We start from the raw sequence: 72,089 nt of genomic DNA on the forward strand, positions 1-72,089 counted from the left end.
TGTATATATCTATAAAATTTCTAAAGACACTCAAAACAAAGCTTAGTTCTAGGAAGGGGGAGGAGGATTTTTATTTTCAATTGCTCTCTTTCTATATGGCTGAATTTTTTTTTTTTGCTATGGGCAAAAGATTACTTTTTAAAAAATATACACTAATATGTGAAGCGGCATCTCTCACCTCCGCCTATTTTTCTGCAGACTATAGTAGTTGTAGCAAAAAAATGTGTCAATATTATAATAACCCTATACAGCACATTCTAGTTTTTAAAATGTTTTCACATTTGCTTACAACCGTTGTCAATTTTAACTGTAGTGACTTCACCATTTTTTTCAATCAACGTAAACATCCACATTGTGCTAGACTCTGAAGATACCATCATGAACAAGATTGACACAACACTTGGCCTCAGAGCTTACAACTAAGTTGGGAGTCAGTCAACATACACTATTGAATATCTACTGGGTTCCAGGCACTGTTCTAGGTGATGGGGAAAGAGCAGTTAATAAGGCGGAAGAGTCCCTTTCCCCAAGATGCAGACATGGGAAGTGGGTAGTATTGTGAGATAGACAATAAACAAGTTAGAAAATAATAATTTCAGGTAGATCTATGAAAACCTTTAAACCAGGGCAATGTTGTACCTGATTCATGGAGCTTTGCGGGGCTCAAATGAGATTATCTATGTAAAGCGCCTAGAAGAGTGCCTTGTCTAAAGGGTTAATATACATTTACTATATATTTATGATAAAAGTTATTGACGCCCTCTCTAAGGAAGTTAAAATTTGACTTGGACCATGAACGATTAAAAGGAGTTAGCTATTTAAAGATATGGGAAGACTGAGTTTCACGCTGACGTAACTTTGACTGCAAAGGCCCTGAGCCTAGAACCAGCTTAGCCTGTTGAAGGGAGGAAAGAACAATAGGGCAAAGGTATGACAATGGATGAGAGGGAGAAAGAAAGGAGATGAGGCCAGAGAATTTGGCAGGAGTCAGATCATATGCGCTCGCCAAGGCTAGGTAAAAAGTTCGAATTTTATTCTCAAGTATAATTAGGGACTTAGAATAGATGTGACGTGATTTGATTTATGGTTGAAAAAGACCACTCTGACTGCTGGGAGGGCTGTTGAGGGAAAAGAGTGAAAGTGGAGAGACCAGTTAGGAGGCAAGTGAAGGATAACGATAGGTTAGCCTAGAGTGGTGGGAGAAATGGTGAGAAATGGGTGAATTTGGGGATATGGTTTGGAGAACACAGTTGGCAGCACTTGATAATGGATTGAATGTGGTTGATGGGGAAGGAGGAAAGAGACCTATCAGGGATGATGACTAGATTTTTGGCCTGAGTACCTGGGTAAGATGGTGGTGCCATGAACTAAGCTGGAGGAAACCTGGAAGGATTTCAGGGGGACAGGAGGTCCAGAGGGAAATAAATGACTCAGTTTGGCTGCATTAAGTTTCACAGGCTTGTTATAGTTCAAGTGAAAATACTGCATGGTCAATCGGCTAACTGTATCTACAGCTAAGGGGAGAAGTCCAAACTGGAGGCATTTCACAACACGGGACAAGACGAGACCACCTGGTGACTAACGTAGAGGTACAGGAAGACAGAGGACAGAGGGTTAGGTATTGGATTACAATACAGGTAGATACTTGCTATGAATGGGGAAATACCAGGTGAGTGAAGAGGGAGGTTGGTCAGGGAAAGTTCTACCGAAGAATTATATCTGAACTTCTAGTATCCACGGAACACCAAGCAGTGACATTTTACCAGTAAGGACACTGGCCCACAGATACTCTTTACAATTGGTCTCATAGCTAGTGGTCTAATTGTAACCTTGCTTTATAATTGAACCACTTAATGTGCCACAGGGTGTGCCTTAATGTACCCTATTAAGGAGGCAGAATGGCCAGGCACCTAGGAGCAAAAGCTCTGGAGCCATTCTGCTTGAATTCAAATTCTGCATTAGCCACTTACTAGGAGAATGCCTCCAAGCACATCATCACTCCACATCTCTATATCTCAGCGTTCTTATCTGTAAATGGGCCTATTATTAATAGCGAATTTCTTATGGACTGCTTATGTTTCTTGTACTAAGATTCTGCATACATTATTCAACACCCCCGCTCCCGTAATCAACAGAGGTGAAAACTCTTATTATCCAAGTCTACTTGATGAGGCACCGGAACCACCTTCACCCATTCCACCAACATTTATTGTGTGCCAGTCATGTTTCTTCACGCTGGGTGAACAGAACAAAATCCTTGCCCTCGTGAAGCTTCCGTCTGGGGTTTAGAGGAATGGGAAAAAGATGAAACACATACTCAAGATGCACTACGTTGTAGGGTACTTAAAAGATGACACAGGCTATAGAGAAAAGCAAAGCAGGATTATGAAGCACGGGAAGTGGTGATGTGAAGTCCGGCATTCAGGGTAGACCTCGCGGAGAAGGTGACATTTGAGCGAGGATTCCCAGGAGACGGCTAGCCACCCAGACACCGGGGAAAGAGGACGCGGGGCCAGCGCGGGCGAGGCCCGGAGGCGGGGGCCACGCATGCAGCTCTCACGCCTCTGACTTGCACTCTGCGGGGGGCGAACATCCACTGGCCGCTTCTGCCCAAGGAAGTGATCCAACCTGAGCTCCTCTCATCGGCGCTCGCGTTCAGGCTCCAGGTGCACGCCGGCAGCGCCGCGCCCGCGGGAGTCTGTGCTCTGAGGATGAACCAATCAGTCGCCAGTACAAAGGCTCGGCCGCCCGGCCCGCGACCCGTTACGCGCCAGCCCAGCGCCGCGATGACCGCGACCCTTCCGCCTACGCCCCGCCCGACCTACCGCCCTCTCGTCCCCCAGCTCCAGAACTCCGCATCCACTTAGCCGCGTTTCCACGTAGCGCTTCCCCGGCTACCGATTGCGCAACGCGGGCAGCCGGGCGGAGTCTGGACGCCGGCGGAGCGGCGGCGGGCGGGAGAACGCCCGAGTCGCAGACGCCACGAGGAAGTACCGAGAGCCGCCACACACAGGCCCCGCGCCTGCGCACACCCGCTCGGGGCCGCCCACATTCCAGCGCCGCAATCCGCCCCGCCCCGATTCCGGGGCGGAGTTCTTAGCCGCGCTTGCGCACAGCCTCGCCGCAACCTACGCCTGCGCGCTTCGCCGGTCCGGCCCCATCCCCCCAGGTTTTTCGGGTGGGGGAGGGGGCGCGTCTCGGCGAGTCATGATGATGGCGGCCACCAGCCTGTGGTGAGCTAGCGGATTCTCCACTGGTCTCGAACAGCCCCTCGCCCCTCCTGCCGACTCAGTGGCTGGCGCCAGGCGCGGGAGGAAGCACGGCGGCCCGAAGTCGCGGGGAAGGCCGCAGTCGCGCAGACAGCGGCCCGGCCTGGGGCCCGTGCTGGGGAAGAGGCCGCTCCGCAGGGCGAATGTGACAAGCCCCCACCCCCACCGCCTTCCTCCCGAGTGCACGAGGAGCGCGGGCGACCCCGGGGCCCCGCCAGGCCACAGACCCCGCCCAGCGGCCAGCACCCGGAGCAGGCCCGGCCACGGAGCTGCGCGTCGGCACCATGCAGGTCACCCTGAAGACCCTCCAGCAGCAGACCTTCAAGATTGACATCGACCCGGAGGAGACGGTGCGAGAGGCGGGGAGTGCGGGGGCGGCGGGCCCGGCCGCGGGCTGGCGAGGGCTCCGCGGGCCGCGGGGCGGAGGCGGCGCGGGGGGCTGCGCGCGGGGCCCCCCGGCCGTGAGCGGGGCCCCCCGGCCGTGAGCGGGGCCCGCCGGCCGTGCGCGGGGCCCGGCGCCGGGCCCGAGTGGTGGGAGACGCCGGCGCACCCGCAGGGCGCGGGGAGCGTGGGGCCCGCACCCCGGGCCCTGGCTGAGGCCTGAGCGCCCCGGTGCGGGCAGGGCCCGGGGTCCCGGCGCCAGCGGCGTGGGCCGACCCAGCCCTTCGGCGTTGGCCGCGGCTTTGTGGCAGAAGTAAGGGGAAGCAGCGGCCGGAGGCCGGAGGCCCGGAGGTAGATGGCGTGGGCATCGGCACGCGGGGACGGGAGGCCCCGGCCTAGGAGCTCGCGTTGGTGGAGCCAGGGCTGGGCGCGGGGCGGGGGGTGTCAGGGCTTTCCCGGCGGTGGAGCTGGACCCTGGTGTGGGTGCATACTTGCGGGGAGTGAAACGTAGGCGTCGCCACTACCCCTGCGTGGACACGGTTAGGGCTAGGCTCTTAGGAGGTGGTAGCGGGAGGTAGTGAACCTTGTTTTAAAAAAAGGTCTCGGGTTTCGTCTGCCGCAGCGTGAGTGGTGAGGGGCGGGGAAGGTGAATTCTTTGCCCGCGTTCCCCCCAAATTGGTAACTCTCTTGCTTGTATATGTACATATAATAATATATAGGTAGATATCTTGAATCGTTTGGCTGCAGTTCTCCCGCCACCGAACCCACACCCCTTCCGTAGATTGCATTTTGAAGCCTCTTTGGTGGTGAACATTTTTGCATCAGAGCCCTTCGAATCTAGGCTCAAACTCAACTCCAGCTTAACGGATCTTCTGTGTTAGAAGTCTTGGAATGGTAGGAGCTGGAATCCTGCATCTTCTCCCCACCCCTTAAATAATAGCATTTCTGGGAGAAAAGAGAAAATAAAAACTTTGAATCGCTTCTGCAGTTAAATCCTTGAGCATTTCTAAAGTCCACGTGGTAAATTCTCGTGCCACCTTCTGTATTTGTGACTGCAGAAAGAGCTACAATGTTGAAATCAGTACAACTTTATGCCAAGAATCTAGAAATGCCGTGTGTGTAAATTTACTGGTTATTTCTGGAATTTTCATTTGTACTCTGGAATTTTCATTATCTACACCGTTAAGATTGTCATAATGGTAGATTGAAACCTTGAATAACTTTCTGCTCATCTATATTTTAAAAAATAGTTGATTTTATTTTTATGTAGATGGGGGGGCCTTGGTGTTAATTAAGTAGTTTTGTTTGTGGCTTTGTGACTTATTTGTCATGTACTTGCCTTGCAGAGATGTGAAGATTAAATGGTATTTAATTGGTGGTCAGTAAATGGAATTGATTATTAATCAATGGATACATTTGAGCGAGGATATAATACATGTTACTTGTATTAATCTCAGGTTTTCTACATCTTTATTTAAGAACCGTTATTTAAACAGTCCCCCACCTTTTTGGAATTGTGGTTCAAAATGGTTTTATGTAAAGAAGTAGAAGTATGCTGTGTGATAAATTCTTAAAGGTGCAGGAGATACTAGTTGTGGATGAGAAACTTCAGTGTCATCAGAAGTCATTAACAATACCCTGTGGATTGATATTACCAATAGAAATCAAATCCTTGAATATTCCTTTACTGCTTAGTGTGTACTAATAAGTTAGAGAATAATAAAAGTTAGAATGCAGCTGTTTAATGTTTTCGGACAAAACTTAATAAAATATCTATTTGACTTTGGTTCTTTGTAGTATTTAAATGTTGGTGCTGCAGGAACTTTACCAGCTTATAAATACTCAAAATTAATTCCAGAATTATTGAAACAAAGGATTCTTTAAAAATCTGTGGGTTTATTGAAGTTATTCAGTAACTTCCTGCATAAAGCTTCACTGAAATGTTTATGTTCTGTAAGATTTGTATAGCTCTTTAGACACTTTATACAGTGTTTTAGAACCAATATTGTATTTGTAAAGATTCTTAACTATATTGGTTGTTTTCCAGTTTATTTCCCAGGCATTGTATTAGCTATATGAATTGTAAATATACTTCTAGTAGTATATTTTCAGAAAGCTCATAGAGTGGCGTTTTTACCTTTTTGTTGCTATTTGTCTAAATACAACTTTGTTGCTATTTATATAAATACGAAAAACTAACAGTTAGTGGGGGGGGCAAGAAATGAAAACATTTTATCTATCATGTATTAAAATGACTTGTGAGTTTTCATTTTAATGGATTTAAATTTCAGAAATGTCTTTTTTCAAGATAGAACTAGTTTAATTTTATCTTTGTAGTGGTATTTTAATTAATGAACATTATGTTAATATAGAGAGGCTCTAAGTATTCTGTTTCTAATCTTGTGAAAATTAGGTTATCAAGGACATTAGAAATAGATCTAATAAAAGGGAAAATATGAATTTTAGTGAGACCTGTAGGGAGATCCACATAAAAATAACAGATTTTGGTCTCCGACACCTCCATTTTGGGTGCTCAAAGGATTGTCCTTGTTTGATTTTTTTATTAGAATGAACTGAGGAAATGAGCTTGAAGTGATCAGTATAGAAACTCATGAGCTTGAGATGACCTGAAGCAAAAATGAGTGAAAGGACTGAGAGATAAAAGGGGTGATGGGAGTGATTTATTTGTTGAACAAGTAAATGTTTAGTGAGCTTTGGCAGGACTGGAGGAATACAGGGACTTGTGTGGGTGTTCTGGAAGCCTGATTGACCTAGTTACAGCTCAGGGGGCTGTACAGTGGAGATGTATAAAGTGGAAGAAGCAAGAGAATTTGTTTTTAAGGTGTTAGGATGTATTTGCTTTAGTTTTTGAATTTTGAAAATCCTCCCCTTTTTTAACTAGCAAAACTTTAACATTTATTAGCCATTTTGTATCATTTACTTGACCATTACCTTGCACTGCCTTTAGTGTTAACTATTGCAGAACAGTCTTTATTATCACAATAATAATGCATCTCCTCTTATAAAATATTCAAACAGTATAGAAACAAAATGAGAAGGCGGGATGGAGAGACCATGGCCAAAAGAGAATATTCTTCATTGTGTGTGAAGAATATATTTGTTTTAAATACATGAGTTACTGTTTTAAAAAATGGAGAAATTTAACTAATCTATATAATTAAAGGATTCTGAGATGTCTAATAATTAGACCGATATTCGTACAAAATTCTTAAAAATTCTAAAAGTTGATGGTGTGGTAGATGTTTAGAGGGAAATGGAGTACACGTAGTTTTAAGCTCAGATCCAAAGTCACTTAGTTTGTTGTTTTGCCATTACTTAAACCTGTTAATTGAGAACAGTGGATTATAGAACTGAAGTTAAGATTATTGTAATACAGTACAGATTTTATTGTATCACTGAAAATTATAATAAGAAAGAGTATGCAGTGTACAGATTTAATCCTTCAATCTGTTAACCCCTGCCACTATGTTCTTTCAGTAACTGGGAAGGAAAAAAGAAAAAAAAACCAACAGTAACCTGGAGATGAGACTTGAAATACACAAGCTGAAATGTGATTATGTTACTATATAAGTAACATCAAAGCTCTGTCTCTACTTTGGAAGTTTTTGATGAGAGAATTGTAAAGATACAGTAGTTCTAATTACTATAGACAGCATATGTAGTGTGCTGTGTAATAACTGGCAAAGAAATCCCTTATTACATGCTTTATCAGTATAGTGTTGGTGATTAGGCTATAAAATGCTGCTTTAGTACTTGTTCTGTATATGGTATTTGCTAGCCATTATTTATTAGTGAATTGTTCCTATTGTGGTTTATTGTGTTTTAATATAGTTGTGCTGGAAATAGTGTCGTATTATAGAAGTTTCCTAGATTATCAAAACATTAAGTAGTAAACTTATTAAAATACTGTATTGCAGAGGTGAAACTAAGGTTTCTTGGCATATTGGTAAAAATACATGAAGTACCTGGGAAATCTGGTAGGGTTTCTGCCAGACTTTTCCTCTTTATACACCTGGCATTTAATAAAGATCTTTGAATGAATTGAATACGTTCTTTTGGTGAACTATCAAGTCAGTGATCCCTTATGTTTGCCTGTTGATTCATTTATTTAGTGTTTGTTGTACTTACTGTCAGGTCCTGCTGTCATGATGCATACGTTATAGTGGAATAAATCAGTCAAAAATGAAATTTTAAAAATCAGATAATGGTAAGAGCTATGTAGAAAATTGAAATAGGGTAAGGTAATGTGATAGTGCATGACTAGGTGGCTACTTCTAAATTGATGGGTCGCAGAAGGCCTTTCTGAATAAGGTGACATTTAAACAGATCTGAATAATAATAAGGACTTATAGATGGGGAGAGTATTTTCCATAGCTAAAGACCTTTATGAGAGTGTGTTTTGGGAATCAAAAGGCCTGTGTTGCTGATCCAGTGGGTGAGGGGTGAGGGAGAAGAGAGATTAGAGGAGGGTTAGGCAAGGGGCCAGAGCCTGTAGGGCTTTATAATCAGCTGGGGGTTTTCAAGGTAAAATAGGAAGCCTTTGGGGGATTTTAAGATGTATGGAGAATGGATATTAGGATGAGCAAGAGTGAAAACAGGTACTAGTTAGGAAGCTAGCACCATACTCAAGCAGTTGAGGCTTTGACCAAGAAGTAGAAGTGGAGATGTGAAGAGAAGTGGGTGGATTTGAGATGTGTTTGGGAGTGTAGATTTCAGAGGATAGAATGTTCCGATGGGTCGGAGTCGGGGAAGTTCAGAAATCAAAGATTAAACCTAGATTTTGGTTGTATAAGTTACGTGAATATTTGTATTCTTTTCCTGAGATGTGGAGGACTGGGAAATGAGCAGGTTTGGAGGTTGGGGTGGGAACTCAAGACGTGTTTACGATTCCTATTAAATATCCAAGTAGAGATGACAAAGAGATTTGTTATGAATCTCAATTCCAGAGAGAAGTTTAGGGTGGGGATAGAGACATGATAAGAGGCAGCATATGGTTAATGTCAGTCCATGGGGACAGATGAGCTCATCCAGTAGTCTTTCTGAATGCCCATTCCTTGAGAGAATGGGAGCCCTAATGCCTAAAGTGTTCACCGTATGAAATTAATTAATATCTATGATAATAGAATTGTGGAACCTTGACGAGAATGTTTCTGGGTGATATGATGGGGCCTAGGGCTGAATCCTGGGGTGCTCTAACATATGAAGATTGAATAACGAAGAGATCAGTTAAGGAATCACCTTTTAGGTAGGAAGAATCCAGAAAAGAAAATGTTTCAAGGAGGAGGAAAGGGTCATGTGTCTAATTATTGAGAAATCAAAAATAAGATAAAAATGAGACATGACCTTTGGTTTTGGCAACTTGGAGGTCGTTAACGACCCTAAGGAATAGTCTCCATGGAGTGGTTGGTGGGGCCAGAAGTTATATTTGAGTGGATTGAAGAATGAATGGGAGATGAGGAAGTGGAGATAGTACCTATGGACATCTATTGTTAATTATCCTTAACACTGTCCTTTTTCTTGGTGTAGCTGCCTTTATCTGTGGGTTAAAACATGAAAATGATCACAGTAATTCTGAGCTTCACAGCATGTGGTAGATGTTTAAAAAAGAAACCCACACCAGAATTTTGAAAAATATATAATTGTGTGTTTTAAAAAGAAGAAATGAAGACCAGCATGATTACTAACTTGCCTGGGGTCACAGTCAGTGACCTTGGTTGTTTCAATATGAAAGATGGTCCTGCCTGTACCCTGACCTTCTATTCCTTAATTTCTCATCCAGTGATCTTTCCTTCTACTATAACTCAATTACTCAATCCCATGACTAGTAAGTAAATAGACTCATTACCATTAACTGTAGCTCTTCCCCCACCCCCAGTAATTGTTTTCAGTATCCCACTTTACCTTCCTTCTGATATAGAGAGATTAGAGATTATCTAATGAGCCCTGTAACCCATTTTATCTGTACGTGTTTTCACTGGTCCTCATGTTATCACCCTTTCCCAGCTACAAATAGGGTCAGTGGTTATAATCACTCCCTTGCAAGGGTCAGTATAGCATAGCATGTCTCTTGAGCCAGGCTGCCAGAGTTTTGATCCTGGCTGTAGCATTTGCTACCTGACCTTGAGCAAGTTACCCAGTTATGTACCTATTTCCTTATCTGTAAAGGAGAGTACTGCTACTGGAAGTACTAACCTTGTTTTAAAGGTTATATGAGTTTGAAATTATATACATAGAGTGCTTAGAACTGTGACAGTGCTTGGCAGCTTGGTCCCCCTCACACTCCATTGCTCTTGCTTGAAAAACCTCAAATGTGATGAAATTCAACCCTGTGTTTGTACTTGCACCTGTGCAGCTAGAAGATGAACACACAGCTTATTGAGTTGTATCACTTAAATTCATGAACATTAACCTCAACTAGGCCCTTTGTACTGCCTAGTCATACGTTTCACTAGTCCGTTCACTCTTCCACTGCTTTGGGCAGATTTCATATCATCCCCTCTGCTTATTTTCAGCAGATGACCCTAGATTTTATATTTTATTGAAATTTTAGATTTTGTTGAGAATGTAGAAACAACTGGGACAGAACTTTTACAAGGACCTGCCAGAGCCACCTACCTACGAGCCTCCTTTTATTGTGAATAGCTGTCTGTTGTGTGGTGCTATCTGAAGCCAGTCTCTCCTTTTCCTCTATATCCTATACTGTCGTTATTTACGAAGGACATTACTCCATCAGTTCTCCTTTTCTCTTCTGCCTCATTCATTTTTCCATTTCTAGAGTACACAAACATTTCCCCGATCTTAATAAAACCCTCCCTTGACTCCACATACCTCCTTAGCTACTGCCTCATTTCTCTGCTCTTTCTTACAGCAAAACTTAAGAGCATCTCTTGAACCTGTTTACTTTTTCTACATCTTGCTCTTTCACATACCTCATACTGTTTCTAAACTAGAGTTTTCTCCCACGTTGTAGTTGTCCTGTGTCTTTGAGCACAGTACTTAAATCTCTTTTCTCATTGGCAAAATGGGAGTACGGTAATAATGTACCCGCATTCCTCATACAGCTGGTGTGAAAATCAGGTGAGATCATGGATCTGACAATTTTTGGTGAATTGTGAAATTAGAAATAAATTTATGCAGTTTTTTAAAACAAATACTGCTTTCATAAGTTTCCCATTAGTGATCAATATTTTCACTATCCTTTCTGAAAAACATTTGTGCAAATAAGACATTGTCATTCTCTCAACTTGATGTAATCATCAGTTTCAAACAGTTTTTAAGAGCAGTGTTCTGCCTTTCTTAGCTTGGAAATTGTGAGATTATTTCGTAGGTAATGTATAAAATTTCTGTCACTTTGGAAAGAAATGTGCTAAATTTAAGCTTCTTGTAGCCCACACAGTGAATCCTGCTGAAGGACACCACACCATCTGTTCCCTATAAGTTTGGATAAATAAATTTTGCTGTGCAGTGTCTCAAAGAGCTAATTTTACAATTCAGTGAACTTTAGAAACCCTTTAAAGCATTATATAAACCTTGTCCAGCAGAGGAGATAGACCAGCTACAGATGACTATTAATATGAACAGGTCCTAGATGCTTCATCAGGCAGGTAGAGATTGTTGTTTGGCATTCCCTCTCCCTTCTCCCCCACATACTTCTGGTTGAATTCGGTAGGTGGCTTTTTTGGTAGTGCATTATTTTCATTCTTTGCCTATATAAAAACTTTAAAAGTTACAGGTATCTTGAGAGTTTCTGCTTTTCTACTTAGTCTTCATAGATTGCCTGTTTTGATCTTGTTGAAATCATACTGTTAGGAATATATTTTATAATAGAATATATTAAAGCGGCATAAATAGGTTGGTTTAGCAGCCTAGATACCAGATTTCTGTGGGAAAATGGATTCTGGATACTAAATTATATTTGAAGGAGTAGATTTTGGGAGTATAACCCCAATTTAAGAATTGTCTTTGTTAATTGTTCATACATTATTAATATTGTAGTCTCAGTTATTGTTTCAGTAAAAAAAAAAAATACCATTTTTCTTGTGCTATATTCTTTCATTTCTTGGGTCCGGTGGGGAGATTTTTTATTGTTGGGCTGAAGTCAACTGACATCTTTATAATCAGTTCTAATTTTAGAATGAGCGGGAAGCTACTTTGAGGGAGAAATTCAGGAAATACTCCTTGGTGCCTGTGCCAGTTTCTCAAATGGAAGGATACCACCCAAAAAGGAAAGAAAAGGCTTTGCCCACAATGTAATTCTATGAAGTCTTTGTAAACATATTTAGCTTTGAGACTCTTTCCTTTTGCTAATGGTTAATTGGCAGCAATTAGTTGCTCTTATTTTTTTAATTTGTGAAGCTATTAGTATTAGAATTGCCTCAGACTTTTTAAATGAAATCTCCCCAAATTGTATATTCTTGTATAATATTAGTAAGCAATGGTTGAGGGAGTGCAATGAGGTGGTTATTTATTTATTTTTTTTTGAGACTCTAAAGTTTCTCTTAAATTACTAAAATCAGGTTTGTTTTAGTAAATAAAGTATATAAAGAAAAAAATGAAATGCTTTGGGCCCAGTAATTCAGGCTTGTTTTAGTAAATAAAGTATATAAAGAAAAAAGTGAAATGCTTTGGGCTGCTGTTCTAAGTAACCACTGTGGACTCTATATGCTACTAATCAATTTTTTATACCTACATGTAATACATAAACACAACTACACCATGTTATTGTTTTTTAAAAAAACAGTTGCTTAGCAACTAGCTTTGGTCCTTGAAAGATGTTTGTAAATATTTCATTCATTCATTCATGCATAAGTACCTGCATTTTCTGAATACTTTGCATATATAGACATTATTCTTGTTGTATTGCATAGTATTCAAATGAATGCATGTGTAATAATGTATTTTACCATTTCACTATTGATGGATAATTAGGGTTTTCAGTATTGAATAGTGTAATGCACATATTTTGTTCCTATATCTTTGAAATATTTGGGTGAACATCTCTTTAGCATTGATTTCTATATTTGAAATTATTAGATCAAAGGCTGGCAGATTGCCTCAAATTTACCTTCATTAGTGCTTATAAACATCAATGGTATTTGTTCACAAATACCAACTTTCCATATGAGTAACTAGCCAAGATTCAAATGGAGATGTGGCATAAATTAAATGAGTTAAATATTATGAAGCTCTTTGTATACTGCCTGGCACATAGTAAATACATAGCACCTGTGAGCTGTTATTCGTTTAGCCTCTACGTGTATGTTTTAGGGCTATCCATTAAAGTTTGCATATTTTTTTCTATATGTATTTGTAACAGTAATAAGGAACAACATAGTTACAACAATAATAAGGAAAATGTACTGTAACATTGAGGAAGCTGGTTTATTCTAAATATTCAATTGCTGACCTAATCAATAAGCAATAGTACTAGAAATCTTATGCAAAAGTGTTAATGTAAGAAAGACTGACACGCAAAACATCATACTCTCTGGGGTTTAATTTACGACATTATTTTGATATCTAAAATATACAACTTAAATTTGTTAAATGAAAATGACTACTTTTAATGGTTGTTGGCCTGAACTAGGGTAGTGCCATGGGATGCAATGTAGTGTTCACAGCGGGAGAGTTAGATGGTAAATTGGAACCAATGAATAAATGATTTGATGTGAGGAATGTGGAAGAAGGAAGGGACAAGCTTACCTCACAAAGGAACAGGATGAAAAAGGATAACCTATCAGCGTTTGTGTTGGCACTTTTTAATAGACTACCCGCATACCTTGGAGATATTGCCGGTTTGGTTCAACACCGCCGCAATTAAGTGAGTCAGCCTTTTTGCTGGTGGCAGGTCTTGCCTTCAATTCATAAAAAAATGCAACATCTGTGAAGTGTAATGAAGTGAGGCGCATTAAAATGAGGTATGCCTGTGTTATGATTGTCTTCCTTTGGGGGGAAAAGAATAAAAGCCATTTCAACTATGTTTAATGTTAGATATTGAGTGTGCTTTTCTTTTGAAGTGCACAATTTCATAAAAGAAGTATGTGGCTAGAAAAAGTTTGATTTCTTGAGTGTTAACCATGCTTTGTCTCTAGTTGAGTGAATGATAAACTCCCATTCTTTATCTAGGAGTAAATAAACAGTAAAATGAAAGTTTTGTCCCTGCTTCTTGTTTATTAGCCTTGGATAAGGTAGCCCTTGGTATTTACTGGGACTGTAGTGCTCAGTTTTAGATCCATCCTGTTGAGATGACTTCCTGGAATTGGGAGCATTGACACAGGGCTCAGCGCAGTTACAGGAGTCATAGCTCCATCCGTTCCTGGCTGTAACCTTCCCAGGAGAAGCCATGTGCAGTTATCTACCTATTCCTTTGCAGCATCCAGCAAGAAGGCCTGTCTTTGTAAGCCGTTTAAATAAAATGTGCTCAGTTTGATTGGGTTAGAGAAGGCTTAGGCAAAGCAGTCGAGAAGCCATCCTTCAACAAGTACATTATGGTTGAAATGCCTGTAGGACATGAGGTGAAGGTGTCCAGTAGAGTTTGCATATGCATAACTGAAAGTCAGGAGGGAGCTGGGCTAGATACAGATGGCATCTGGATAGTTATTCAAAGTACAAGTATTAGGTTGGTGCAAAAGTAATTGAGGTTTAAAGGATTAAAAATAATTGCAAAAACAGCAGTTACTTTTGCACCAACCTAATAAATGAGATGGAGTGTCCTTGAAGTTAATGTAGAAAAAAGGCAGCTGGGCATATCCTTGAGTAACACTTAAAGGAGTGGCCAAGGAGGAGAATTTCACAAATGATGAACAGAGAAGTAGGAATACCAGAAAAGTATGGCATTACGGAACCCAGAGGAAGACAGTGTGTAAAGGCAAGCAAGACAGGTCAGTACTGTCAGATGTGACAGAGGTCAAGTAAGATCGGGAAGGACTGTGACTATGTTGCTGAAGTCAGTGTTACGGTTAAGAACAATCTGAATGGAATTGTGGGAGCAGGCACTACTGGAGAAAAGCAGCAGCAAAATGAGAAGTCCATGCATCTGTTACTTGCACTCTGTTGCACACTTGAATAATAGGTGTAGGGTTACCAGTAAGTGAAGACAATGGGTGCAGGTGAGGAAGGAGAGTCGCTAGAAGGAGACGAGGGGTTGTGAGGGGTTTTATTTTGTATCGTTTCTAAGATGATAGAGAATTAGGTCTATTTGTGAATTGGATATGAACTAGCTTTGAGGGAGAAGTTGAAAATAAAGCTGGGGAAGGGTAGGAAACATGACAAATCTAGTGAGGTACTGAAGAAGAGCACGGAAGGGAGAACCAGGGAACTAGGAAAGAATTAAGAGGGATGGCCTCGTTGACTTAGCAGGTGGGAAGATTGGGTGGATAGGGTGCAAAAAGTGTTCGTTTGGTGGCAGAAATTTGAGGGTTCTCTGATGTCTCCTGTGTTTTGAATGAAGTAGAAAAATAGTCATGTATTGGGGGAGGTGAAACGGTGTTGGGAATCAGATTTAGAGGACAGTGCAGGTTTGAAATACCTTCTTGGAAAATGGAGGAGAGGGCTAACCAAGAGAACAGAAAGATTGAGAGTATCTTTCGTTTTCTCCAACAGCGTTTAGAAGACTGGATATAAATGTGGATAGGCAGTTGGTTAGTTAACAGTGAGATTTGTTAGCTAAGTGAGGTAGGAGAGCAACACCACAGAGTGGTGGAAATAAATTTTATATTGAGTACTGATGATTTCAATGTATTGGTCCAAATATAAAATTTTGTCTGGCAGGAGCAGCAGAACGATAAGAAGTCTCGCTATTAGGAAGAAAGGGGTAGAAGCAGTGGCATTGTTTTCTAAGCTGGACAGAGCTGGCAGTAAAGATCAAACTGAAATAGAGGCTCTAGGAAACAAAGTCTTAATGAGATGCAAGACCAGGTGTAGTGAACATTTATTGGGAGAGCTGGTATGCATAGGAAATTGGACTATTTCAGAGGTAGGACAGTTTGGGGATAACAGGATTCAAGGCCAGTGTCCTGTAAGTACTAGGTGACTTAAGTGGATTGGAAGTAAAAAAACCATTGTGTTGAGGTTAAGAAACAATGCCAGAATCAAGGAAGTTGAGGCATTTTGACATTGCCCTGAAAATATTTGATACTCTCTGAGAATGTATCTCTTCATACTTAACACCAAGAATTGTTCAGGACAGTCTTCCAGCATGACAGTCTATTGGACTAAGGATGTCTAATATTAAAATCTGTTCTTTTGGTTATTAGATGACGTTGAACTGTGCTTTTTCACTGTGTGATTGTGAATTGCCTGCCCTTGACATTTGTCCATTTTTCTTTTGGCACAAGAACCATTTTCTACCATTTCACTGAATTTCTTTTATTTGTATTTTTCCTTTTGGTTATTTCTGTTATATGCATATAAGTTATATAAGTTATAAGCATATAAGTTATATGCTTAGCTTATTAATTTTCCTTTTTTGTTTAATAATAAACATTTTAGTGTTAAACATTTTTTAGGCAAACCATATAGGTATTGACGTATATAGAGTTCACATTGTGATGTGTTCTTAATGTTCTTTAATTACAGTATTGATTTCTTTGAAACAAATGTTATTTACTAGTAAATGATTAGGGATGTTTGTTGTTTTTTTGTCCTACTTAACTTACAAAGTAGTTTTTTCTGTTTTTTGTTTGTTTTGGTTCCCTCTTTTTTATACACAAAGCTAGAGAAGGGTGTCCATTATTTATTTAGGCTTTTAGAAATAGTGAAATATTCTTAGTGGCCTAAAGTTTTAAAATATGTATTCTATGGGTACTAGAAATAAAAATACAGTTTCTATTGGATAGAAACTATATATATAATACATATATATATATCAGTTAAATCTATCTTAATTGCCTATTGGGAATTGAAATTGGGAAATGAAATTCCTGGTGATTTCTTTTACTTTTTGCTTCATATATTTTTTCCTTCACATATTTTATGCTTTAATAATTTACTCATTCAGCAAGCAATAATTGAGTGCCCACTATGTGCTAAACCACTTTGTATTGTTCTGAGAACTGGATTCACTCATAGTGACAGATTTGGATTGTAATTTGTGATTTTCACCAAGCGAGCAATCACATTTGCAATATTGCATCTCTTCCTCTCTAAACAAACTTATTGAGGAATCCAAATAACTTTGCTTGTATTTATTGATATTTACTATATTCAGAATTGAAACAAATATTTTAAATGTTCATTTTAAAATGACAAACCCACTAAATGTTATAGCATAGAATTTATATCCAGAGTTTACTGATGTTGAGGTCAGATTTTCTGTGTGCTTTTTAAAACAGGTGTTGTTTGTACTAGTTTTACCTTTGAAATTCAGAACAGTAGAAAATAGTGAGTTGAGAGTCTCCTGATGGATTTCTGCTCTGGGGAACATCAGAGTAGCAGTGATGCTACTGACCCATTTCAGGAAAATCAACGCAGCAAGGGTGATTTATGTAGTATTTGCAGAATACTGGACTCCAAAGCTTGGAGTCAGAAGAACTGGTTTTATATTTCAGATGCTGCTTAGCAGGAATGCAATTTGGGGATGAGATTTAACCTCTTTATTTTATTTCCTAATCTATAATAAAGGAGTGGATAATATTTCCATTTGTCCTGGAGTTTTGAGGATTATGTGAAATTGTGTATGTTACTGTACTTGAAGCTATATAAACATTACTATCTTCTGGGGAGGAAGAATAATCATCTTTTTAATTGTACAAAGGAACCCTCTCTTTTTATCACTATCAGACAGTTTTTCACCTAAAGCTCAGAGCTATCAGACAATTTGCAGAAGTATTCTGGGAATGGAATTTTCCCCAATTTTTCTTGTTCCTTTAAAGTAATGAGACTAGTTTTATTATGTCTCCTTGTCGTTTTTACTCTTAGGCCACCCTACTTTCGGATCAGTTTCAGAAATTTATTAAGCTCATTTTCTAAATACTTCATAATGAGCCTACTGTCAGGTCATTTGGGGAACTGAAGAGACCATAAAGATCATCTGCTGTATTCCAGTCCCTCTTACCTTAAAGATAGATGAGACTGACGCGGAGAGAATCCAAGCTACTTGTTTAAGATCAGTCATGTAGTATAGTTGTTCTCAGCCTTGGCTACACTTTGGAACCACCTATGAAGCTTTTTAAAAATATGGATGTCCAGGTCCCACCCTCCGAAATTATGTGGGGGGGCAAGAGAGGGTGTTGTTTTTTTTGTTTTGGTTTTTGGTTTTGGTTTTGTCTTTCAAGCTTTTATTTAAGGGCAATGATCCATGATGGATTTTAGATCTTGTCGAAAGCAGCCATGTCCATGCACTGTGCCTGTTCCTCAAAAGCAGTGATTCGCTCCTTCAACATATCGGTTCCAACTATTGTCTTCTACTACTACACACTGTATTTGAAGTTTTTAAACTCTCTACCCACTGGAATTAGTCTAGAAGAGCCCCAAACCAAGCTCTCTGCTTGAAAGCTCCTGATGCTCTCCTCTCATTTTGCCATATCTGTCTTGTCCCCCAAGGTTTCGCATCTAATAAGATGGAAGAGTTGGCAATAAGTGCAGGGTTTTTGGCTTTCTTTGACTCATACTGTGCAGTGCGTTCTTCTCTTAGCCTCTTCACTTTCCTCCTCCTCCTCAGATCCAAAGAGATCAATGTCCTCATCATCTTTACTGTCTGTAGCTCCACTTCCTGTGATGTCTTCCACATGAGCAGGGCCCTACTTGCCCAAAGCTTTCTTCACTCCTGGCGGCTGGCCTTTTCCTTTTCGAAAGACTCGATGTGATTATACCACTGTAGGGCATGAACAAGTCGGCAGGTGGTAGGCCGGAGACGGCTTCAAATACTGCCACATCTTGTGATGGTGCATACCCCTCCATGCGGCTCTGATCCGCCAGGTAGGTAGTTAATCAGCACTTGGAAGCTGGCAGGACTCTTCAAGCCTCCAAAGTAGTCTGCTGACCGGGGAGCTGGTGGCAGAGAGGAAACAGGAGCACAGGCAGCTGACACCAAGTGCTAAGAGGAAAAAAGAGAGAAATTATGTTTTGATTGGTCTTTATCAAGCCTCCTTAAGTGATTATAATGAAACATCATCCACTTTTAAAGTGAATCATTCTTAGACCTTTTAGGTTAGAGAACTTTATTTTCTTACTGTGTGGGAAATAAGCCCATAAACTTTATGAGAATCAAAATTCTTTGATGTTGAAACCTTTATTTTAAATAGATTTGTTAAGTCAACTGGTGAAGCGTTTTTTAAAATCTGTGTGTGTGTGTGACAGATGGTAGTCAAGTTTATACCTACCGTACCTAATATGCGTTGATGAGTCTTTTTGATATGATATTGTAAAGACATGCTCTTTAAGTTTCTGGAAGTATTGAGAATATGTATAAAAGTTTTCTTATTCAGATTCTGGGTTGTCATTTGTTTAGACTTTTTCAAAAAACAAACAAACAACAAATCCTTTATTTTTCCTATAGGTGAAAGCACTGAAAGAGAAGATTGAATCTGAAAAGGGGAAAGATGCCTTTCCCGTAGCAGGTCAAAAATTAATTTATGCAGGTATGGATTAAATATTGAAATTAACATGCCATTTTCTTCCTCATAATGACGTTGGTTTAGTTTTAGAAAGCGTCGTGTTATGAATTGTAGTGTGTACAAATTGATTTTGTTGGGAACATGATTATACAGATAGAAACGGTGAACAGTCCTTTAAATATGATATTAATATTTAGTCCTCTATTTACATTTGCTTTATATATTTCTCCAGCTAATCATTTTTTTAGTTGTATCTTTTGTAAGTTTTTGTATTTTTTAATTTTTATTGGATGTGTAACATTGTTTAAGGTGTGTACAGCATGTTACTTTGATACATTTATGTATTGTAATATGATTGTTGAAAATAGCCACATTTATTTCATGACGTAATTATAGTACAGTATTGTCTATATTCATTATACTATATTCATTGCATTAGATCTCTAAGGCTTATTTACTATTAGTTACAAGTTTGTACCCTTAAACACCATCACTCTTTGCAGCTCACCCCACCAATCCCCTAGAAACCACCATTTTACTGTTTTGTTTTTTTTTGTAGGTTTAACTTTTTTGGATTCCACATATGACGTGTGATCAAAAGACATGGTGAATGTTTAAGAAAAAATTATTAACAGTAAAAAACACATTGCTATTAATCCTGCTCAGAATACTCCCCCTCGCTTTAAACACGCTTATCCCATCGTTCTCGCCACTTTCTGAAGCAGTTCTGGAGGTCCTCTTTCATGAGTGTCTTCGTCCTCCATCATGACAACATTCCATGTCACACATCGCTCTGGTACAGCAATTTCTGTCAAAAACATTTTCTCCATAAAAGTCTTGTGTTTCCTCATCCATTTTATTCACTGGATTTGGCACCATGTGACTCCTAGCTCTTCCCCAAAGTCAAAGTGACCATGAAAGATAAATGTTTTGAATCGATTCAGGACATCGAGGCGGCCACGACAGCGCAACTAAAGACACTCACAAAAGAGGACTTCCAGAACTGCTTCAGAAAGTGGCAAGAACGATGGGATAAGTGTGTTTAAAGCGAGGGGGAGTATTTTAAGGGAGATTAATGGCAATATGTCTTTTACTATAATTTTTTTTATTTAAACATTCACTGTATTTTTTTATCACACGTCATGTAAGTGATACCATACGATATTTGTCTTTCTGTGTGACTGATATCCCTTAGCGTAATGTTCTCAAGGTCCATCCATGTTGTTGGAAATGGAAGAATACCTTCCTTTCTTGTGGCCAAATAATATTCCATTGTGTATGTGTACATCTTTTTTAATCCATTCATCTTTAATGGGCATTTTTTAGTTGATTTTTTGCAAGTGATGTGAGATAGAGACCCAATTTGATTGTTTTCTAGTTTTTCCAGCATCATTTATTGAGACTATCCTATCCCTGGCTTTGTATTTTTAATCAATAAGAGCCTTTTTGTTCTATTGAAATGAATGCATACTGATTATGTTTTTTGATGTACTTAGAATCATTCTTGTGAAATTAAATTTTAGTTTGTCTTTTTTTTAAAAATAAAATACCAAAATTGACTGAAGAATATACCAGAAAACCTTATATGTCAAAAGACACTATACATTACAGGAAAAGAATAGTATTCAGATTATGTAAAGAGCTCTTAGAAATCAATAAGGAAAGGATGACCCAATAGAAAGCATTGAAGAATATGAAATTTCATTACTGGCCTCACTAGTAACCAGCAAAATGTATTTTAAAAATAGTCTTGATATGTGACTTTTATGGAGAAAATGCTTTTCTTTGTCCTTCAAAATAAGTACGATGATGTCAGGTGGGTCTTGGATTGCCCATTGATTCTTATCTCTTCCTAGATAGAGACTTTTGTAATGTTTTCTTGACTAAAATGGTTTAAAGGAAACACTAATCTCGACGTCAGGAATTAGAAGCCTAAAAAGGCATCTCTGTATACCAGATCATTTTCTGAAGTACTTTTTATTTTGTGTATCTCACTTTTATAGCCTTGAAACATTTCTGTTTTGCCAGGCATCCAGTATTTGTGGGAGCGAGAAATTTGTTCTTTTCTTCTTCCTCCCATGAAGGATTATAGTGTATTCCCCAGGGGAAATCCTTGGGCAGTCTCAGTATTAAATTTTGTCTTCATGATCTCCTTTCCAAGAACCTCGTTAATATTTCCTTACCCAGCAAATCTTTTATTATAAGTAATAATTTTTAAGAATTGCTTGGGATATCTATATCCTATATATGCATTTGCATACTATATATGCATTTTATACCTACCGTACCTAATACACGTTTATGAGTCTTTGACTCATCAAATGTTTATGCCTTTTTAACTAATTGTGTTTCCATTTATATTTATCTTTATCTTGGCTGATCGTTAATGTTTTTCTTATGGGAAAGTATTGATAGAACTGATGTTGGTGATTGTTTAACTTCAGTTATCTGTAAGACAGGTTACTGTGCCTTAAATAACATGTTTTTGTTTCTTTTTTCTTAATGTACTAGGCAAAATCCTCAATGATGATACTGCTCTAAAAGAATATAAAATTGATGAGAAAAACTTTGTGGTGGTTATGGTGACAAAAGTAAGTTTGAGCCTTATTTTCTGTATATCTTCATGCATGGAGTTTTTTAAATAATAATGATCCCAAGTCCAGCCTTTACACTTTTAATGAATACAATTTATGCACATCCATAGTGGCATGCACTTAAACTGTTTTCAAAGGTTTTAACAATTTACCTTGGGTTAACCATAAGTTAATTTATACAAAAATATCATGTTAAAAGTTGTTAGATTTTGCTAGATAGTAAAATCACTAATTATGTAATTACTAGAAAATGTGATTCTTAGAAATTTAATGTTTCTTATTTTGTAGTTTTTAATAAGAGTGCCTTAAATAGACTTGCTCAGTTATGTACTAGACCTCACAGGTGCTGCTCAAGGTTTTGTAGCAATGACATGTAGATTTATTATTTCAGGGGTATTTCTTAGTTAATGGGATAGGTTTTTTGGAAAATAAAAAGGGAAAAGACAGCTAAAAAATGATGGGATGATTATTGTGAGGATGTTTTTAACAGGAACTTTTTGTGGTTTATTGGACTGAAATACTTGGGACAGTTTATAAAAGCCAAAGTTTTTCTCTAAAGCAGAGAATGAATATGGGTGTTTTCAGAGATTTTGTTTTATTTATATGCTTCATTAAAGATACATAAGCATGCAATTGAGTGTTAAGACAAATAGAAAAGTGGTAGTATTCGTGACATAAATTTTTAGGATTGAAAAGTCATAATCTGAGAACAGCATTACTTGTAGCACTGAAAGTAAGTTTAAATAGGTAATTAGAAACCAGTTTATCAAAGACCAAAAATAGAATAAATATTCTATGGGGTTTTTTTTTAAGTCACAAAATAATTGATATATGCAATGGAAAATAAAGTTGAACAAATAAATTTTAACTACTACATACTTGTAGTATGTAGGAACAAAAGCAACTAAACAGTATACATGGATTGGACTTAAATTCTTAATACACTAACAACCATATTGATTTTACATTATTCAAGCATTTACTTTAAATATAGAGGAACAGAATTATATACTGAAATTTTGTCTCACCTAGTTTTTAAAAGAAATTATGAGAAAATATACGTAATGCAAAATTTATCAATTTAACCATTTTAAAGTGTACAGTCCAGTGGCATTGAGTACATTCACATTGTTGTGCCACCATCACCACCATTAGTCTCCAGAACTTTCTCCATCTTCCCAAACTGACACTTTGTACCCATTAAGTAATAACTTTCTATTCGTCCTCTCCCAGCCTCTACATACTTCATATAAATGAAATCATACAATGTTTGTCTTGTGACTAATTTCGCTTAGCATAATGTCTTCAAAATTCATCCATGTTGTAGCATGTGCCAGAATTTCCGACCTTTTTAGGGCTGAATAATATTCCATTGTCTCATCGAGTTTTGTCACACATAGTACATAATGGAAAATGTGATAGCCACACATTTGGATATGTATTTGTTATTTGTCTTATTTCCTTTAGTATTATAGTAACTTTGATTATTAGAACATAACTAAGAATTAAGCAGAATAGGTTTCAATAGGTGCATGTACTTGAAGCTGCTTGGAGCCAAGCCTATCCTTATTTTACATAGGATTCTAGTGATATTAGTGGTTGTTTTATTTTCAAGTTGCTAGTAGAGGCCAGCTGTTAGAATGGGAAGATAACTGCTGTAATTAGGCATTATAGAAGCAATGAGAAATGACATTATTATAAAGGAGAGACAGGGAAAAGCTATTAAGATCAAAAGTACGTAGAAAAACTTCGAAAAGCAGATGGGTTTGGTACTGTTTAGAATGAGGCTTAAATAGCTTTGTGGCTATCAAGACCTTGAGGGCATGGTATATTACAATATTATATTGATTACAAATAATGTTAAGAGAAATATTAAATGGGTGTAATGCATTTAAGTTACACTTTTATCTAGATGGGAGTTTTAGAATGTTAATATAATAATTTGCAGAGTATTAAATTGGCAGCTAAAAAGGTTATGCAGCTACCGTGTTTCCCTGAAAATAAGACCTAGCCGGACAGTAAGCTTTAAGGCATCTTTGGTAGCAAAAATTAATATAAGACCCGCTCTTATTTTACTACCCTATGCTATACTGTACTATACTATAATATAATACTGGGTCTTATTTTACTGTAAGATCAGGTTCATATAATATGGTATAAGATCGGGTCTTATATTAATATTTGCTCCAAAAGACGCATTAAAACTGATTGTCTGGCTAGGTCTTATTTTCGGGGAAACGCGGTAAATACAAGACTCTTAGAATAGGGAAAGGAAGGGGTGAATGCTACTGTATTCTTTAAAGTTCCCTCCCTCTACCTTGCACTAGCTGCTTTTTGCCCAGTGTACTGTGTACTAACTAGCTCAGCTTGAACAAGGCGTAAGTCAGCTTATTACTTTTACGATTTGTTGATTTATACTTGGGGCAAATTTTGCTGTATTTCAGTCCCACCTTCCATCAAAACAGCTACCTTTTGTCCTTAGGAAACCTATGAGCTAAACAGGTGGTGCACATGGATAGGCCTTAGGAGAATAATAAAGCTCACATAGTATGATTTTTACCTATATGTAATTGCGTTTTGCTCTGTGTGAACCTTTATGGCTCTGCTTCTAGTTCCGAAAGTGCTGAGCAAGTAGTTATAACTTTATTTGGCCCTTATTTTTCTGTTTAACTACGTCTACATTGCAAAAGTTATTTTAACCTCTTTGTGTCTATCAGTTTAAATGCTGGCCTTTTGGGGTTCTTTCTCTTTTTTTCCCCCCCTTCTTCTGCCTCGCCCCACTCCAGTTCAAGCCGTTGTTTCTCAGTCTAGTTGTGTAGGACACAGCTCCCTGGCCCACGCTGGTGTTATGAGCCTTGCGCTCCCCGCGGGCTGAGGCAGTCAGTTGCCAGTCGGCCGATCACAGCAGCTCTCACCAGCTGCTGGCCACTCACGCTGGCTGCCACTGGCTGCTCACACCGACCTCCGGATGCTCACAGGAGCCCAGCTCCAGGAAGACCTGTGTTCACAATCTTAGCTGTCGAGGGCGCAGCTCACTGGCCCATGTGGGAATCGAACCGGCGACGACCTGAGCGTTAGGAGCACCGCGCTCCAACTACCTGAGCCACCAAGCCAGCCCTGGGTTCTTTTTCATATTAACTTGATATGAAGGCTGAAACTTGGCTAAAGCTAATTGAAGCTGATAATTAAGATACATGCTCTCGTCCGCGTTGAAAGAGTAACATAAATATTGATTCAGAGTGCTAATATTGACCATTCTGTCACTTTACAAGTTGATATTCAACTTACAATTTTGTATTATTAGTATTGTGTTTGTGGCTTCCTGTAATAATATAGTCTAATTCAAGATCAGGTAATGTAGTATTTTATCATAATTCATTATTTTGCTTTTTAATGTGTTTAGCCCAAAGCAGTGACAACACCAGCACCAACAACAACTCAGCAATCAAATGCTGCCACCACTACCACAGTTAGTTCCTCCACAGCACCAGCTGCGGCTCAGGCCCCAGCCCCCACCCCTGCTTTGGCTCCCACTCCCACACCTGCATCTGTCACTCCAGCATCAACAACAGCGTCTTCTGAACCTGCACCTGCTAGTGCAACAAAACAAGAGAACCCTCCAGAAAAGCCAGCAGAAGCACCAGTGGCTACTAGCCCAACATCAACTGACAGGTAGGAACTAGATTCCAGGGAATTGTATCAAAATGTGTTCATAACTAGAACTTCCTACATTGATTTATTTTGATTATTGTCTGGATCAAACTACTATGTTAAACTTTCTTTAAACTTTGAACTCTTGATGAAAACAGTATAGTATGTCTGTTTAAATTTCCATAATCTGTATTATAAGATTTGCATCCTCTTATTTTTTTCCAGAGTGAAGGGAAAGCGGACCAAAGTCATTATTCAATTTGTGTAGAAAACTTAGGAAATCCAAATGACCAAAAATAAGATTTTGAAAATAACAGTATTACATTGTATGTTGACATATTATAAGTAACTTGACATTACTCCCCAATCATTTATATTTGATCAATATTCTTTCTGATAGTTGTATATATCATAAACGTCCTTCCATGTCAGTAAATATTTCTAGTTACTGCATAGCATTGCGTTTCGATCTGACATTTATTAGTTCTTAACCTTAAAAAAGTAATTAACATCTTTGGGTTTTTTCCTCATCTGTAAAATGTAAATGACAATAGCACCTGTCTCATAGAGTTGTTGTAAGGACTAAATGAAATAATGAGTAAAAGATGTGAAATAGCACGTGGCCCACCATAGTGCTGACTGAATATCAGCTACTGTGAACAATTTACCTATCACCTTTTGTTGAATGTAAGAATTGTTTGAATTTTTTAGTTTTACCAAATCTTTGTGAACTTGTGTAGAAATTAAGTTTTTGCCTGTGTAGATCTTTAGAACAAAAGAAAAGGTGCTAGGATACTTTGGGAGCAAGAGATAATTTCTTGTGGGAAGTTGACAGGATTTGAGCAGTTATGACAGATTTTTTTTTTTTTTCCTCCCAGTAATAGATAACGAAAGCAAATGCTTCAGTTCTCTTGGCCGGAAATCGTACAAGGGAACCCCTACTTTATCTGAGAGCATGAGTTGTGTTCTGTCCCGTGTACACTGGCTTTGGAGCTGTTTGTATTCTGTGGCTTTAGTTCGTACAGTTCAGGACCTCAGTGGCAGTATTGGCTGGAGTCCTTGGAATCAGAACCACTCACAATGGGAAACTGAAGCAATTGGAAACTGACATGGAAGGATGTTTATGATAAATACAACAATAAACAGAAGGAATTAGGTCATTCTTCATTTTAGCTTTCTGCTTTTAAGTGCAGTTTCTATGTCTGACCCAATGAACTATGTTTGGAGGAGTTTGAGTCACCTGGTTCATTGCTCACTTGGGACCCCTTTTCAAGGAATTAATTCCCTAAGAGGAAAGCACAGGCTTGGGTAATAAAATATTTTCTCTGTGCCTGTCTGCTACACTTTGCTTTAGGCATTCTGCGGCACCATTGCCCAACTTGATACTTCTCTCATGTACAGCTAGAAATGTGTTCAACACTCTTAACCTGGTGGGAGAACAACCCAGAGTTAGGTTAAGCTATTGCATCGAAAGGTTATTGGTTGATTATGCATTTGGAAGGGTACTTACAAATTTAACAAATTGGTTTCCCAAGCCATTTAAACTTTGCAAACATAATTAAATATGTCTTGAGTTGATACAGTGTATCTTATTTTCTTAAATGCTTTAAGCGCCTTAAAAAGCTCATAGTGTTATTTCAGAATTGATCAATACATTTTCATGTGCTAATACTAATACCATCAATTCAAATTTCTTTATTATTTGCTATTCTTTTTTCCTGGGGGTATGGTTTTATCTGCTGATTCTCAAGAGTCAGGATTACCTTTTCAGAGATTGCATGAATGAGTTGATGGTCAGTGATCCAGGAGAGCAGATGCTAGAGTCGCTGACTTAGTTGGGCTTGTACACCAACTGTTTACTCTTATTTCCGAGGATTATACACGTCAGAGAAGGATAACACAGGAAGGGAAAAATGAGAGAAGCTCAGAAAACAAGCTACTTAACTGTGCCCTAGGCCCTTCATCTGTGCTGTGAAACATTCATGTGTTCTGTAAAGCACAAAACTTAGTGAGATAATTATCCAAAGATATTCTGATATGAATTAGAGGGTGTCAAAGTTTGTCCATCACCACTGGCCTGACATTTTATTATTAGGGATTTGTTTCTTGAAGTCAGTTTTGTTCTTTAAAAAAACCACCTATCACATTGCGAATTCCACGCTAATTGATTCCCTAAGGTTGGTATCCGACTTAGAGAAACTGCACTTGTACACAAGGACTATTGTTTATAATTGAGGACAAATGGAAACCAACCTAAGTATTCATTAGTAAGAGAATGACGTGCCCTGTTCTGAGAACAGTGCTCTCGCGGTGCGATGGTCAGCAGGCAGCATCAGTGTCGCTGCGAGTCTGTTTGCAAGTAATTTTTAGCCTCCCTTTTGATCTCTCAGAATTATCTGGAAATAGGCTCCAGAGATCTGTATTTTAACAAGCTCCGGGTGAATTCTTAGGCTTCCTTAAGTTTGGGAAGCCCTGATAATCTAAGTCCCGCAGGTCAGTTAAGGTATGCAGCATATGTGCATATTAAATGCACGTGGCTTCAGGGCTTTGTTATCAAGGGAAAAGCAGATTGAAAACATTATAGGTAATAACCATAAACCAACCAAAAGCCACCAACATTGTATATTTTCTATGGGTGTGAATATTAATATGTAGAAAAACAGTAGCAAAGGGAGAACACAGAACTGGTAAGTGATTTCCTCTGTGAATGGGAATGGGGAAAGTGGTAAGGCAAAATCAAGAATGAAGAACAGTGGTTAAATGATACTTCAGTCTTACCTCTAATGTTTAAAAAAAAATTTTAAAACAATGTACAAAAATAGTGCCAGTTCTGTAAAAGAACAGTAATGAAGGGGACTAATACTACCAGATAGTAAAATGTATTACACTTGTTACTAATTACAACAATTTAGAATGGCTCTTACTTACTAGAAAGACTGCTCAGTGAAGTAAACGGTAGTCTAGAAACAGACCAAAATCATATAGGGACTTAATATAAGATAAAGGTGTAATTTCAGAGGAAATGCTATTGGGATAAATGTCTAGCCATCTGGAGGGAAGAAAGATGGATCATGTACTTTACATTGATAAAAAATTCTAGATCGATAAAGATTTAATGTAAGAGTGAAACCATAAACTAGAGAAGAACATGGAGAAAATAAAAATAATCGTAAAGTAGTAAAAGGGGAACAATGGATAAATTAGACTACAGAAAGAATTTAAAAGTTGGCAACCAAACTAAAAAAATCCTTGAGAGCTCAGTTAGGTCAATTAAATGGAATATTGTGCATCTGTTGGTAAAACTCGAGGTAGTTGTGGTTGTGCTGACATAGGATAATTGTTAAGTTAAATAAAACACAAGTGGTTTTTATGTAGAAACGTAGTGGTAGTTGTCTCTGGGTAGGGGTCTTGGGCAGGAGTATTTTTCTGTATATAGTTCTTCTTGAAGCTTTGCCTTCTATACGCGTTAGTTTTACTATGTAATTAATGAAGATACTTTAAAAATTATAGCAAAGAATAATAATCATATTGGATATTATGAGGCCAGGTATTTTACTAAGCACTTCCCCAGCAGTAACCCAAGACGTTCATTGATGAAGAAACTGAGGCTTAGAAAATAATTTATGAATTCAAACTTGCCCTTGCTTTTGCTATGCTTCAGGGTTTTCTCAGAACTGGTGTACTGTGTTTGGTCTTAAAATTGGGACAGCGGAGAGGTATAAGTGTGTGTCATGTTTTATGTATGTTCCAATCTGAACTGCTAACTGCTACCTTTTCCACTTTTGTAAACTTCAGTTTATTTTTCTTTGGCCTACTCTTCGTGGTGTTTCATAATTTTGTTTACCAGACTCATCTTCTGGAATTGCCCAACAGAAACTTAGTTCTTTTTAAAGTAGTTTACTTTTGATTACAACTTGGATTTATCCCACCTTTGCATTTTTTGCTTATGCTGTGTTCCTTGACTTGAATGCCTTCTTTCAGTTTTTGTGTTCCAAACCTACCTATAAGATCTAGCTGAAATTCTACTATGTAAAGAATTCCCAGGCCTATCTAGCTTAATACAGTTTCTGCATGTGCTGCTTCTGCTGCTTTCTTCTACTGTGATTTGACTTATAGATTATTTAACTTCTCAGGTAAATTCTTCCAGGCAAATAATTGTGCATTATCCTTTTTTGTATTCCTTAAATATTAATCAATCTGTAAGGATGTTATTTTATATCTTTGGACGTTTAAAATAATGGATTTGCAGAATAGAATGACTATTAAGATTGAAAGTTCTTCCCAACCCATAAATGTTATACATAAAGCTTTGGGGTTTAATCTAGAAGACTATTTAAATATTGTAGCCAGACTTTTACATTTAATTAAAATCAAAGAATCTCTTTAAAAATGAGATAATACTAAACTCGAATGTAAATTTTATGTATACTTTCTGATACATGGTTTTCAAAAAATCTTTTACAGTACATCAGGAGATTCTTCTCGGTCAAACCTTTTTGAAGATGCAACAAGTGCGCTTGGTAAGTATCTACATTGTCAGTGACCTTGTAAGAGATAGGGGAGAGGTTTAAGTTTTATTTTTCTAGATCATGATAATGTGTTCGTTTTTATGGTTGCTTCTAATCAAAGTGTTAAATGATTGATTTAGATAAATATTCAATTAATGTTACTAAAAACCTTGTAAATTAATGTTTTATATATTGAATCCTTTAAATTGTACTGTTAGAGTTAAGCATACTCTTTTCCTTAGTGCAAATAATTTTTCCAAATGTGGATTTCAAATGAGATCTTAATAAAGTTTGATCTGTGTTCAGGTTTATTACAAAATGTCTTTGAAATGGGTATAAATCTATCTCACACTTCATTTTCATTCACCTCCTGCCTTTATAACCCTTTTGGTTCCCATCTGCATCTTGTTGCTTATACTGTACTTGTAGTGAAAATGCCTTTTTATCCCAACTTTCAATTATACCTGTTGAATAATGTCTTTCCATCTTTCCTTCACACCTAATCTTTCAAAATCAGTTTTGGGTTTTTTCCCCATTTTCCATTGTAACATCTTTGGTACAGTTTCTGCTGTGCATGCTAATTATTGGTCAATTAAAACTGGGAACAGCCGCGTCAGTAGACTATGAACCTCTGGACTCCTTGCTTAGCTGCTGTAGCAGCGGTTTCAACAGCAGTAGCACCTCGTTAAGATCAGGATTGTCCTCAGATCTAATTGGACTTAAACTCCATGATGCCATTATTGCCATCGAAAGTGGCATACTGATTGCCATAGCTTATAGAAAGAAAATAGTTGTTTAAATAATTAACCTAAAATCGCCTGGCTGTACCAAACCCACATCCACGTCTTTGAGGGACTGTTTTCTGGGTTTACCCTGCTACCAAGTGAGTATGAGTTAGCGTCCAATCAGAAAAACAGAAAATCATTCTATTTCAAACAGGGAAAGGCTTACTCTTAGGAAATTGTTGCAGAGATACTGGAAGGGCTCAAGGAGATTACCCTGATATCAGTTAAGTGCTCTGCAGCCTCAGAGCTGAAACCAGCTGGCACTTGTTCCTGATGCAGGAGCTCAGGTGTCCACTGCTCTGCTCCTGATGGAGCTGTCTTACCTTTACATCTCATATCGCCTAGAACATGCATTCTCAACTTTATGGCCTCGGGAATCCCTTTACTCTTTAACCTTTCATTTACCTAGTCTTTATTTTACCTGGTCCTTAAATATATGCATTTTCGATGGTTGTGATCTAGGCCATAGTCCAAAGTTTGAATTATGGGAATGGTAAATACTATCCATATACTATAAGGATTCCCAGAATTATAACTCCAGTACACATCTTTCTTGGAGCTCCTACACTCATTCATTAAATTGCCAACTGGAAAACCTATAACCTCCACGAACTTCTTGGGTTCCAAATTGACTCATTTATTCCCCCATCTGATTTTTCTCTTTTGTTCCTTTCCTTGCTTGCGTCATCACCCCTCTATCCAAACGCTGACATCACCCTTAACCCTCTGTGTCTCTTTGCCCAATGAACCCAGGAGTCCTGTTGTGCCTCCTTGAAGTCTCTGGAGTACTTGTTTCCACTGCCATTTAATTGCCTTAGTTCCTGTCCTTACCTCACTGATATTCTTGCATTATCCTCCTCTAACTGGTCTATTCCCTGTCATAGTGGACTTTCTAAAAGGTAAATCTAATGAGGTCATTACTAGTTCATTTCTTAGATCCCTGGTGACCCAGAAAATAAGTCTAAAACTCACTATTAGAACATATATAAGGTACTTCATCATTACTTCTTTAGCCTCTTCAGCTCTGTCTCATGTTGTCCATTGTCCCTAATTATTCTCCAAGCCATTTGCCGTTTTACTTTTAAGATCTAAAAAGCTGCTTAAGGGCATTTCTTTTTTATTTTTTTATAACTTAATTAATTAGAAAGCATAATTTTAGGAGACGCAGCATAATGATTAGGTATGAGGCCTCTGGAGTCTGACGGCCCGTGTTTGTGTCTCTGGAGCATGACTTAGCAGCCACCGATAACCATGATCAAATTATTGATCTCTCTAAGCCACAGCCTTATCATCTTTAAAAGGAGAGGAAAATAAACCTGTCTCATAGAGTTATTGTAAGAATTAAATTAGAAACGCCATGATAACATAGTATAGTTCTGATGTTTCGCGGCACTTAATTTTGTTTATATTGATGCTAATTTCTGTATCTGGGAACTAGATTATTGACATGTATTGGCACTTGAATGGCTTTGTGCTAGCATTGTATCAATGGGTAATGAGGAAAGTAAAGACATTAATAAGTCCTTCAAAGTCATTACTCTGAACAAGATGTCAAATGCCAGATTTGCTCAGTGATATTTAGTTTCTTAAACTGTACTTTCATAGCTATTCAATACCTTTATTTAAAATTCTGCAGGAAAAAAATCGTTCAACTGATAACGTGTGTCATCTATGTGTTAGGAAAACAAGGATGCAAAATAACATAGTCCCTTGAACAGTTGAACTTGCATTCAGATAGGAGAAGGAAAAAAGAGGGAAACATAAAGTAGTATTGCAAATCATGATGAATGATGTTAAATAAAAAACTAATGGCTTTCATAAAGAAAACAAACAAGGCGCTTACACCTGGGATTGTTAGGCAATGCCTCACTGAGACTGTAATGTTGGAGAACTGGAGAAGGTACAGGGACTGGCCATCAAAGATGCCTGGAGTGTGTAAAGGTTCTGGGGCCGGAGAAGGTATGATTTGTGAAGTAAACCGGAGAAGGTCATTGTGGTTGGAGTGTGGTGTGTGGAGGATTGTTGAGGGGTGGGGACCCGAAATGAGCTGAGATTTTTTTTTCCAAAGTTTACTTTGCAGCTGGCTGAAGAATGGATTGTAGGCTTGGGGACAGGAGAGGAAGCAGGGTATAACCCAGACCAGAAGTTGTTCTGAACTGGTTTTAAGTGAAAGTAGTGGAAAAAGGGGGAACTACATAGGTTTGGGGTATAATTTAGAGATAGGACCTACCAGGTACATTAGTAGATTAGATGTGGGGGGTGGAGAGAAGGAATTGAAATCATTCAAGTTTCTCGTTCAAGCACTTGGATAGATAGTAGTGCCATTTATTGAAATGGAGACTGCAGATACTGGTGAGGCGCATATGAGAGGGAAATCTTTAGAGTCCGAAGTCACGTATTGGTTGAGGAGAGTGGGATGTGAGGAAGTGGACACAGCAGGGTATGTGCAGAGGGTATGGCTGTATAGGGAAGAAAGCACACAAATGGACCAGTTCCTGAAAAAGGAATTGGGATGCAACAAGGGCGGCATGTTTTTGTTTTTAGGATGATATTCAAGAACATAGTTAACTGCTAATGTGGATAATTAAGTGGAGAGGGAAGGGTGGGAAATGGACAAGAGAGGATAACCAAAAGGTCCAGTTCTGTGAGGAGACAAGAAAGGGAATGGTACCCAGAACACAAGTGGAAGAAAATATGGCTTAAGTAAGATAAGTTTAGTGAGAGAGAGTTGGCTTTCTTTCAATCACAGGGTTGTCAGTTGCCTGATACCCCGTTTCTCCAAAAATAAGACCTAGCTGGACCGTCAGCTCTAATGTGTCTTTTGGAGCAAAAATTAATATAAGACCAAGTCTTATATTATACTTATTATATTATATTATATAAGACCCGGTCTTGTAGTAAAATAAGACTGAGTCTTATATTAATTTTTGCTCCAACAGACGCATTAGAGCTGATTGTCTGGCTAGCTCTTATTTTCAGGGAAACGAGGCATTTCCATGAAGAATGAATTAGAGTTGGAGAGAGCCTGTGGGAAGTGACTTACTGGAATGATAGTGCTTGGGGCATTGTATCAGCTTTTCATGGTCTGTGAAATTCTAACTTTCTAGCTGCTAACCTCCTTTTCCCCTCTGCTTGATAATAAAAGGTGTCAAAGGAAAAATTGAACTTGTTACAGCAGAGTTGATTGTTTGAAATGTTCCTCTTGTCAAACATTATTTCATCTGGGCTGGTCCGGTGGCTCAGGCGGTTAGAGCTCCATGCTCCTAACTCCAAAGGCTGCTGGTTCGATTCCCACATGGGCCAGTGGGCTCTCAACTACAAGGTTGCCAGTTCAACTCCTCGAGTCCCGCAAGGGATGGTGGGCTCCCCACCCTGCAACTAAGATTGAGCACAGCATCTTGAGCTGAGCTGCCGCTGAGCTCCCAGATGGCTCAGTTGGTTGAAGCGCGTCCTCTCAACCACGAGGTTGCCAGTTCGACTCCCACAAGGGATGGTGCACTGTGCCCCCTGCAACTAGCAACGGCAACTGGACCTGGAGCTGAGCTGCGCCCTTCACAACTAAGATTGAAAGGACAACAACTTGAAGCTGAACGGCACCCTCCACAACTAAGATTGAAAAGACAACAACTTGACTTGGAAAAAAGGCCTGAAAGTACACACTGTTCCCCAGTAAAGTCCTGTTCCCCTTCCCCAATAAAATCTTTTAAAAAAATATTATTTCATGTCTTCTTCCTGGTTACAGTCCCTGACCTGCTAATTCTATCCTATATTTGTGCTACGTTTGTACCCAATATTTTTATTATACTTATTAAACGTACTGTATTAGTTTTCTGTTGCCGCTGTAATGTTACCACAAACTTAGTGGTAAAACAACACAGATTTATTATCTTATGTTATAAACCTGACATGGGGCTCACTGGACAAAAAACACAAAATCAAGGGACTAATCACTGGGCTAAAATCAGGTACATTCCTTTTGGAGACTCTAGAGGAGGATTTGTTTCATGTTCTTTCCAGCTTCTAGAAGCTATCCACATTCCTTGGCTCATAGCCCCTTCCTCCATCAGACCAGCATAGCATTTCTGACCCTGCTTTTGTCCTCTCTTCTTTATATTTGTTTCTCTGACCCTCTTACCTGCTTCCCTCGTACTTTTAAGGACCCTTTGATTACAGTAGGCCGCCTCAGATAATCTGGAATACTTTTCCCATTTTAGCTGATTGGCAACCTTAATTACCTTTTGCAAGGTAACCTAACATACCCTGTTTCCCTGAAAGCAAGACCAAGTCAGACAATCAGCTCTAATGCGTCTTTTGGAGCAAAAATTAATAAGACTGGGTATTACGTTATATATTATATTACATTATATTATATTATACCCAGTCTTAGTAAGACCAGGTCTTATATTAATTTTTGCTCCAAAAGATGCATTAGAGCTGATGGTCTAGCTAGGTCTTATTTTCGGGGAAACACAGTAGGTTCCAGGGATTGGCGGGGTGGGGGTGGGGAGGTCATTATTTTACCTACTCCATACGTGTAGTTTATACTGTTATTCGTCTTTGTATTTCTAGCACTGTAATGCCTGAAACATTGTATACATGTATGTACTCAAGAAATATGTGGAGAAAGTTTAATTATTAAATGTTCCCTTTCTTTCCCCTCCCGCCCCACACACCTTTTTGTAGTGACAGGTCAGTCTTATGAGAATATGGTAACTGAGATCATGTCAATGGGCTATGAACGAGAGCAAGTAATCGCAGCCCTGAGAGCCAGTTTCAACAACCCTGACAGAGCAGTGGAGTACCTTTTAATGGTGAGAAACGTATTTTACTCTCTTCATTCTAGTTTTAAAGACCGAAATCTCAAAGAAACAAAGATTTTAAAGGAACAGTAACAACTCACAGGAGAATAATAATATATGCTAGATAATTTACATAATGCTTTTATTTTTTCTTAGTATGTTAACATTTGCATTGATAAAATGACCTCTTCAAAAAAAATTTTAATGTGATTTTTAGTTACAAAACCTCATGGCTAACTGAGTTGTAAAATTGGCTATCCATTTCAAGTAGTACTGTCTACACCAATTATGTCATCCACAAAGGATGACAGCTGTGTGTTGGGGGGATGAGGCAGATTTTCCATCTAATCTAATCCAATATTTTAGTAGCTTTTTTGACAGCATAATCCTGGATATACTGTTTAGAGCAAAAGTTTCAAGTTAGAAGCCCAAGCCAAATTTTATTTGACTTATACTCTAAATTTTTGTAATTAGTTCAACTTTTAAAAATTGGGAGATTTACTTAAAACTTCAGATAATTTGGTTTATCTGGACAACTTGGATCCCAAATTTTTGCGAGGGATTAGGAAAAGTTTTAGTTCAGAGACTCTTAATTCACTATTTTCCCGTCTCTTCACTGTTTCCTTACATAGCATGCGGCTACTTTACTGGTTTTATTGGCATTTGAATTGTTAGCTTGTTTATAGTAGGTAGCAGTCAAGGGAATTTTGAATAAGTTACTGTTTTTTATTAGCATAAGAAACATTTTTGGGAAATAGGTTGTGGGCATGGACTGAAACCCTTGATATTTAATGACAATGAACGTCTTTCACAGATGCGTCATGGGCTAAAGTAGTAGCATAGAATTTTGGAATAACAATAGATTAACATTTTTCAGTCTTAACATTTTATTCTGTAATTATCTGGTGTTTTGCAGTATTATCAAAGTCTAAATTGCCCTAAAAATCATTTTTGAAATCCACAATCCTAACTCTTGGGGAAACACAGTCCACAGTTCAGCCCATTTCTTTGTTTCCGGGTTGTACTGTACTTCTGCTAGAAACTCCTTTTTAGATAGTAGTTTCAGCAGTCACAGTAATGAGTGAATAACAGCTCTGCCTCCAGCAGTTATTAGTTTGGTGCAAAAGTAATTGCGGTTTTTTCATTTATCTTTTTTTAACCTTTTAAGCCGCAGTTACTTTTGCACCAATTTAATTTTGCCTTTAATTTATACCTGATTGGGAATTCTGTATCAGTTTAGTAGTATCAGATATTTTGACCTAATAGGTTTGAAATTTTGAAGCATAAATAAAAGAATCACTATTTTCAAAGTTGATACTGATACTTAGCATCAAATACAGATGAATAGATGAGAGAGCATTTCTTGAAACGGTTTAGTGTTTTTTATATGTTTACTGTTTGTTTCATAGACTGAAAAAGGGGAGGCTAGCTTTAACTGTTACTGGTTTTTGAAACCTCTGTATAAGTGAGGATGAATGGATGGAAAGAAGAAATAGTGATCTAATAAACCTCTGAATGCAGTCTGAGAATTCAAGGTAGATCTGTAACAGTGATGATTAACTTTTTTTTTTTTTTTTTGGATGATTAACTTTTTAATCTGACAAACCTGTGTGAGAATTTGAGTGAGGCTTTGGACCCTCAATCTTTAGTTTGTTAGTACTTAGCAGCTCTTCATCCGAGAGTGGGCTCTCAAAAACATTTGTTTCCAGTGCCTGAAGTGACATGTAATGCAGGCGGCCACTACCGTGCTCTTCATTATCCTTGATTCTGTTTTAAATTTATTTTTCAATTAGAATTGACATAAAATATATTAGTTTCAGGTGTACAGCATAGTAATTAGACATCTATATACTTTACAAAGCCTTGATTCTTTATATGTTTGTGAGTTTGGCTTCTGATTTATTGCGAAATGGAAGCATTTACCGTTACAATCTTATTTCCTTCATTTTCCTTCCAAAATCTATGAGGATTCCATAAAGACTTTTTTAAATAAGTTGTATATGACCAGTTTTCTAAATCACTTGCATTAAAATACGGTTTTCAAAAGCATTAGTACAGTTTTAAGTTATAGTAACTTCAGAAGATAAATGTACAAACTTAGAAAAAGTATCACCTAAATGATTAAGGTTATTGTATACCTATTTACTTTTGTGAATTTTAAATAATCAACTTGAATTTTTAATATGTGATACTTTCTGGATGACATTGTCTCAAAACCATAGATCAGTAAAGGAGGTCCTCCTTATTGGACGCGGCCATCACCTGTTCCGTCTCCATTAGACTTTTTTCCCCAGGGGATCATTTCAGAACTTCCATGTGTATATCAGAACCTCTTTGGATGATCTTAAGGCTAGGGTTACAAACACAATCCTTTCTATTACTGATCTGGTGGAAGTTTCTATGAAGTTCAAAAATCAACTAGAACAATGTGTAGCATAAAAACTAGATGTGTCCGATTTCAGTAAGATTTGTATTGATGTTTTAAAATTTAAATCTGTTAATGTACATTGTTACTTACATGCAAGTTTAGGATCCTGCCCCTAATACTTTCATGTTGGATATAACATATGTCATTATGTAAACATCGTTTCATGACTTATTTTTTAAATTACAAAATCCCTTACTTTATATGTTAGATCTGTACTGTCTAGTAAAATAACTGTTAAGTACAAGTAGCTATTTAAATTTAATTAAGTTTTTAGTTTCTTAGTAACATCATCCATATTTCACGTTCTCAGCAGCTCCATGTGACTAATGGAATTGTACTGGACAGCACAGGTACAGAACGTTCCCATCAAGTTCTGCTGGGCAGTGCTGCCTTACCTTATAGCAATATGGGCCCAGCAGTAAGAGCTCTACACCGCACTCATGCCATCTAATCTGAATATATGCAGCTTTCAAATAAGTCTGGATCCTTTCATTGAAGCAGATATCTGTTTGATGCCTTTGGAAATTAGACAAGGATATTGAATAGATTCATAAATCTTTTACTCTGTATAATGTTTTAACTACATTTAAGTGATGGGATATTTTAAAGCGTGGAAATTGTGTTATAGGGAATCCCCGGAGATAGAGAAAGTCAGGCTGTGGTTGACCCCCCTCCAGCAGCCACTACTGGGGCTCCTCAGTCTTCAGTGGCTGCAGCTGCAGCAACTACGACAGCAACAACTACAACAACAAGTTCTGGAGGTAAAGTGGGATCTTCGGGATGGGGAGGAAATGGTCCTGAATTCTTAAAATAATTCAGTCTAAACTATTTTGAGGTGAAGTTCATTCCCAAAGCATTGGGGTAACTCTTAAAGCACATTCTCTGTTCATTAAAGAAGGACTCAAAAGAAGTTCTGCCAGATGGCTGTAAAAGGTATTCTTGCTTATGTTAAACATCACTTGCTGCAGTTTTGGCAAAGGACGTATTCTGTTTATTCTAAGGAAGAAATGCTTTCCATTTTGCATCCCACGTTACATTCTGAAACCATTTGAAATAGTTTGCTCACCTTCCCTCTCTCCTTATAAATGTTATAAAGTGTATGATTTCAAAGCCAGTAGTATTTTAGTGGTTGTTATACACCAAGGAAATAAAATTCCAGGAGGTTTAAAATCTTGTATCTAGAGGTGAAAACACACTTGAATTCAATTGTTCACATTTCCATTGCCAGAAGTTTGACTGCAAAGCGAAGTCTGGAGCCTTTGGTAAGCCTAGGAATTACTTAGTGCTCTCCTGCATTCCTTCTCCTGTGTATATTGATAAAGTATTCAAACTTAATTTTGAAGAGGCCATTCTTTGATTTTGATACATTTCCTAGCTCCAGTTATGGCAATCAGCTGTAGTTGACAGAATCCCCAAGCATTTTGTGTACCAGATTCGACATGGGAATGGAAAGAGGAGGCCACACTTTGGGGTCAGATTCGGGGTGCTGTCCCATTCAGCAGCACTTACTGGGTAATTTAGTTTCTGAGTTTCATTTTGTTCATCCGTCAAACTAGTGTGACACAAAGAATAAATATCTATGTTATGTGGTCATTTTAATTTGAATGTCTCATCACTCATTAGTAACTTCAAAAACAGTTCTTTTATCTGCAATTTTTGGTTTCCTATAGCATAACCAGACAAATACCACCACCCCCAAAAAGTCACAAACTCTGTATCTTACTTGGCATTATTAATATTTATTATTATAAAAGGATCTTGAACTAAAGAGTTCTAAATGTATTAATACATATTAGATTGTCTTGTGGCTTATTTATCTCAAGTTTTTATGGATCACAAATGTTTGAAATTTGATAGTAACCAAAAATCACCTTCTAATTGTAATTCAGTTTGTATTAATCAAATGCCTTCTGATCTGCAAACCTGAACTCTTATAAGTATTAAATATCTTTCACTTATTTGATTTAGAATTTCCCAGAAATAGAAGCTCAGATTGTATTCTTTGAGGGTTTTGGTTGCATTATAAAGTAAGTGGGTTTTTTGTTTTTGTTAGTCCTGGTATATATTTTTCTTAGGAACTTTTGAGCCACAGTAACAACTTCTAGTTCTTTTACTTTTGATAGAGGCAGGCAGGGCACAGGTCCTCAGGGTTACTTGAGCATGTTGGGTACCCAGTGCAATTGTAGGAAACTTGCTTTTAGTGTTCTGTACTTTCCAACTTTGCTAATGGGGAATCATTTCTGCAGTATGAGATTTGGAAGTTGGTACAGTTTGAAGATTTTTGTCATTATTTCATTTTATATACATCTGAGAACTCAAATTAGATTTTTTACTTTCCAGTGTCTGCTATCTAAATTATGATTGAAACAGCTCTTTGTATATGTAATTGCTACTTTTGTTTAAAAATGTTTATGTGTATTTTAGGACATCCCCTTGAGTTTTTACGGAATCAGCCTCAGTTTCAACAGATGAGACAAATTATTCAACAGAATCCTTCCCTGCTTCCAGCCTTGCTACAACAGATAGGTCGAGAAAATCCTCAATTACTGCAGGTGACTGTTTAATCAGTGTTAATTTCAAAAGTGGGTGTAGAGTGTATCAACATTTTGAAAAAGTCCATGAGCACCCTTTTCTCCTCTACCAATTCGGAGAACCATTCTTCTAAGCTATATTCAGTAGAATACGCTATATAGACAGATACACTATTAAAAGAACTGGGGTGGGGGTTGGGTAAATTTTAGTTGGTCAGATAATAAGTTTGGGAAATACTTGATTAAAACTCTTTAGCAAAGAAACTATTTAATTTATTAAATTTTTTTTCCCCAAACTTATTACTAGTTGAGCACTGCCTCTTAAAAAACATACTCATGGCCTTAGTTAATACTTAGGTCATGAATTATTTGAATTTTGTACAGCATTGTGCTGCCTATTAGTGTGGAAGATGTAAGTTCTGTTTTTTCTTACAGTTCCCAAGTAGTTTTTAACGTTGATTTGGGGGTGAGGGCAGGGTACATTTCTTAAAAAGAATTTGAATTCTCTGAATTCTTCACTGTTTACCTCCCTCAAAGAGTACTGAGCTTCTTTAATAATATACAAGAAATCGTATCCTTCCAAAGACTAATCTAGAATCATTCTAAAATACTGCAGTTGCAAAGTTACAGCTTTCTCCCCAATTATTTGTATTTTAGAAGTCTTATTTTCTTGAAGATACTTTATATCAATGTGTTGTTTTTCTCTGTCCTTCAAATCACCACAGCAAATTAGCCAACACCAGGAGCATTTTATTCAGATGTTAAATGAACCAGTTCAAGAAGCTGGTGGTCAAGGAGGAGGGGGTGGAGGTGGCAGTGGAGGAATTGCAGAAGCTGGAAGTGGTCATATGAACTACATTCAAGTAACGCCTCAGGAAAAAGAAGCTATAGAAAGGGTGAGTTTAAGTAAAACTACAAATTTAGTTCTTTAGTCACAAGAGCCCCAGTTCAAACGCTCAGTAGTCACGTGGGGCTAATGTCCAGTGCATTGGACAGCGCTGATACAGAGTCTTTCTGTTACAGGAGGTAGTTCTGTTGGACAGAGCCAAGTAGAGCATTGCCCTAGGGATTGCAGTAAAGACTCTCTCTTTCCAGCCCTGCTCTCCCGTCCTTTGTGAAGCCAAAAGACTAGCAGTGGATACTATTCTAACATGAAATAGTTATAAATATATTAAGGAACTAAAAATTTCATTGACGTTTTCAAATTCAGGAAGAAAAAACTGATCTTAAGGTATATTATATACCCAATTCAAGATTATCTAATTTTTTATTTATATTTCAAATTTTACTTCACTGTCACTAAAATGTAAAATAGATATTTATATGAATTATAAAAAATGATGTGCAGTAAACATTAGAACCTGGTATTTGGATTCTCTTCCATCCTTCCCAAGTCAGCCAGTGTAGGTTGTGGCACTGCAGTAACCAAGTTTTTATGTTGCTGTGACTAGTCACTCATTTTCTCTGGACCCCATTGCTAACAGTTGTAAATAGGGAATCATAGTACAGGTACTTGCCCTTTCTTATCCTACAGAGTGTTCTGAGAAAGAAATTCGATAAAGTGCATTTTAACTTAATACTTAGAAAACCACCTGGACAATAATTTGTCCTTGTTTATGATACAAACATATCAAGTGTTCAAGGTTTATAATTATGTATTTCTTTAAAGATATTTTATATATCATGCTGGTATTTTTCCCTCTCAAATGACCAAATAACAGAAGTGAGTAAATGACAATTGTTCTATAGCAACCTTTTTTTCTTTTTTCTTTTTTCTTTCCTTTTTTTTTTTTTTTTTTTTTTTAGGTTAGGGTTATCAGTTCTGTGATAACCCTATCAGGCAGGTTATTGGTTTCTGTGTTGGAGAAATTTTTTCTTTTGTTGCTGTGCTATTTTACTGTCATGCTAAGTGAATAATGCCGAATCCAAAGTCAAAGGTTTATTCTTACCTTTTCTCTGAAGAGCTTATTACAGCTCTTATTACATTTGGCTTTGTGATCCATATTGAGTTACTTTTTGTTTATGGTGTGAGATGTGGGAGTCTAGCTATATATTCTTTCGCATCTGGTTATCCAGTTGCCCCATCACTATTTATTGAAAATAGACCCCACAATATTGTCTTGGTATTCTTATTCAAAATCAATTGACTGTAAATGTGAGGATTTATTTATGGGCTCTCGGTTCTGTGCCATTGATCTATATGTTTATCCTCATGCTATATGTTTATCTTTATGCCAGTATCTCACTGTCTTGATTACTATGTCTTTATAGTATAAAGTTTTGAAATCATGACGTGTGAGCGCTCCAGTTTTGTTCTTAACGATTGTTTTGGCTCTTCTGGATCCCTTGCATTTCCATATCAATTTTAGGAACAGCCTGATTTCTGCAAAAAAAAAAAAAAAAAAAACTGGCTGGGATTTACATAGATGTTGTTTTTTCTGTAGATTAATTGGGGGAGTATTGCCATGTTAGCAGTATTAAGTCTTACCAACCCATGAATATGGGGTGTTTTTCCTTTTGTTATTAGATTTTGTATCATTTCTTTCAGAAATGAAGTATAGTGTTCAGTTTATACTTCTTGTGTTAAATTTATTCCTAAGTATTTTTTTTGTTTTTGATGCTATTATAAATGAAATTGTTTTCTTAATTTCATTTTTGGATTGTTCATTGCTAGTTTTATAGAAATGCAATTTAATTTTGTGTATTGATCGTCTATCTTGCAACCTTTGTGAATTTATGTATTCATTCTGATCCTTTGTGTGTGTGTGTGTGTGTGTGTGTGTGTGTGTGTGTGTGTGTCTTAGGATACCATTTGCAAGTAGACCTAGTTTTACTTCTTAATGTAGGTGCCCTTATTTATTTGTTTTTTTTTTGCCTGATTGCTCTATCTAGAACCTCCTGTGTATTGTTAAACAGAAACGACAAGAGCCAATATACTTGTTCCAGATCTTACAGGAAAACATTTCAGTCTTTTACTATTATTAAGTATGATGTTAGTTGTGCATTTTATCAGGTTCCTTTTATCGGGTTGAAGACGATTCCTTCTAGTCCTAGTTTGTTTAGTGTTTTATCACAAATGGTGTTAGATTTTGTCAAATGTTTTTCCTGTTGTCATTCAGATGATCATGTGGTTTTGTTCCTTTTCCTGTTAATAGGCTTTATTACGTTGATCCTTTGTATGTTGGAGCAACCTTGGATTCCTAGGATAAATCTTGGTTATGGTGTAAAATCCTTTTTATGTGTTGCTAAATTTGGTCTGTTAATATTTTGTTCAGGATTTCTGCATCTGTCTTCAGAAGAAATATTGGACTAGGTTTTTTTGTTTTGTTTTTTTGCAGTGTCTATGTCTGGTTTTGTACCGATGTAATACTGGGCCTTATAGAATGAATTGGAGAGTATTCCCTCAACTTCTGTTTAGAAGAGTTTATGAAGAATTCGTGTTAATTTTTTTTTAAAACAGTTCTTAGAACTCACCAGTGAAGTTATTTGTTCCCGCTTTTCTTCTTGGGAAGTTCTGTGACTACTAATTCAATCTCTTTACTTATTATAGGCCTGTTCAGATTTTCTGTTCTTACGTCGATTTGTCTAGTTCATCTAAGTTATCTAATTTGTTGGCATACAGTTCATAGTATTTCCTTATTAATATTACCTATTTCTATAAAAAGTAGTTATGTTTCCACATTTACTTTTGATTTTAGTAATTTTAGTCCTCAGATTTCTTTTTTCACTTGTCAGTTTGGCTAAAGATTGGTCGATATCATAGATCTAAAGAAAAAAAGAACCAACTTTTGGTTTTGTTGATTCTCTCTATTGTTTTTCTATTCTCCATTTTATTTGTTTTCTCTCTAATTTTTATTATTTTCATCCTTCACTTGCCTTGGATTTAGTCTCCTCTTCGTGTTTCCTAATTTCTTAAGGTGGAAGCTTAGACTATTGGTTTAAGATCTTTCTTACTATAGATGTTTACAGCTATAAACTCCCCTCTGAATGCAGCCACAGCAGCATCCCATAAGCTGTAGTGCACCATGGTTTTCTTTTGTTTGCATTGTGGTTTTGTTTTCATTCATCTCAGAATATTTTCTAATTTCCTTTGTGATTTCTTTTTTGATCCATTGGTTGTTTAGGATTGTGTCAATTTACACATCTTTATGAATTCTCAAGTTTTCTTCTGTTACTAACCGTAAATTCATTGTATTGTGGTCAGAGAACATACTTTGTATAATTTTGATCCTTTTAAATTTATTGAGGCTTGTTTTGTGGCCTAACATGGTCTTTATGGAGAGTGTTCTATGTATACTTGAGAAGGATGTATAATCTCTGTTGTTGAGTGTTCTGTAAATGTCTGTTAGGTCTAGCTGGTTTATATGTTTGTTCAGGTCTTCTATTTCCTTCTTTGTCTTCTGCCTATCTGATCGAATGTGGGGCTATTGAAGTCTCCAACTATTGTTATTGAATTGTCTATTTCTCCCTTCATTCGGTTCTGTCAGTTTTTGATTAATGTATTTTGGGGCCCTTATATATGTGTATATATGTTTATCTTATATAAAGTCTTCCTGGTATTTTATCACCATAAAATGTCCTTTGTTGTTAGTAACAATTTTTATCTTAAAGTCTGTTTTGTCTGATATTAATACAGCCACTCCAGCTGTCTTTTTGTAAATGTTTGCATGGTATATATCTTTTTCCATCCTTTTATTTTCAGCGTATTTGTGTCTTTGAATCTAAAGTGTGTGTCTTGTAGAAGCATATAGTTGGATCGTTCCCCATCTACCTTTTATTTCAGCTAGCCCAGCTTTAATCTGGACAAGACCTCGGTAACAAAATCATTTTTGAGTTTCTTCTCCTTTTATGGATGAATAGTTAATCATGCTGAATGGGGATTTATGCCCAGTTTTTTAAGGTCGTTTTTTGATCTGGTCTAATGCAAGGCAATTGAGACAATGTGTGTGTGGGGGGGGGGGGTTCATAAATAACATTTGGCTGACAAGTATATAGTTACAGTACCTAGTGAATTAGATTATTGACCTGAGTGTGTGAAGACTTAAAGCAGTGATCACAAGTGATTTTTAATAGACTAGGAAAACGAAAGTGGCTCATATCACCATTTAAAATGCTATAAAAATTAAGCAGATAAAAATAGAGCACAATATGTCTTAATCTCAGAATATATTGTGTAATATTAATAATTGATCACTCATTTTCCTAGTATGAAGTATTTCATAAGGCAAGGTGATTGAGAATGATACTTGACCCTAATGAAAGATAAGACTTTCTTTACAGATAATTAGGTGTGGTAGTTAAGCTCATCTTCAGTTGCTCTCATCTGTATCTTCACCACTTGTATACTAACACCCATTTTATTTACAAATTCTGTGGGGTCAATTTATTTTTATACTGCCATAATAAGCAATTATTTTTTATTTTTTTTATTTATTTATTTTTTTGGGGGGGGGGCAACTTCAGAAGGAAAATGTTTCATGAGGACCTGTTTCCTTTGAGGTTTTGTTTTTTTTTTTTAATTTATTGGGGTGACAATTGTTAGTAAATTTACATAGGTTTCAGGTGTACAATTCTGTATTACATCGTCTATAAATCCCATTGTATGTTCACCACCCAGAGTCAGTTCTCCTTCCATCACCATATAATAAGCAATTAATTTTTAGTGTTAATGCCAATGAGTATTAGCAAAGTATCTGTTAGTCTAATCGTTTTAACTAGGAACAAAGAATTTTGTAGGTGGTTGTTAAAGGGCCTAGGTTCCATTTTAGCCTAGCCTCTTGGGTTGGATAATGAATCCATATTTGGATAGGGATGAATTGGTATAAAATTCTCAAGAGCTTTTTTGCGTCTTTTATAGTGTTTTCAAATGATCTGTCAGTAGTGCTATGCTGGAGTCCATAATATGTTTTCTTTCTTTTTTTCCAGTTAAAGGCATTAGGATTTCCTGAAGGACTTGTGATACAAGCTTACTTTGCTTGTGAGAAGAATGAGAATTTGGCTGCCAATTTTCTTCTACAGCAAAACTTTGATGAAGATTGAAAGGGACTTTTTTTGTGTTGTTGTTTTTTGTTTGTTTGTTTTTTTTTAATCTCACACTTCACACCAGTGCATTACACTAACTTTGTTCACTGGATTGTCTGGGATGACTTGGGCTCATATCCATACTACTTGGTATAAGATAGATTGTTGGGGGTGGGGAGGGAGGGATCTAGGAATATAGGGCAGGGATCAAAACCGTGCATGTCTGCTTCAATTAGCAGATGCTGCAAATCCACAGTGTGTAAAATATTATACAACCAAAAATCAGCTTTTGCAGGTCTTTATTTCTTGTATAAAACAGTAGATAACTTCCTAGGTTTCACTCTTTTTAGTGTACTAGATCCAGAAATTTAGTGTAATGCCCTGCTTTGTATCTCTTTGAGTTAACATTGGTTTCAGAAAGAATCTTTGCTACCTAGAATCTACAGTCTCTCTTTCATGGCAACACTGGATAATGGCTTTGTGAAATTGAAAACAATTTTGAAACAACTATAAACAGAAATGCCAAATTATTGATGGTTATTGTTGCTGCTTCAAATAAGTATAAAATTAATGTCAAGAAAGCCTATTCTTTCCTGTTAAGTACTTGGGGTGGCGAAAGGGAGAAGGGGACCCTTTTCTTAAAATGAAAATAATTACTGCTATTTTAAAATCTCTTGATCATTGAATGTGAGACCCTTCTAACATGATTTGAGAAGCTGTACAAGTATAGGCAGAGTTATTTTCCTGTTTACATTTTTTTGGTTTGTTTTGGGGGGAAATTGGTAGGTGTCTAATTACTGTTTACTTCATTGTTATATTGCAGTAAAAGTTTTAAAACCATCATTGCATGTTTGCTTTTGATGTATCCCTTTGTGAAATTAGCACCTTGGGGCCAATGGAGAAATGCAGCATTCACTCTCCCTCTCTTCCCTTCCCTCAGCAGAAATGTGTTTGTCAGCAAGTCGTGACTTCAAACTGCTGCCTTTTTTAAAACCTACAAAATGCTGATTCAGTTCAAAATTAATGCAAATGTTTCGAAACTGGGTTTCTAATATTTGTAAATGTTTTTCCTTATTAGATAAGAATGTATGACCATTAAAGTCATTAGGAGTCTACTGCTTTCCAAAAGAGAAGGTGGACAGAACTATAATCCAGCATCTTTTATTGCATTGGAAAGACTGGTGAAGTCTTTTGGAAGGGTTGGGAGATGTGGCTGGGAAAATACTTTGGAAAATATACAATCAAGATATCTCATGGCATATTAAAAGAAATCTTAATAGCAGTGTTGGCTTTTATTTGGATTTTTTTCATCTCAGTTTTTTCTTTGGAATATCCTTCATTGGCATTATTTAATCATAAAGACTGGGTAGATGTCTACTTGTTCAGTTTTTCAAATCTATTTTCCTAAATATAAACAAGACTATTTAAAGAAATATTTTTTTTCCTACCATCTGATACTGAGTTAAGAAAATGAATTTGCACAGATTTCTCCCTGCAAATAATCCTTAGCACTGTCTGGTAATGACTTCTAAGCTTTTACGTCATGCACTCGTAACCTATCTCATGAAAATAAATGAAACTATAATTTCTCCCCGCAATGTTAATTAATGCAGTTTAATCTTCATGTGTGTATTCCATGAACGCAACAGGCCTTTGGACTTTGTATTACCTAATGTGTTTTATAATGGATCATGCAAAATGTCTCAGGAGAATAAAATGAGAATTCATACGTACGTTCATCTTTCAAGGCAGAGCAATGAGTTGGGAAGAGGGGTGGCTTCTCTGGTCGGATAATGGAATAAGTTCATTTATGACATTTTATCTGCTACCTAATTGCTCAGAGCATAGCGAAAACTGGAAAAAAGGAGAAAAACAGCAACAGCCTCTTCCTTACTCTGGAAAGTGACAGCAGAAGTTGGTGGCATGGAAATTTTGTCCTTGGACAACAAAACTACAAATAGTGGGATTAATAATTACCAGAAGACAGTTCAGGCCAAGTTTTGACCATTCTTACGATACCTTGTTTGTCTGCTTAGAGAACCAGCCAAGGTGCTATGAAAGAAATAGGCTTTTTGTGACCTTTTGCTGTTGTCTTTTACTTTACAGTTTTGGCAAATCTCTTAATGTAAGTGACTATTTGACTTTGGAATTTTGCATTTGAAGTATTATGTCATCTATTTCTTGAAATGTTTTTATTGTTTAGTTGCTCTATGGAAAATGTGAGGAAACTTAAGTTTATATTTGTTAAATTCTTATTGCCATCCTCAAGTCAAATATGTCTTTACATTGTTTAAAAATACCGAAGTGTTCCATCAGATAATTTTTTACTGTACTAGATGGCTAGGACTCTAGAGAATTAATTATAAAGTATTTTCAATACATCTAGCATTGCATTTCTCATTTTTTAAAGTGATTTTGCCATGTAGAATCTTAGACTGAAATTTGGCAATGCCTGTATCACCGATACTTTTGTTTTCTTTAGTAAATGGTGAATGTAGCATGTAAAAGACACTAGGTCAGTTTTATTGGGTCTCCTGTTTTCTCAACTAAAACATCAAAACAGAGGTGGGATATATGATGGAACATAAATCAGCGTTTCTGAGGGCTTTAGAGATTTCAGTAAATCCCCATTTTCCCATACTTCACGTCTTACAGCAGCCAACCTAAGACTGCTGCACAATATCCAACCAAAAGTGAGCAGTTGCAGGGAGTAGGACCTTCCTAATAACCAAGTCCATTTTGGTGAGTTCCCTGCCATGAGGCTCAGATACAACATGCCCTTTCAGTTGACCTCCCAGGTCCATTTTGTTTCATTTCGTTCTAAGCCACTGGGCTGGCAAACTCCACCGCCATGAGCCACATCTGGCTCACTGCCTGTTGTATGGTCCATGTGCTAAGAATGGTCTTTACATTTTTAACCAGTTAAAAAACCAAAATTCAAATTTCAGTGTCCACACATAGTTTTGAAACACAACCAAGCTCATTTGTTTACACATTGTATGTACTTCTGTGCCCAGGAGGTTCCATGTTGAATAGTTGCAACAGAGGACGGCTGCAAAGCCTAAATACTTAGTCTGGCTCTTTGCAGAAAGAGTTTGCCATCCCTGTTCTAAACTGCGATAACCTGTCATGTTAAATTACATGATGCTTTTTATTCCTTTTTGTCATTGGCCTCTACTTCAGGCCTCAGCCTCACTTTGGTTCGCTTGTTACTATCCCAGGTTCTTTCCAGAGGGGTAGTACCAGCCCCACATCTCCACTATCGAAGGAGCATGTATGTGGTGTCTTGAAATTCTTTTTTGCTGTCGCCACACTATTTCTTGCTCTCATGGTAAGATAATGAAATTCAGCACTAAGCACACTGTTAGAAGCACCTGGCATGGTGATGAATCAACCAGAAAAAAAGTCTGGTGACTCCTTGCACTCTGTAATCAGAGTTGGGGCAATGAACAGCTGAAAAGAGTGGCTGGAACCCTGGAAGGAGAAGTGTTGGGCCTGTTTGGGTGGCAGACTAGTTTCCGAGAACTGTGTGTGGGTTGGGAGGATGGGAGGAGCAGTGACAAAGGCAGGGAGTGAGAGCTTGGACTTGCAAGGAAAAAGCACTGCAGGGTTTGGAGACCGCGGCAACTATGGTAGTGACAAATGGGTAGTAAAAGGCCTTCCTATCGTGATGTGATTAGATTTGGGAAACTGAAGAGGCTGGGAGCACCAAAGAAACATCAGTGATGACAAATTGGCTTCATAAGTGGTGCTACAAATCAAAATGAATGGAAATATGGTCTCTGCCACTGAGCTTGAAATAGTAAGACAACTTGGAATAGTAATGGATCCTTTAACAGCTGTAGAGTAACTTGTTTTCCAGGAGCACAAATAAGGAAATAGTCACCCAGACTCTGGCCTCATTTCACTCAAAAGATTTCTTGTTGACCTAGGGCCTCCAGTTTTCCATCTGGCTCAGAATGAGTTACAGAGGTGACAGGAGAGGTACCTGTCCTCACACCTCATGAGGTGACCTGGGCACCTGGGAAACAGGGACTCCTCAGCCCTAGCCCCAAGCAGCCTCATCTTCCCCCAACGTTTTGTACAAGTAGGTTTGCTGTGGTAACAATGTTGGGAAGCTGCTACCCTACTAGCTCTCTAGATGGTCCTCTTAACTTGTTTCTTTCTGACCTTCCACACTTAAGCACGACTCTACCAGGGCTGGGTACTGCCTACAGAATAGCTGCCTTAAGGCTCAAAGGATGTTTTGATATATAGATCCTGTGTTTGGTTATTGACAGCTTTTATCTCTGTAGCAAAGTCCAAAACTGTCTCAAAACTGCTTTTACAGTGTTTGGCTGTGAATTATAGAAGCCAGTCTGGGTTTTATTTGCCTGCAATAGCAGATTAGAAGAGTACGTGATAAATTACCTCAAAACTGGTTACAAATTGGATGAGAATGAAGGAGGCTGGTGGGGGTAGGCTTGGGGTTAGGGTTCTTTTGAATGATTTTAGGAAACCTGAAGTGATTTTTGCAACTTTTTAGTTTAGGGTTCTTTGTATTCAAATTTCTTGGTCAACTAGGCCTGCTTCTGCTTGTTTGCAGCATTTTGACTAATTTTTATATAGTCTCCAGTTCAAAAGAAATTAAAAGGAAGTTAAATATTTTAACAAGTTTGTTGTTACTACTTTAATTGTAAAATATTTTAACTTCGGTGGTAGAATTTTTACACCATATTTGCATTTCTGCAAAGAGCATTAACTCTTCCATCCTTAAACAATTTCAAACTTACAGAAAAGTTGTAGGAACAGCACAAAGAGCTTCCATGTACCACCACCCCCTCCGCAAAGCCATTTAAGCTTCGCAGTGGACCCAGTAAATGTCCACCGTAGCAAAAGGATCCGATCCAGTCTAACACGCTGCATTTAGACTCCTGCAATCCATGCTCTTTCTCAGTCCTCCTTGACCTTTATAAATAACCTTACCACTTTTCCAAGAACGAGACGGTTGTCGTATAGAATGCCCCTCAGTTTGCATTTGGTGTGTTCATGACTACGTTCAAGTTAGGCGCATTTGAAGAAGTACCACAGAAGTGTTCTGTGTTCTTTCCTGCATCCCCTGAGATGGCACACAGCGTTGATTTGTCCCATCAGTAGTCTTGTTGGATTGGTCAACGGAGGTAGTCGTGTCTGCCAGGCTTTTCCATGGGACAGTTACTGTTTGTCCCTTTGTATTGAATAAATATTTTATGGGGAGATATTTGGAGACAATATCTTATTTCTCATCAAAATTTGCCCATTAGTTTTAGTATCCACTGATATTTCTTGCCTCAATTAATATTAAGATGATTGTCAAGTGGTAGTTTTTAAATGACAATAGCTTCTGCATTTATTAGCTTGCATTCTGTATTCTGGCATTCTCTTTCCACTTATAATTTGCTTCCCTATGGACTCATTCCTTTTTTATTCAGTGGTGTATGATCCATGACTACCGTTATTTTGATGCTTGAGTTGTCCCAGGTTTTGCTATTGTGTGGACCATTAAAGCTTGGTGGTGTTTTTTCCATGCCCCTGTCACTCTTTTGTACTTCCTTACTTTCTGGCTCAGTAATCCAGACTTTTGTACTTTTTGTGCCCCAGCCTTGAAATTCGCCATTTCTTCAGGGAACTCTGGTTCCCTTCCGTGAAGGTTATATTTAGGAACCAAAACTTTATGCTGGGTGTGCTCATCGTTTCTGGGGGCTCACAGTTCCCAACCACCTGGGTGGCTCGTGGAAAACAACACACGTGCACACACATTTACTTCAGACAGTTGAAAGTTCAAGTTCACACAGGTACCTTGAAGTCTAATTCAGCACCACAACATTGCTTCTAGCTTGTCCCTTCCCATATTTCTAACTCCTTTCCTGGACAGTGAGAAACTTGGCTCCTCTTACTCAGTACGTTTCCTTCCTTGGCATCTCCCCTGTGTGTAACCAATCTGAGGCACTGCTGCCCTTGTTGAGGGCCGACCTGTCACCTCACTTGGCCGCTTTCTTTGCAGAAATGTTATTTTTCATTGGATTTAAATGGAGGTGACAGTGTGTTCAAATAATTTCTTCTGAATTTAGCACACCAATAACAGCACCTCCAAACATGAAAGAGAAGGCCTTATTTATTCTGTTCCACTTGCAGTGCCAGCAGATCGTCTCCAGATGACCTGGCCTCTCAGCACGGGGGGTTGAAGTCCTGGGTGAGTTTTCTCAGTTACCTTTTTTTGGGATCAACGTGAGGTTCATGAGCTAAGGGTAAAGGAGACTCAGGAGGAGCAGACTGGAGGGGAATGCAACCCACACACTGGGCTGTTTGTGGTTTCCCCCCCAGGAATTGCTGTGTCACTACTTTGTGACACATGCTGCTTCCCCTGGTTCATACATGCAGCAAATGATGAGCAGTCACGGAGGGCCAAGCACTTGGCTTGAATTGTTCCCACCTCCTTTATCTTGCTAATTCCTCAGTATCCAAGACCCGTACAAAGTCCCCTTCCAGGAAGCCTTCCAGTGACCCCCTTTCCCTCCAATTTGGGCCAGAGACTTGACCCTTTCCGCAGCCACTTGTAAATATCTACTGTAGGAGTGAAACACCATAAACTAAGGTAGTGAATAAGAGTTCTTTAGCTGTGCCTTTCATCTCTGTATCCCCAGAACCTACTGAAGGGCTTGACCAAAGAAGATGCCCAGTCAATGTCGGATAAACTGGTCATCAAATCTTTCCTGCAGCTCTGGGCTCTCCTTAGCTTTTCTGCCACCTTTGCTGGGGCTCTGGGCTCTCCTTAGCTTTTCTGCCACCTTTGCTGGGGCTCTGGGCTCTCCTTAGCTTTTCTGCCACCCTTGCAGTTCTCAAAGCCAACTGAGAAGTTGAGCAACAATGAACAGTATCCCGAAGGCTGCTCTGGTTTTCTGTCCTTAACCCAGGGACCTTTGCACCAGATTCTGAAAGCCCTGATACATAATACAGTGAGCTGGCTGGCTGGAGAGACAGAGGGATTCTGTTGACCAATTCCATCGGAGTCTACATCTGAGACTTAGATGGAGAGCAGACCCACAGCTGCGCCCCAGGCATCCCATGCTGAGGCCAGGTCACGGACTTGGGCTCAGTCAGGCCCGGGTTTCTGTTTCACATCCTGCACCAGCTGTGACTTCTGCCATGTCGTCTACCTCCGTGTCCTGGTTTTCTCCTCTGTAAAATGGAGCCTGCTTCCAGGCTGCTGCTGGGAGTCAGGTGAGAGAGTGGACTGGAGCGTCTTCACCAAGGCCAGCTTTGTGGATGTGGGTGCTCACTGCCCACCCTGACGTCTGGGAGGAGTTCTCTGCCCTTTGCCAGTGATGAAGTCCCAGTACGGGAGCGTGTGTGGCTTAGTGTGCCTCTCTGATCCCTGGGTGCCGTTGTCCTCCCGGCTTCCCTGTTACCACCTCAACTTTCCCAAGAGGTTGTTGGGCTTCCCGCTCAGCTGGGCAGCATGGCTCAAACATTTGGCATTTCAGGCATGGAAAGTTTTACTTTCTCTGAACTGTTTCTGCTCAGTGCTGAATTTTCTCCTGTCAGTTTCTAGGCCAGCGAATTGGCAGCTACATCTCACCTCCAGATTAAATTTGGCAGAGAACCCAGCAAACCTGCCTGACAAAGTGCCCACTGTTTCTTTCACCCACCCCAAGGGACTCTCTCCTCGATGTTTTCTTTTGATTTCTTCTGACAGTGTTTCCAATCTGCCAGGGGCACAGGAACTCAGATTTGGAAGTGGCCGGTGGGTGTCATTCAAGCACAGTGCCTCTAAGCCAGATCTTCAGCCTCTACTTGAATGCTTCTAGTGACGTGGCACTCACTACTGCCAACTTGGACTTTTTATATTTCAGACACTCCAGTGATTGTCATGTACCCCTTTCCCCAGCCTCTGTGGATGGGCGATCCTCAGATCCTATTCACTTCTGGGGGGGCATTCTGAGCCAATGTGTCAACGCTTCAGGTCTTTAAGAAGAGTGATTGTATCTCTCCCTGACCACCTCCCACCCACTGGTCAAGTTTTCTCTATGCTGAAAAAAAAAACCCTCACTTGGGATGAGTCATGTCAAGCCCCTTCCCCATCCTGATGAACACAATACTTTAGGGAGAATCTGAGTAGTACGAACTATAGTAGGAGCTGTCACCTTCCTTGTTCTGTGCATGCTACTTCTATTAATGCATCCTAAATTTGAACTTGCTGGTTTGGCTCACATTACACTGTGGCCTTGGATTGAGCAGCTGTGCTAATATACCAATTTTCAAGGTGTCCGTGCATTTGGAGTCCACATCTGATCCATGTTACAGAAACAAAAGCAGCCTACCCTGACTTACATGTATCTCTTAGCTACAGAACAAATGCTGTTTTTACAAATTCCTATTCTGGCCCAAGAGAAGGGAGCTAACATTTACAAGCCAAGGCATCCCAACCTGTGCTAAGTACTACCATTATTACCATCTTACAGATGGATTAACTGAGGTCAATCAGGCCAACGTTACACAGCTACTAAATGTCAGAGCCAGGCTCCAAAGACACCTTGGTGACACTGCCTTGCCCTCATCCAAGCCTCTTCTCTTCCCTTGAGTCTCTTTCCTTCCTGTGATTTTTCTTTTCTTTTTAATCTGTCACTGTTTTGACAGCTCTTTGCTGGTGACTTGCCTGGCTATTGCTAAGCTAGCAGTTCTTAAAATGTGGCTTGAGGACCACTTCTGGGGAAGGAGGCGGGAATGTCTATAATGTCAGAACTATTTTTATAATAACAAATAAGACTGCTCTCATAGGCATAGTGGAGTTTCCCAGAGAATACGTGACATGTGATATCACAACAGATTGAATGAAGGAGCAGGTGTGAGAATCCAACTGTCTTCTACTAAGCCAGACAACAGAGAGATTTGCAAAAATCAAATACACCTTTCTTTCACTAATTTTTTAAAAATTATTTTTATATATTTTTTTAATTTTAACATGTAGTGGGTTTATTTTAAATGAATTAATATTTTTTATATTTCTAATTTTAATTTCTAATCAAGTAACTATTGATAGATAAAACTCATGTGAACAGAAACTCTGGTTTCTCAATTTTTAAGAGAGGGAAGGGATCCTAAGACCAGAAGGTTTGAGAACTGCTGTGTTAGGTGATGGTTTTTCTACTTCAGACTTGATAAGTGACCCAGAAAACACTGCTTGGGAAGGTCGCTGGGGTGCTGGTGACGTGTTATCTACCTGCCATCTGCTGCAGACACGATTGGGATGTCAAAATACCTGGAGCTAGTTTGATACCCCTCTGCCATACTGCCCCCCATTCCCAATGGCAAAATAACAGACTCTCAATCGGCTTTCAATGCCCTTTGCAGACTTGCTCCAACTTCCACCTTCAGCCTGTCTCCCTCCCTCTCCACATACAGCAAGACTTCATTATCCAGGCCTTTCCACACCTCCACACGTTTAGATGTGCTGACCACTGCCTAGAAATTCCATATTTCTCTCCTCATCTGAACTCCTACTCGACCTTTAAAACTCACTTCGGTGGTACGTGCTCTATGAAGGCTTTCCTTGCCCAAGCCAGCAGAAGACTACTCCCTTGTTCTACTCTCTGAACATGTAGTCCACAAACTGACCAGATGGTATATCTGACCATCATTATTTATTTGCACATTTTTTTTTTATGGACATGTGTCAAAGCAAAAAGCAAAACTTGCCCTATCATTCATTCAGTGGCAGTAGGAGCTCAACACTCATGGCTAACGAGAACTGGAAGGAACTGTGCTTTGCTGTCTTGGCTGCAGAGATGGGGTGGGAGGAGGGTTGGTCTGACATTGTAGAGGGAAAGCTCACGTGAGTGATGGGGAAATGTCAGGTCCTGACTGAACAGACTGGAAAGATGTAGGGAAAAACTCCATCATGCCCTGACACGCCCCCTTGTGGTGAGGGAGAGACACGTTTCAGGTGGACGCGCCAAGTGGGGGAAGAACCAGCATCTACGGGATGGAAGAGTTGAAGCAACCGATGGGAAACCAGGCTAGGGGGAGGAAGGGAAGGTGCTGATCTAGAAAACCCAGTGCATACTGGTCCTCTATTGCCCAAGCTGTGCAGGGGAAAGGATATTCATTGAGCCCCTAATGCAAAGCCCAGCATTAGACACCTCCTTGGGCCTGCAAAGAAGGATTAATGAGGCAGGGCCCCAGACCTCCAAAAGGATCACCATTTGCGAAGAGGATTTGTGCAAGTTCTCAGGGACAAAAAGGGATGGGGGGTATCTGCCCATGTAAGAACCAACTACAAAATTCCAAAGGAAACTCGGGAGTTAGAATGTGGAAGGACATCTTCCGGAGGGCTATCTAGAAATGGAGGCGGGAGGGACTTCTCCAAGGCCAGTGTCTTTGGTGAGCAGAGAGAGACATGTGGGTACTGGAAAAGAGAAGTCCTCAGGCAGAAGGAGCCTCATAACGCTGCAAGAGCTGACTCTTGATGGGCTGCTGCTTCTCAGCTAGAGGTGGTGGAAGCTGCTCCCAGACTTTGGTGCAGAGAGAGGCACGTTCTTGGGGATTGACACACATTACCAGGTGTCTGCCTTTGTACTCTGTCTGGGTGGTCTGTCTCCTCTAATGACAGACCTCCAGTGGGTTGACCAGTGTCTATTCATGTGGTTAGATCATGCTATTGATTCATTGATTCATTCGTTCATTCCTGTAATATTTGTTGAGCACTAAGAGCCAGATTGAGTACTGGACTGAGGATGAGGACTAAGGGCCCAAACCCTGCCCTTTGAGTTTTGTGACAGAGCTTTACCCCACCATAGAAAGTACCGTAGCAGATGCATAATCCGCACAAAGATGGGACTTACAGGGGAGTCAGCGACAAATCAGGGAAGGCTTCATGGAGCAGGAGATACGTGAGCTGGGCTGCGAAGGTTGGATAGGAGTGCACACAGCAGGAGAAATGGGAGGAAAGGTGTCCCAGGCTAAAGGAACAGCATATACAAGGCAGACCAGGCAAATTTGGGGACGATGAGACTGTTAGTGTGGCTCAGGCATTGGCCTAGGAGGTGGGAGGTTAAATTAGGACAGAGGCAAGTTTATAAGGTGTTCTAATGCAATGTTGGAGACTCACATTTGAGCTCAAGGTCAGTGGTGGGTGGCCAAATAGGTTCCATGGACAGGCCCCAAGGCCTACTTGATTAAGTCCTTAAATGTTTAATGAGCACCTACTGTATGCCAGGTACAGTAGGAAGAGGCTGAACAGGGCCACCTGCCTCTAAAGCTACCCTTTAATGTTTTACATCTGAAGGTTCTGCATATGATTCTATTATGGGTTGGGGAGGGGAGGTATTGGCCAAAAAGAAACAAAAAACAAATCCACAGCCTGTTCCTTCATTGGGGAGTGACTGCAGGTTTTGTTTTTCTTGGTGATTGGTGGTGGTGCGGGTAGTGTCATTTGTTTATTTTGTTTTTAGCAGGGGAGACAGATGTGGTCAGGTCTGTTTTCAAAAAGATAAAAATAATTATGTGGCTTTCAGCCCTTCGTTGCAGCCACAGTACAGGAAGCAGGAAGCCCACTAATAGGGCGGGGGCTGGTTATCTGGGCTCTGAGCTGAGGACTGGTTCTCTGGGCTACGATGGATGTTCCCACGAGAAGACAATAGTGACAGATAATGTGGCTTCTTCCTTTGGTTCCAGCAGCCAGAAGGAAATGTCGGTTCCTTCTGGGAAGGAACTTGACCTCCTTTGAGGCTGAGAGCCAAGGCAATCAAAATACCACCCCAACCCCTTTCCTTCCTGGGAAACCAACAACGCTGAGGACAGCCTGGGCGAGTGGAAAGAGCCCAATCGTTGAAATAGTGAAGATGTGGGTTCAAAACCTGGTTTGGCCACTTATTATCCATGTGATCTTGGACAACTCATTCGTATTTTCCAGGCCTGAGTGTCATCATCTGTAATGATAATAATTATTATTTACACCTTCCTCATGTACCAGTTATTAAGACATACTACAAAGCCAGAGCCAAAGAAGCAGCCCAGGACAAAGCCAACAAATGGAAGAAAACAGAAAATCCAGAAAGTGTCTGAGAGCTTGATATGTGATAGAAGTGACTCAAGAATCAGTGGACAAAGGATGGAATATTTAGCCAATGGTGTTGGGGAAACTGGCTTCTATCTGGACAAAAATAAATTCACCTTATTATCTGTGTGTGTGTCTTTTAACTTTGGTTGACTAAAGACCTGAATGCAGAAGGTAAAATAATAAAACCTAATGAAAGGACTTTACTGACCTGGTTGGGCAGGAGCTGCCGTCGTGAGAGTCACACCGGCCACCAGGACTGAAACATTCAGTACAAAGAGCCCCACAGCCAGGACATCTGCAGAAGGCTGTTGGTCAAGCCGTGCAAGCTTCTGCCAGATGAACCAACTCCACCTTTAACCAAGTCGTGCTGAAGAGATTGTTCAGGAGTCACACCAACCCATCCCCTGTCCCTTTCTGGACCATTCGGAAGGTGAAGCTTCCTCGAGGGGAAGACAAAGCAGACGTGTGGTAGGGACTATGAGGAATGATGTGTGTGTCCAGGAGGTGCCCAACCTGAAGGTGTGCGTGCTGGCCGTGAGCCTCTGAGCCTGCAGCCACATCCTCAATGCTGGAGGCAAGGTCCTTACCTTGCACCCGGCGGCAATGGACTCCGCCGTGGGCTGTGGCACCATCCTGCCCTCTGGTCCTCAAAAGGTACTCCTATGAGGCGAATGTTGTTATGCTTGATGTTGTCCCACAGGTCCCTTAAACTATTTCCATAGTTTTTTATTCTTTTTTCTTTTTGTTATTCCAATGGCATGTTTTCTCCTATGTTGTCTTCTAAATCACTGATTTGATCCTCTGCTTCATCTAATCTGGTGATTCCTACTAGTATATATATTTTTTTTAATTAAAATTTATTGGGGTGACAATGGTTAGTAAAATTACATTGGTTTCAAGTGTACAATTCTGTAATACATCATCTATGTATTGCATTGTGTGTTCACCACCCAGAGTCAGTTCTCCTTCCATCACCATATATTTGATCCCCTTTACCCTCTTCAGTTATCTCCCTCCCCACTTACCCTCTGGTAACCACGAAGCTGTTGTCTGTGTCTATGAGTTTTTGTTTCTTTATTTGTTTGTCTTGTTCCTTTGTTGCTTTTATATCCCACATATCAGTGAAGTCATATGGTTCTTGACTTTTTCTGTCTGGCTTATTTCACTTAGCATAAAAATCTCAAGATCCATCTATGTTGTCGCAAATAGCACTATTTCATCTTTTCTTATGGCAGAATAGTATTCCATTGTGTATATATACCACAACTTCTTTACCCAATCATCTATTGAAGGACACTGATTGTTTCCATGTCTTGGCCACCGTAAATAAAGCTGCACTGAACATTGGAGCACATATATAACTTTACGGATAAATGTTTTCAGATTTTTTTGGGTAGATACCCAGGAGAGGGATTGCTGGGTCATATGTTAATTCTATTCTTAATTTTTTGAGGAACCTCCACACTGCCTTCCATAGCGGCTGCACCAGTCTGCATTCCCACCAACAGTGGATGAGGGTTCCTTTTTCTCCACAACCTCTCCAACACTTGTTGCTATTTGTGTTGTTGATGATAGCCATTCTGACTGGGGTGAGGTGATATCTCATTGTGGTTTTTATTTGCATTTCTCTGATAATTAGTGATGTGGAACATCTTTTCGTATATCTGTTGGCCATCTGTATGTCCTCATTGGAGAAATGTCTGTTCAGGTCCTCTGCCCATTTTTCAATTGGATTTTTTGTCTTTTTGTTGTTGAGTTGTATGAGTTCCTTATATATTTTGGATATTAGCCCCTTATTGGAGGCGTTGTTTGCAAATATCTTCTCCTATTCAGTTGGTTGCCTCTTTATTTTGTCGATGGTTTATTTTGCTGTGCAGAAGCTTTTTAGGTTGATATAGTCCCATTCATTTATTTTAACTTTTACTTCCCTTGCCTTTGATGTCAAATTCATTAAATCCTCTTTTAACCCAAGGTCCATAAGTTTAGTACCTATGTTTTTTCTATGCAGTTTATTGTTATAGGTCTTTGATCCATTTTGAGTTAATTTTGGTACATAGTGACAGATAGTAGTCTACTTTCATTCTTTTGTATGTGGCTTTCCAATTCTCCCAGCACCATTTATTAAAGGGCTTTCTTTTCTCCATTGTATGTTTTTGGCTCCTTTGTCGGAAATTATCTTTACTATGAAATCTCAGACAAAGAAATTAAAAAAAAAAGATTCCTCTTGCAATTGCAACAAAAAGAACAAAATACCTAGGAATAAACTTAACCACAGATGTGAAGGACCTATACCCCGAAAACTATAAAACATTTTAAAAAGAAATTGAAGAAGACACAAAGAAATTCCGTGCTCGTGGATTGGAAGAATCAATATAGTTAAAATGGCCATATTACCCAAAGCAATATACAGATTTAATGCAATCCCCATCAAAATCCCAGTGGTATTTTTTAAAGAAATAGTACTAAAAATTATCAGATTTGTATGGAACCACAAAAGACCCTGAATAGCCGAAGCAGTCCTAAGAAAAAAGAATAATGCTGGAGGTATCACAATGCCTGACATCAGCTTGTACTACCGGGCTACAATAATCAAAACAGCATGGTATTGGCAGGAAAACAGACACACAGACCAATAGAATAGAATTGAAAACCCAGAAATAAACCCACATAAATATGAATAGAGAATCTAGTGTATTCTTCATTTAAGTTATTGTATTCTCCACGTCTTACTTGTTCTTTTTATGGTTTCTATGTCCTTATTTATGTTATGGTGTCTCTCTGTTGAAATTCTCACTAAGTTCCTTAAGCATTCTTATAATCAGTGGGGTTTTTTTTGTTGTTGTTTTTTTTTTAATAATCAGTGTTTTAACCTCTGTCTCTGGTATGTTGGTTGCCTCCATTTCATTTAATTCTATTTCTGGAGGTTTCTCCTGTTCTTTGACTCGAGACATGTTTCTTTGTTTCCTCATTCTGTCTGCTGCTCTGTGCTTGCTTCTGTGTATTCGGTATCTCTGCTATGTCTCTCAGCCTTTGCTGGGTGGGCTTATGTACCGTGTTCCCCTGAAAATAAGACCTAGCCCGATAATCAGCTCTAATGTATCTTGGAGCAAAAATTAATATAAGACCCAGTATTATATTACATATTACATTACATACATTATATTATATAAGACCCGGTCTTATATTATAGTAAAATAAGACTGGGTCTTATATTAATTTTTGCTCCAAAAGATGCATTTGAGCTGATTGTCCGGCTAGGTCTTATTTTCAGGGAAACATGGTAGTATATGTCCTATGTGGTCCAATGGCGCAGTCTCCCTGATCTCCTGTGTGCGTGTTCCAGGAGTGTCCCTTGAGTGTGTTGTGTGATGGTGCCCTCCTGTAGGCCACACTTGTGGACAGGGACAACAATGGCTCCTGTCCCTCCAGCTCCTGTCCCACAGCCACGCAACTCATTTCTTCCCCACATGGCTCTGTGCCTCCCGAGCTGCCGCCCCTCCACCAGAGACCAGGTGATTATTTGCAAGCAAGTGAGTCTGTGTGTGGGCTCTATAAGAGGGTGTCTGGGTTTTCCAGCTACCCTCTGCCCCATCGGGATGAATCCTCACTGATTTTCACTGCCAGATGCCGTGGGAAGAATCCCTGGGCCTGATAGCCCAGCATGGGCTTCCCTCTTCAGGGAACTGAGGATGGCTGCCACCAGTACCAGGCCTGTGGTAGCTCTGCAAAAAAGCCAGGACACACCGAGGCCTGCTGCCACCTGCTGGCTCTCTTAAGGCTCAGCCCCTGATAAAGCCTCCTGCGGGACACAAGTTGAGTGAGGCAGGGTCGCGGGGATTCACTAGAATGGGAAGAGTTGTCGTCAACAGGTTAATGTAGATTCTGGTTTGGTGCCAGTGCTAAGCCCGGAGCTACTCAGAGTGCACCAAGGCCAGCTGCTGCACACCTGGGTCCTGTAAACTCTGATAGTTTTTCAAGAAAGAGGGCAATGTGGGCAGGGCTGGCTGCTCTTGGAGAAAGTGTCTCAGGCATTGGGGAAGTTGGGTAGGGCGGGGTCCCAGTGAGTCAGCAGGGCAGAGCTGCAGAGTTCACCAGGCCAATCAGGTTAGGATTTGACCATGACGGGGAGGGCTCAACACAGGAAAGATGGCGCCTGCCTGCCAGCTACACAGTAGAGGAGACCCACACAGGGAAAATGGTGACTGTCCTCCAGCCTGTGCCTTGAAGCCACACACCTCTGTCTGCCACCAAATGCCTCCAATGCCCCCTGAGTTGCTGTCTCTCCACTGGAGCCCAAGGTGAGTGCCTGCGAGCGAGTGAGTCTGTGTGTGGGCCGTTTAAGAGGACACCTGGGTTTTTGGCCACCTTCCGTCCTACTGGGATGGTCAGAATCCCCACTGTTCTTCATAATCAGTTGTTGTGGGGGCTCCTCTTCCCAGCACCAGTACTCTGGGCTGGGGAGGCTGGTGTGGAGCTGGGGTCTTTCTTTCCTCTGGGGTAATCTTCATGGCCAAGATAGCCCTCCTGGTTCTCAACCACCACACGGAGGTTTGGGGCCAACCCATTCCGTGTCTCCACCCCTCCTACTAGTCTCGACGTGCCTTCTTTATATCCTTAGTTATAAAGCTTCTGTTCAGCCAGACTTCAGATGGTTCTCCAGGTTAGTTGTTCTATAACTGGTGGTAATTTTAATGGGTTCATGGAAGGAAGTAGGCACAGTGTTTATCTACTCTGCCATCTTGGATCTCCTCCCGATGACTCTGAGGTTGATTGTTCTATAATTTATTTGTAATTTTGGTGTGATCCTGGGAGGCAGTGGCATAACATTTACTTAATCCGCCATCTTGGACCTCTCCCACGAATTTTTAGTTTTTTAAATAAAATCTTCTTGGAGTAATTTTAGACTTTCAGAAAAAGATAATGCAGAGAGCTCCTGCATATTCTTTGCCCAGTGTTCCCTGATAATGACATCTTAGATAATCATGGGACATTTATCACAACTGAGAAATTAACACTGTGTCGTGCGGGGCCTCTGGTCCCGCTCCCCACATAAGAATGCAGGACATGGTGAGGCCAAAAAGGAACACCCACGGAGCCATGGATAGGGGAGTCAAACCAATATATTCTCGCTGGCGGCTGGGCTGGAGACACAGGAAGCAGGATCTACATAATCTGCCTAACAGCAGTCCGCGCTTGCCAGCCACCATCTCCTTGCTAGCCCCCCATTCTTCTGCTAGCATAGCCGCAGCAGTTATATTAGTGGCCAATGGCTTACGGGTTACAGCTGACGGCCAACTAGCCACAGCTGATGGCCATCTGATCACAGTTGATGGCCATTTACTACCCGAGCCAGCACCTTTCTATGTGAGGCCGAGAGCCTGGAAACTGCTTTTTGGGGCTTTGTCCCCACACACTGGTACTTTACTGTTAACTAAACCACAGACTTTATGTGGATTTCCATTAGTGTCCTTTTACTGTTCCAAGATCAAAAACTGCCTTGCATTTAGCATCAGAGATTTGGACATTTACGTTTAAACTTTTGACCTGCCTGCCTTACTGCCTGCTTTTCCCACAAAGGTTTTGCAGCCAAAACCCATTCAGGGGCCACTCACTGCCCCAGGTGTGTGAGGAAGCCCCAGAATGAGGCATTTGAGTACTTACTGTTTTCTGTGTCTCCTCACTGCTGGTGTGTGGAAGAACTCCCACCAGGCCCAACTCAGTAATGTGCTTGTTTGGATTAGGCCCATCAGCCGTTTCCTGTGTGCATGTGGGGGCAGGTACTGTATCAGGGCCCCCAGAGCTTCTTCAGGCTTCTCCAGGCACTACCAGCTAGCATACCCCTTCTTTCTGACCCCCCAATCGCCTGGGCTCACTGGCCCTGCAGGCGTGGCCTGAAGCAAAGAGTAGTTAAATAGGGGATCCCTGTTCTCACCCCCACACCAGTTGGCGACCTCACAGACCTCATAGATGCCGGTTGTGTGTCTGCTCTGGGCCTGAGCCCCATGGGCAGCTGCTCTGAGTACACCACCTTTACCATAAGCAATGAAAGAGAGAGAGACTGAGCTTTGCTGGCTGGGATATGGAAAAGATACAGATGATCTCACCCCATTCCCAGCTTTGCCATTTCTGAAACCTTTGCATTATTCCAGGTCCAGTTTTCTCATGGGACCAGCTAGAACAGCTTCTTGCTTAGTGGTTAAAGAGGGCAGGCTGAAGCCAGATGATTTGGGTTTCTGCTGTTTATCAGCTGTGTGACCATTGTCATGTTACTTAACCTCTCTGTGCCTCAGTTTCCTCATGTGTAACTTGGGGAGCATAACATCCACTTTATATGGCCCTTGTGAAAGTGAAAGGAATTAACAGATGAAAAGCATCTAGAACCATGCCTGGCATGCATAAACTCTCAACAAATATTAGTTACTATCATCTAATTCACATGGACATTTAGAGAGAATTAAATGAGATTATTGTAAAAGTGCATTGGAAATGGCAAAGCATGTTTTAAAAAATGGTGTTATTATTTTTAAAAACTATTTTACTGTATCCGGAGACACAAGTAGTCCATAGAAAATCATTTTGTCTAAACAGTAGCCTGAAACTTTCCTGACCCACTGGCTCCCAGGGCTGTTGTGAGGATTAAGTGAGGAATTTCATGTAGAGAACTTAGCCCGGTGCCTGCACCTAAGCACCCAACAGACGTCAGCTACCGTGATTGGCATAACGAAAAGTAACTGTAATTGTTCCCGTTGCCATTGATGTTGTCAGCTGTGCCTGGGTATAGCCTGGCTCGCAGATGGGGCCCAGGCAGAGCTCCAGCTCCAGGGACCCGGGGTAGACTAAGGCGGGGTGCCCCTAGGGCTGCGTTTGCTTGGAAGCTGCTTTTCAGTGTGCGCTTCTCTGCGTGCATGTAATGCCATAATTGCGGCCTTCCCAGCTGTCGGCCATGGAGGTGGCCCAGAAAATGAGGTTGGCTCTGTAAATATTGAGCCAAATTATGCAAATGAGCTCCACAAGCGACTCAGCTGCAGAGACAGGGTCTGATTGGTGCCCTGCTTGCAGGAGACCCCCTCCCTTACCCCCCCAATTGCTCTGTCAGCCAAGGCAGCAGCCTGGAGCCAGGCAGAGAGGCTGGGGCTGGGATGGAGCTGTGAAGAGGCCTGAGTTGCCTCTGCCCACTCCTAATGGATGGCCTGCTCCGGCTTTGTGGCTGAGGTTGGCGGAGAATGATGAAGTTGAATGGTGGGGGTAATTGTATTTCATTCCTGCCATATCCTCATCTCACCTCATCTCACGAAAGAAGTTGCCTTGGCAAGTAAATCTTTGAGGACACAAACCTGGGTAAGGTGCTGACTTCTCTCTGTTCAGTGTGCCCAGTTGCAGGTGGGAAGTAGGATGGTGGCATGGTATGAGTTCCCCACTTCCCCAGAGTAAAGCATTTCAGTGGCTCTTTCCTCCTGGCAGGCCGAGGTCCTGAAAACCCCTGTGGTGGCCAAGTTTACGGTGGAGGAACTCAAGATTCTAGAAACATGGGTTAGGGAACAGGGTGGGGCAAGGAAAACTCTGAAGCTCTTTTGTGGTCATGGAAGGGAGTCCCTGTGACCTTCAGAGGGATGAAAATACATCTGGGCCCATCTGGTGAGAATGGGCGCATGTGTGAAGTTCACATAGGTGAGGATATTTGGCTGAAGGAGCAGGGCAGGGTGCAATGAGAGTTTCGGGAGAGCCAGGACAGGACACATGCTGGGGTGGGGCGGCCAGCCTGGCATCTCGGGCCCAGGCCTCAATCCTTCCTGGAGACTGCACCCCAAGGGGTTGGGGAGACAGGCTGAAAGTGTACAGGGGCACAAGCAACATCCCATCTGGATGCCCAAGTGAAACAGGACGTGGGGAAAGGAGCCTTCTCAGCTTCTTCCTGGGCAGCGGCAGGGACTTAAGTGACAGGGGCAGCGGGGACTGAGTGCCGCTTTGGAAACACAGCATTTTATGCTTTGTGTGTCCTGGAAGAGGATCGCCTGGGGTGGGTCTGGGTGCTCTCAAAGGATACCTACCTCAGTGGCAAATCATAGCCCAAAGGCAACGTAGGCATTGCACATCACCGGAGGAGCTGGAGGAAAAGAGCCTGGGAGAGGTGTTTGTGAATTCTCATGAGTCAGCCAAGGACGTCTGTCCAGAATAAACAGTGAGACTTGGGGTGGGTGGAAAGGCTCAGCTCCTGGGTCAGCAAGTAAGGGCATTATGTTATATTAGTTTCCCATTTCTGCTGCAACAAGTCACCTGCAAAAGTAGCAGCTTAAAATATCACAAATTTATTATCTCACAGTTCTGGACATCAGAGGGTCTCTGGAGGTTAAAATCAAGGCATCAACAGGGCTGTGTTTCTTTCTGGAGACGCCAGGGGAGAATCAGTTGCTTTGCCTTTTCCATCTTTTAGAGGCCGCCTACCTTTCTTGGCTTGTGGCCATATCACTCAGGCCTCCGCTCCCATTGTCACACCTCCATCAACTCTGACACTCTGGTCTCCCTCTTATCACGACCATTGTGATTTACACTGGGCCCACCTGGATTATCTCCTTCTTTAAAGGTCAGCTGATCGGCAGCTTTAAACCATCTGCATCTTTAATTCCCCTTCACCACGTAACCTACCACATGCACAGGTTCTGAGGCCTAGAACATGGACATCTTGGGGGAGCCATTATTCTGCATATCACAGGCATAAACTGAAGAAATTGGGTCATTACTGTTCAGTGTAACCCCAAACTACCCATGGTTGGCAAGGCCTAGGGAAACCAGGTTATGCTTAGAAATTTTTATGTTCATGAAAGTAAAACAATGATGATGGCATATGAAACAAAGTGAGTGCTGGTGACATGTTATAGATGTAAAATTAGAAATTATGGTACCATGTTGTTATTTTCTGTGTACTCTCTCTTGTTCGGTACAAACTTTAGAGAATCCTTTTCCTCCATGGTTTTAGTAAGAAACCTAATAACTGGTTTTACTATTGGCTTTGTTTCGGACAGGCCCCGCTAAGAGGCAGGTTTCCATTTTCTTGTATTTTCTTATTTTAGTCTAATCCTTCCTCCCAATAATCAAAACCTTTCTGATTATACATCTGAATGTTCCTAGGTGTTTCTACTCGCAAATTCGTAAGAGATCATCTTCATCTGAAATGATTTTAGCAGTTGGAATGGTAGACTGATAAATCCAGAGAAAACAGAATTATCCATAAGGAAAGCTTGCATTTGGGAAGAGAAACAGATGAGTTCATCTGACAACAAAAATCTTATTCTTGCTGCCAATCAGTTGTAGAGTAGCTGGAGGTACCCAGGAAGTTCTGTTTCTTTTCTATCCTGCCTAAAATAGCCTCAGATTTAGAGTTCTGGTTTGATCTCCATCATGGAACTCGCCCCCAGCCCCACAAGCCAAAAGCCAATTTTGTTATCAATTTACCCCCTGTACTGGTCAGGTCCCTCTTTACCTCTCTCTCTAGGCTTATCTCTCCCCACACCCCCTCAGGCCACCTGCAAGGTCCAGGCGCATGGGAAGAGCCATCATTTTGGGAAAACCCCAGCACTCTCACACCTGCTGGTCTTGGCAGCCTCTCCCTTGTTTGTCTGACTAGTTATCCTTCAAACCCCAATTCAAAATGTCAGCTGTTTTGTGCAAAGCACTGCTCCAACCTCAAAGATTGGTGAGCCTCAGCCTCTGTCTGCCCGGAGCAAGGGAGGAGAACTGGGTCTAATAAGTTAGTTTTTAAAGTCATCATAGAGAGCCTTTACTGCTCACACCCAACAATCCCTGTGACGGGTGAGCTGTGTGCATGGTCTCATTTTCTCATGAAATGTGAAAATGTGCGTCCTGTGATCTTGCAAGAATTATATAAGTCAAATCTTATCATCTCCACTTTTTAGCTGAGCAAAGTTTAGAGAGACTGGGAATGTGTTCTAAATGGCAGAGCTGATAAGTGCCAATGCCAGGCCTCAATGCCCGTCTGCTTGTTCCCACACCCATAGCTTCAACCTCTGCACACTAGAGGCAGAAGCTAAGAGCACAGGCAGTCCGTAGAGGTGGCCTGGTACAGTAGACCAAGATTGAGAACTGGCACAAGAAAACCCTGGTTTAAGTCCCAGCAGAGCCAATTGTCTGCTGTGGCATCTTGGGCAGGTCACTTGGCCTCTCTGAGCCTCACTCAGCTTCCTCACGCCTGTGTCATCCGCATGTTGTGAGAATCAGGTAGGTGGATAAGCCCATGAACGCTCAGGTGATCTTTCTCAACCGAGCATGGGGGGATTATTATCAAGGGGCATTGGAGAAGGCTTCTTGGCAGCGGTAGTGACACAGATGCAAAGAACAGACAGCCTCTGTCCTGACGCCCCGGGGGCAGACACCAGGCAGATAGGAAGAAGGCACAAGTAGAGGCCCAGCTGCACAAGCACCAGCCTTCTCCAGAAGTTTTCCCAGATGCCGCAAGAACATAGGTGGGACAGCCCTTGGCCACATCCCACTGCTCAGGGGATCAGCTCTGCTCTGCAGGAGAACAAAAAGCCTCTGGGGAGAACAATCCAGGCTTGCTAAAATGATAGGTCAGTGTGGGAGGTGAGTGCTCCCTCTGGAGAAGGATTGACAATGGGCCACATTGTCATTGAGCCACAGGGTGAGCTCATTCAGTGAATGGAATGCCCAGCTGAGGGGCCCGGGTTCTGACAGATTGTGGGGTCCCAGTCCAAGCCGTGCTTAGTGTCTGAATCCTGGACTCTCAGCTTCCTCATTTGTAACACAGGGTGATATCTGTTCTACTACCCTCTTCACTGTGGTAGGAGGAGTACGTGCAATTCAGAAACTCAAAATTACTTATAATGTGTATATAAAGTACCAACTCGAGAAACCGTAATTGTGCTCTTCTGTAGGATGGGAAACTGGGCAGCTGGGTGACAGGAGTGGCAAAGGGACTTTTCGCTGTATACCCTTTGTACATTTTGGTATTTTAAACCATGGGACGGCATTACTTAATGAAAAAATGAACTTAGAAAAAACCTAGTAAAGTCAGTAAGAAGGTCAAAAGCAATAAATGCAAATAATAGGCATTATCACAATCAGTACCCACGTCATCATTATTTCAGAAGTTCGCTTCCCATTGTCTTCCTCGTTCACCCTTACCAGCTACTAAGGGAACTAGGCTCTCTGTCTCCAAACTTCCTGGCCTCCCACTGCCCCACACCATCTTCCCAAAGCAGAGCCAGAGTTCTTGGAGAAAGTGGGTAGAGAGATTTCAGCTTAACTTAACCAACCATAGAATGGTTAGCAGCCATTTAAGAAGAGTTGGAGCCTTTCCAGGTGACCTGAAGGGATTTCCAGGAGTGCTGTTGACAGAGAAAAGCAAGATGCAAGGAAACAAGTGATCTCATTTTCTAAAACAAAGGCCAATAGTATAAAGATACAGACAACAAACTGTATAGGTTTATATGGGGGCGGAGAAAAGGAAGGACTCACACCAGGTTATGAACAAAGATTGCCTGTGGGGTGTAGAGAGGGTGTAGAGGGGATGGTAGTGAAAGGTATCCATGATTTAAAAAAATCAATACCTTCTCACTTACAAGAATGACGTATATGCTTGTGTCATGAATGCATAAAGAAGTCCAAGAAAAGCTGCTCACCGATATCAATGGCCGTTAGCTCAGCGTGGTGAGATTTTAGGTGATATTTGTTGTCCAGATATTTAGATGAATAGTTCTAATTATTAATATGTGATCAGAAAAAATCTAGTTTTAGTGTGAAAGATAATAAAAATGAACCAAATAACTGATACGTGCCACTTGAACAGTTGGAGTTCAAATACGGTCCATTTAAAATTCAAATGGAATGATTCCAAGACTGCTTATGAAGACGTCTTTTTCCCCCCTTTCTGGTTCCCCCTACTCTGGTAAATTCAAAATCCAGAAGCAGTCTTGGGGTGTTCTGGCTGCCACCTGCAGGGAACACCTGCCCGTGCCAGCCTCAGTCTGGTTGGCTGCAGGGGAGAGGACTGTCCATAGCGGCCACCATGCCACCTTCTACGCAGCCTGCCATTGCTCTCTCTTGACCCAGCACCACCTCAAATTTCTCAGTAGACGTCTGGCACTCTGTCTGCTGATTGCCCACACTAGTGCTCAGCCCCCAGGCCATACCTCAGCATGGGAGGCCATTCTCTCTGCAGTGTCACCCTCAGAGGAGGGACCCAATGCAGAAGCCAGCTTCCCAGGAACAATGCTTTAGTGATCTCAACCCCCCCTTCTCTCTCTCTCTCTCTCTCTCTCTCTCTCTCTCTCTCTCTCTCTCTCTCTCTCTCGGCTCACTGCTCCTAGGCTGGTCCGTCCTACCACCTGGGAGGGTGAATGCCGGCTTTCAGTCAGCAGCTTCAGTCCCAGCTATCCTTGTAGCTCAGTGGTGGAATCCATCGTTAGACCTGTGCCCCTACCCTGGTTCCCCAAAAATAAGACCTAGCCGGACAAAGCTCTAGTGCATCTTTTGGAGCAAAAATTAATATAAGTCTTATATTATAGTAAAACAAGACCGGGTCTTATATTAATTTTTGCTCCAAAAGACACATTAGAGCTGATTGTCCGGCTAGGTCTTATTTCCGGGGAAACCCAGTAGGAGTTAGGGACTCCACTGAACCAGCAAAGCCACAGTGCTGTGAGAGGGGTGGCTGCCAACAGCCTCTCTCCAGACACAGAGGACAGGGACTTCACTCTGCTCCCTGGAGGTATGTCCTTTTTCTCTCTTCCATCTTCACTTCTGCCACAGAAGGCAGCCATTTGGGCAAGAACACAGTTGCTCAGCTGCTCCTGGGCTCACTCTCTTCCTCCACAATGTACCAGGAAAGGCATGCTTTCCTCCCCTCCACAGGCTCATTAGCCAGTCCCTGCACGGAGGCCAGCAGCTGTCTCAGACTGGGTGGGTTAGGGTTAGGGTTGGCATTACGGCTGTAGTTGCCATTAAGGCCACAGTTAGGGTTCACCTGAAAGACAGGGGCCAAGGAGTAGGCAGGTCCAAAGTACATTCTCCAGTCCAGCAGTACAGCCCAAAGCTGGCATTTTGATCCCCACCTAACTTTCGTGTCTATTTTTCAAGTGGCTCAGCTCTCAGGAAGCGAAGCCATGTGATTAGTCAGCCCCCACCCTGCTCTACCCATCATCAGACCTCAACACCCTCCACCATGAGAGCTGAAGTCGTGGTCTCCCCAACCCTCACCTTCAGGTTCCCCCAATGAAGTCCCTGCCTTGTCTGGTACCAAGGGGCGCTTCACCATACATGCTCGGAGATGAGCAGCAGCTGGAACACCTACTGCTTTGCCCCTGGGCCCCATAGAAAGCTAAGAAAAGAAAATAGTCTGACTGTTGACACTTCCCAAGGTCTTTGTTATTCAGACATATTCCTGTAGAATGAAGGACAATTGATTTTTGGTCAGTTGGTTGCTCTAAACTTGTAGGGA

At 40.2% G+C, this 72,089-nt stretch overlaps 1 protein-coding gene and 1 pseudogene across 3 annotated transcripts; one reads left to right on the forward strand and one right to left on the reverse strand.

Moving 5' to 3' along the window:
• Positions 1 to 3,135: 3,135 nt before the first annotated feature.
• Positions 3,136 to 48,923, forward strand: RAD23B (RAD23 homolog B, nucleotide excision repair protein). Of its 2 annotated transcripts, none has more exons than XM_081066863.1 (10): positions 3,136 to 3,619; positions 19,168 to 19,249; positions 21,737 to 21,816; positions 25,223 to 25,491; positions 29,935 to 29,990; positions 35,447 to 35,574; positions 38,619 to 38,751; positions 40,415 to 40,542; positions 41,247 to 41,417; positions 46,447 to 48,923. In XM_081066863.1, exons 1-10 carry the CDS (start codon positions 3,554 to 3,556, stop codon positions 46,558 to 46,560), a joined length of 1,227 nt encoding a protein of 408 aa, XP_080922989.1. In that variant the 5' UTR covers positions 3,136 to 3,553; the 3' UTR covers positions 46,561 to 48,923. The 2 variants fall into 2 exon arrangements, with proteins under 2 accessions (XP_080922989.1, XP_080922990.1); XM_081066864.1 differs by lacking the exon at positions 3,136 to 3,619 and adding an exon at positions 3,831 to 4,001 and having other exon boundaries at positions 46,447 to 48,276.
• LOC308504699 (elongation factor 1-beta-like) lies at positions 17,978 to 19,042 on the reverse strand (annotated as a pseudogene). Its single transcript has 2 exons — positions 18,992 to 19,042; positions 17,978 to 18,705 (listed from the first exon to the last, which is right to left on the reverse strand). The product of its transcript is annotated as an elongation factor 1-beta-like (transcript).
• Positions 48,924 to 72,089: the final 23,166 nt, after the last annotated feature.

The sequence above is a fragment of the Rhinolophus hipposideros genome (genome assembly GCF_964194185.1).
Source record: "Rhinolophus hipposideros genome assembly, chromosome: 11".
Lineage (NCBI taxonomy): Eukaryota > Metazoa > Chordata > Mammalia > Chiroptera > Rhinolophidae > Rhinolophus > Rhinolophus hipposideros.

What these genes read in the sequence shown, in the direction of transcription:
- RAD23B (XM_081066863.1), top strand. Translation starts at nt 3,554, where the DNA reads ATGCAGGTCACCCTGAAGACCCTCCAGCAGCAGACCTTCAAGATTGAC. An exon ending in TCAAAAATTAATTTATGCAG is followed by an intron (nt 19,250 to 21,736) that starts GTATGGATTAAA and finishes TTAATGTACTAG; the next exon opens with GCAAAATCCTCAATGATGAT. An exon ending in TGGTGGTTATGGTGACAAAA is followed by an intron (nt 21,817 to 25,222) that starts GTAAGTTTGAGC and finishes TAATGTGTTTAG; the next exon opens with CCCAAAGCAGTGACAACACC.